General features: G+C 36.5%; 1 protein-coding gene across 2 annotated transcripts; it reads right to left on the reverse strand.

Moving 5' to 3' along the window:
* Positions 1-392: 392 nt before the first annotated feature.
* On the reverse strand, positions 393-52,770 carry LOC149539836 (RNA-binding protein Y14A-like). Of its 2 annotated transcripts, XM_089801023.1 has the most exons (6): positions 52,633-52,770; positions 43,638-43,815; positions 42,603-42,947; positions 42,166-42,302; positions 797-942; positions 393-703 (listed from the first exon to the last, which is right to left on the reverse strand). In XM_089801023.1, exons 3-6 carry the CDS (start codon positions 42,916-42,918, stop codon positions 655-657), a joined length of 648 nt encoding a protein of 215 aa, XP_089657149.1. In that variant the 5' UTR covers positions 42,919-42,947; positions 43,638-43,815; positions 52,633-52,770; the 3' UTR covers positions 393-654. The 2 variants fall into 2 exon arrangements, with proteins under 2 accessions (XP_089657149.1, XP_089657148.1); XM_089801022.1 differs by lacking the exon at positions 43,638-43,815.
* Positions 52,771-72,089: the final 19,319 nt, after the last annotated feature.

Consider the following 72,089-nt stretch of genomic DNA (forward strand, 5'->3'; position numbering starts at 1 on the left):
GTATTCTGACTCGTGAATTCGTATTTCAGCTCTACTGTATAGCGATATCGTTAATATGTCTTTTACACGAATGTTTAAAATTTGTCATATTTTTTAAAAATATCCAATGCTGCTTAGAAACTTGATGGAACATTGTAATCATTAAAACTTAGTTTATCCTTTTACAAGCCTCGATGCTCCTTGTTCATTTTTGCTGAAAACCAGAGCTTTCTACCAGTTTAAAAAAGGCAAAACTCCATTTAGCATGCAGGAAGCAGGAAAATGTTTGAAGCACAAACAACATATTAGTGCTGTCGGCTACTATTAATTAATTGCTATCTTTGTTTCAATGTGAAGCTGCGATAAGCTATGAATTCTAGGGGAAGAGCAAAAAATGACAATTAAGAGAGAGATTCGGGTCAAAATCAACTTTAAAATATCTCGCCACCAATAATTTCCGTGCATTTACATTCACATTGAAGAAAGCTATCATCATTTTGGCTGTCTCTGCAGTTGTTATAGATGGACTGACAAGATAAAGTACAAGATAAAAACATTCAATATGGTATACACTAGCTGTTGAATTTCCATGCCAAATGTGTCATCAATTCTTGCAAAGAATGAATCAACCCAAATTTTAACAATCCTATAGATCATCTCATAATAATGTGCAACTCAATATCTTCTTCTGGCAGGACTCCTTGAGCGATGTCCACGGGGAGACCTAAAATTTCAGTAAGAAACGTCCAAAAGAAAGAACTTAGTACAATTCCATTTCCTTAAATGGTAGCTGGAACGAAATTTGACCATCACATACCTCCGCCGATTGTTTCTGCGTCTAAACGGACCGTTGCTGAAGGCCCAATCAACAGATATAGTTTGAGTCAATAATTCGGCACCATTGAGATTTGCTATTGCAGCTTGAGCTTCATTGTATGTTTCATACTCTATCAATGCATATCCCTGTAACAGCACACCAACATTCCAAGCAATGACCAGATATTTCAAAGCTGTTATGCAAAGGACTACATCCGAGAACAATTGCATATAAATATACAAACAGTTGAACAACTCAGCATTAAAATAGTAATTAGCACAAAAATATTTGAAACTGCATTATGACTATGTTCCATTTAGCAAGCACTGCCTTCAAAAATCTATATTGTCACTAACATTCCAGCAATGTCAAAGCTGCAATTCATTAATATGTTTAACTAAAGTAACAGCAATCACAGACTGTTTGCAGTGAAATTACTTGGGTTTTGCAATGTGATGGAATTTCTAAACAATCTTTTAAAACATTTCACTTATCAATTTGTGTAGAACAAGAAATTCCCTTAGAATTCAACCTGCATCATATCTTTTTCAAATATCGCTTCTTGCAGATAATAATGCTCTGATTGAAACATCGCATTCTGTTAATTATTGATTCCTCCAAACCATGTTATAATTGGAAAAAATGTCCTTCACTTCACTCCTATTTTTGACAGGTATGCATAAACAATTGCCTCATGATTTGGAGTAACATTCCAGAAATCTATAATTTTTGAGATTTCGGTCCTCAAAAGGTCCAGTACTCTTTGAAGTCTAGAAATATTGGTTTTCCTTGTCCGACGGACAAGTTATGTTTCTTGGAGGGGGCATTTTTCTTGAGCTCTCTACTTTTTAGCCCCTGGGAAGCATTAGTTCAGGCTTGGTTGTCAAGTATGACATCTCTTTTGGTGGGTACCATGGAAAAATGCGGTATGGGATAATTCATACTTAATTGTCGTAATACAAATTAATTATACATACCTATACATAAAGCTAAGACTTATTCAGAGTTAAAATCATAAATGTTATGAAGGACATCATAATATGTAGAGAGTAAAAATCAAGGCTGCCAGAATAAACAAAAAGTGAAACAATTTATATTACAAATACAGATATATCACTTGGGATTATTTATGATAAGTTGTTTCAACATCTAAAGGACACCAAAATCTAAACAATCATATATTTTTTCAAGAAGCAAGAGGGTAAAATTTGTTGCTAAAAGCAATGTTGCCTGTGCAACAAACACACAAGCTATTTTTGTCAAAAGGCTTTTTCTTTGCTTCTCCTGCAGGAATGAATCAAACAACATTATAAAAATGAATGTTGTTAAAAGTTTTTCAATGTTTCAAAAATAGCCCAACTCCAGAATCATGACAGGAACTGCTTCAAAAAATCATCTCTGACCTAGAATCATCTGGGTTTGTTCCTCGCTGAATCCTCAGGCAATTCAACTTGGAACACAATTTCAGGATGAATTGTACCTGGAATCACCCTATTCTCCTGATGATTCAGCATCTTAAGCAAACAAGTGAAAAGCCAGACTCATTGGAAGGTAATAGTCAACTGAAGTTGTCAAATAGACAAACAGTAAAAGCATGGAGCAGAACCCCAAGTCCAAATACACAATAGATACAAAACAGTGCTGAAATAGGGTAAACTACTTAACCAACATATCAAACTCGGGGAGAGCAAGTTCCAGGTGAATATAAACCAGTGAAACCTGAAAACTTGCAAGCCCCCCTCCCCCCCCAAAAAAAACAAAGCCTCAAGTACCCATTCCTGGGACATCCCCGCACTAGGTACTTGGGAGTATCAAGATACCCCGCTGCCGCTGGGTCAGGTATGATGGCCTGATTTTTCACTCACCCAATTTACGCAAGATAAAAAAAAGTCAGGAAGAAGTATGTTGAGAATAAGCTAGGGTTTATGAAAACTTTGTTAGCCCATAAGAAAAAACCCTAGGCAAGTTCTTTTCTCATTATTTTAAAAGCTCATGCAATATAATTTTTATCTTTACAAGGATGTATGTATTTTTCGTGCATGCGTTCTTATCCTAGGTTTTGAAATATTTATGCTATTATATTTCATGAAAGCTTCAAATGTGCTAAGTTATGAAGTGGTGAAGGCAATTAAGTTGAAAGTTATCACATGCTCACATCCAGCTGAAGTAACATCTGAAGTTGAGATGCGAAGCATTGATCGCGCCTTCGCATGTCAAAATCAAAAGGGTTAAAGTTGAGTCGCAAACATGTGAACAGGTTACGTGTGGCAGTTAAAGTTGATGTTGCAGCCTCGCACAGTTCTAGGTGATGCTAATGTTTTAAAACTGCGAAGCCATGAATGCTAATGAAGTGCACAGTCACAAGCTTTCATAAACACTTACAAAGCTAAGTTGCAAAGTTTCGGGGTAAAAGAAATGCTAAGTTAGCCAGCTAAGCCCACCATCACATGGTTAAGTTGAATGCCCAGTTTCCAAGTTGCGAAGGAGTGACAGAGTGAAATCTAAAGCATCACATGGTTGCAAGCATAAAATGTTCTCAGGAATTGACTGTGGCAAGGTTGCAAGGTGTTAGAAGTTAAAGGCTTGTTGCAAAGTCGCGGCAGTCACAAAGGTATGATTAAATGTAGATGGGAAGCTGCAATTGAATGAGAAACAAAGGGTTCACAACATCGCAAGCCATGTTGTAGCAAAGAGAAATTCTGATGCGAAGTGGCGAAATGGTCTTGTTTCCAGCTGTCGCACCTGTAAGTTTTTAAGCATAAAACGGCTTTTCAACAGTAAAATCTGAGCTGGATGAAGATGCGATGAACTAGATGTACGAAAATCTGAAAAGGCAAAGGCGTGGATTTGACCTGTAATTGAAAGATAGGTAGGTTTTCAAGCGTGCCACCCTTAAATGCTAATTAAAGTTACGCTCTCATCACAGAAGTTGATAGCCTAGAAAGAAATAGGTTGTTATTACAGTTTTCTCAATTGTCTGAATTTTCTGAGCAATTTCAAAGTGCAGAAGTGATCTTTGAGTGATTTTTATCTAACTAGCATACAAAATCAGCGAAGAAAATTGCAGAAATGGACCAAAGAGAAGGAGATTTGATTGCATAGGCAGTAATTGAAGTACCAGATACACCACCAAGGGCTCCCAGCACGTTCGTAGAAGAATGGATGCACATCTTGCCTAGTTCCACAAATGCTCAAAATGCCAATGACCTCGCGTCCAAAGACCCATATGCAATGTGCAGAGATGTCATTGTCCCTGACAGAAACAGGAATGAATTGTTCTAGTTTTTCTATAAAAACAGAGTGAAAGAATTTCCAATTGCAACCCTTGGGTAAGAAATTTGGGAAAATTGATAGTGCCAGAAGCATTTGTGGACGTAGATTTGGTGAAGGCATTAATCAGATGTTATAATCCTGTAAGTAAGTCATTCCACAGGGAGGATAAAAGTGTTTTTCTAGCATTGGATAAATATACATTCATAGAGGCATTTGATTTGGGGGGACCTATGTCATTGCCCATTGATATTTAAGAATTGAACGGGAATTTCAAAAAACATAAGAGTTTTTTCTATGGGTAAGAACATGACCCAGCACATTCCCAAGGTGAAGGAGGTATGAGAGATATTGAAGAAATCATGCCCTTGGATTTCTTTCAAAGTTATTTTCAAAATACTGTGTTTGGGATTGACAAAGCCCTAAGTACAGATGGAACCATGAACGCTTCAGGAGCATACTATGTCATGGCTTTAAATAATCAAGACCCCAATCTCTATATAGGATGTGATTTTGTAGAATAAATCATAGAGAATATTCACAAAGAAATCACTGCTGCCCAACAAGGAGAATTTAAGGATTTCAAGTTCCCTCACTACTCTCTGCTCATGCACCTTATCTTGTCAAAAAATGATGACATATTTGATCAAAGCTTCTTCAAGTCAACACAAGAGTGGGGAGAGAGGTTGCCAATGCAAAGATGGACACGGGGATGGCAAATGTATTATCTGTATTCAAATGTTATATCTTTCTATAATGATTTTGTTCATCCAGTTTTGAAAATGATAGGTTATTGAAAGAGTTCCTAGAAATGTTAGGAAGATTGTTAGACCTAAATGGTGCTTTGATGTTGGAAAACAATTGACTCATGACTAGGGTAGTGTTTTCTTATTTGAAGAATATACTGTTATAAGGATTTTTGGATGTACTCAGCCACCCCACATTTTGCCAAAATATGTTCCTGAGAGGTTAGGGTTGATAGAAATATTTTGGCACTTGATTTCTTTGAATAGGGAATATTTATGAAAGGGTGTCAAGAAGGGAACATTTCTATGTAGATGCACTAAGGTAGGGGATTTTTGAAATTGGCAAGAATGTTATTGAGCAAACCAATGCATTTTTACAAAATTATAAAATGCCAATTGAGCTAGCCAGAAACTATGACCCCTGTAATGTAGTAAGGCATGCTTTGAAGAATATGAGAGGATATAATTTGCCCCCTACAAAGCCCATGTGGGAAGAGGATGCTATTGCTGATGTGTTGAGTGAGTATGTCTGCAAAGAAAGAATGGTCAAGTGCAGGGACGTTGTTGGCTATGAACAAGAAATGAGAAAGGCAGACACATCTTTTAAAGGGTTTTATCCTCATGAAGAATATTGGGCCAGATTAGATAAATGTATAGAGAATTTTGATGAATTAGTGTCTCAAGTCCCCGAAGCAATTAGAAAGAAGATTGAATAGGACTACTCTGATGATGAATACACAGTGGAGGTATCTGATGAAGAATATCAATCTGAAGAGGATCAACCCCAACAAGATGTTCTTGAGAGTTTTGTGTGAGCAGAACAGAGACACAAGAAGCAGAAAATGGTAGGAATACCTGATAAAGCTCAGCAGAAGGCTCTCCAGACCTTGCCAAGGCGGAGCAAATATTTTGATGATGTTAGAAGGAGATTCCTAATATCCCACGCATCTGAAGATGAGCAAAGGACAAAAAGGCTGCAATTAGAGGCACAAATGATTGATGACAGAATTATTGAGGTTAAGGAGTTTATGAATGATGACAATTTTATCAAGTCAAATGAATTCAAAAGCTTCCTTTTTAAAATAATGAGAAATGAAATAAAATTGTAGATGAAGCTTGGAGATTCAGATGAAGTAAATAATAGGTTGGTACAAAAGTTGCAGGAGTATGACCCTGCCTATGAAACCCTCACTGTTGAAGAGGCTAGAGATCTAGTCAGGAGAAGTGGAATGATTATATTCCTCAGATGGGATCTAAGCTCTTCTTTCCTATTAGATCAAATAAGAAGCCATGAGAAATCAGTTTCTTGTGAAGATGAAAACCAATATGGGGAGATGATGGGATCAGAGTTTAATGTGGATGCCCAAACAATGGCCATTTGGAGTTTAGCTCCAGAGGATGATAAGCCCACTCTCATGGAAATCAAAGAGTCCCCTAGGGGAAATGTTATATTTTGGCATGTGCAAACTACTTCTAGTGACCAAATCTTGGGAATGCATACTTCGGTAGCATTAATGGGTAAGCACAAGATGGACACTCTTCAGGCCCAACTTGAAAAAACATATGAAAATTTTATTAGGACAAGGAGCTATGAAGAAGAAATGAAGAAAACCTTTGTCCTATAGAAAAATGTCATTAAGTTGGAGATGTTGGTGTCATCATTGAAGAAATTTGTCAAAACTGTCACAGAAGTTCATGACAAAAATATGCAAACGAAGGGCCAGACTTTTGAAATAGAGGAAACATCACGCCAACTTATGGAAATTGATGTGGAAAAGCTAGGAGCCAGCACAGAAGCAAAAACCAAAGCTATGGCAAATTTCTTGATCCATATGATCAATGCATTGAAGATAGTTTTACAAAATGTACATGGCAGCTACATTGCATTGGAAGGAGTGGAATACAAGTGTGCAGAAGCCATTGCTCTGTCATCTCCACTTTTCAACACATGGGGCCCATACATTCAATTTTTGATAGTATAATTGCTATACTCCCCCAAAAGAAAAGCTTACCAAAGGCAACCATTGTGAGTACAAGAAAAGCCATCCATAAGGTGAGAGATCTCAATGGTTTCTTTGGAGGGAAGATGCAGCTAGTCCAAAATAAGATGAAAACAATTGTTGCCGGGACACCAAATTTTGTGCCTACAATTTTGGACAATGAGGGCAAAATAAACTACTGGGTTGAATGGTCATCATCTTTTGACAATATTCTTGATCATCCCAAGTTCTTATCTTTGTATTTGTTTTTTAATCAAGATTTTGACGAGTGTCCTCCCATCTGAAGCTTGTTGCAATCCTTTCTATAAAAAGATTCCCAAGATGTGGAGTAGAGGTCTGAATTTCATGTAATTTTGAAATTTATGCTATTGTTGTCAGTCCATTAAGTCTCTTGTGAACTTTATGATGTATTCTCATCTAAGTTTGAGAATATAAGTGAATATTGAAGGATTTGTTGTCTTATTTTGTAGGTCTCTGTAGTTTTACCAGCATTCTTGCAATTTTCAATGAAAATTAAAGCAAAGGAAAAATTTCTGCCATATTTTTGTCTTTGAATTTTGCCTCCATTGTTGTGTACTGGTTATCTTGGGATTGTGTAAGCAAGTTTTATGCAATTTAATGAAATTAGAATAGGTTGTATATCAATTTGTTATTGCTTTTAATTCAAGAAATTAAGTAAATGCTTCAATAAATTGATAAGGGTTTCCAGTTATATAGCAAGGATATTCATAAGAATGGGTTTTAGGACAATTCCTAATAAGATTAATTGTAATGCAATTAATTAGTTCAAAATGTTTTGTTGGGTAAACTCTGAATCCGAATGGATAGGGCATTGGTCATACATTCAAGTTACATGTTGACGAAGTCATCAACACTTATTTGCAGTAATCTCTTGAGTGTCACTGTTAGCTACTATTGTCAAGGATTAATTGCAGAATATAGAAGATATATGACCACTGTCTGATTTAGAGGGATAGATCTAGAAAAGAGAGGTATCAATTGAATGGACTGTAAGAAGATTGCCAAATAATCAATTATATGACCAATATATCCCTAAGGTGCACCCGCCTAAGCTTTGCAGAGCTTGAAGAGTAGAGAATCTTGGTGATTCTATTGAAGTTGGAACCAGATCTGGAATTTTCTCAGTTAAGAATAGGAAGTAGCTAAGCCCTTAGACTGAGATAAATCATCTGAATACTAGTATCGGGCCTTTTCTGCCTGTTAGTCTTGAAAAACACCAACAGGGTACTTGAATTTCTATTTGATTTTTTATTTTGAATATTCAATGGTTCTGGTTTGTGTTGTAATTTTGCTATGTTCGAATATTTCAATGTTAAACTGAAACATCATTTCATAACTAGCACTTCAAATTATACATGTACAACATACAGCACCCCGTCTGTCCACCCACCTCCCGCCACTGTCCCGAAATTGAGGCCGTTTGTCCACCCATCTCAGAAACTAGTCCTGACATTGTGTTACATTGATATAAACAAACATATTAAACTCACTGAGAGCAAGTTCCATGTGAATATAACTCAAAATCAGAAAAAGTCCTCTCTATCATGAAATATAAAGCCCAAGGCAGCTGTGCAAGAAAAATTTACCAGAAAAAAGGTCCTTGGAAGTTGATTTTGTGATCAATCAGAAGTATATCTGATGAGGAATTTGGAACCCAATTATCAATCAGAAAAAGTAATGAGAATCAAAGCTAAGCTTAAACATTGGAACAAGGTCTGCGCCAGCATCTTCCAGGAAAGGCAGGCAGTTAGAATCTTAGCTTGGCTAGCTTGCATAAGTACATCCTGCGTGGCTTTAAGTCTAATATTGAAATTAAAGAGCAAAGTTCAGCATAAGGAGTTTAAAAAATGCTCCAGAGACAGCCAGCTGAAAGCTTGGGAAAAGATTAACCTTAATCAAATCTATTCTCAAACTGAGAAAGGGATAAGAAAAGAAAGCCACTGGAATCACTGCTTGGCAGCTTACAATGAGTGATGCACTAGAGTGGCTACAAATCTAATATTGATGCTGAAGAATTCAAGTAAAAAAGAGTAAAATTAAGAATATTCACAAAAGGATATGTATTCTAGGCAGGAGCTTGAAAGCTGGAGATAAAATTTACAGCTATTTTAAACAAAAAGGTGATAAAGAGATTAGAATTAAAAATAAAATCACATCTAGGAACTTCAAATTGTTCAGGTACAATTCAGATTTTCTTTAGAACATTTCATTCTATGCTGAATTCCTATGGCACGCTTCTTCAATACTCTGATACAGGCAGAAAACATTAATAGGAAATGTTCCTAGTGGATTTTATCTCTAAAATAACAACAGAAGTAAAATAAAATGTAGATTTCAACATCGCTGTTATAAATGCAGAGTTGGAAAGGCAATTTATCATCACCCTAATCACAATTCTCATCCTGGACATGTAAGATTAAACAATGACATTTAAGGACACATTTAACTAAGATAGTTGAGGATTCTGAAAGGATGAATAACAGTAACCTAATCTATCTTGATCCCAAAAGAATCACTTTATATTTTTTGGTGATTACAGATGAGTGGTTCTTGGAAAAACCAGCAGCTACAAGGTACCGATCAAAGTCACTAAAATAACTTGTCTGAATCTTATCTCAGAAGGGCAAAAAATGTTGTGGCACAAATCACCCTATTCTGCTTAAAATGATCATGGCACAAGAACCAATCCTTTCAATAGTGGGAAAAAAAAACTGGCAGTCAATCAAATCGAATATTTCAAGTGAAAATAGAGTAAATTGATAATTTAATTTTTCCCCCATTGGTGTTAGGGGTCTTCAGTTAAAAACTTAAATAGTGTAATGTACCCATTTTGACAGAAAAATCTGTCAGAAGCATAGATGATTGTGTTTGAAGTTTTTGCAAGATAGATAGGACTGAAATATAATGGATCTGTGGTCAGCTTGTTAGATCTGCACTGGACTGGGATAAGGCAGTCACTTTAACTGTTTGATTTCTGTTTTGATTGGAGTGGCTTTGACAGTTGAATTTTTAGATATTAATATTGATCAAGGACAGCTCAGTTATGTGCCGAAATTGAGTAAGAAACTGCTCAGTTAACACTTCTTAGTTAAGTGCTGAATTAAGTGTGAACTAACTTCCATATTAAGGATTGTTAAAAGTTACAGAGCATAAAAGCAGAAGAGAAAACACCATCAGAAACTTAACAGACATTCAACTTCCATTTCAGGGTTTGTGGCATTTCTAAAGCAGTTAGGCACTTTGCAAATGAAACCCTTCATGCATGAACTAATAATCTTGGAATATTTTTTTGTTTGTTATTTGTGCAATTAGTAAGCATTATTTCACAGACTGAACTAATTGATCAGCATACTTCTCAGAATTGATGAATCATTGCCAACCATTCCTTTTGGCTATTCCTGTGCTCTCAGACAAGGAAACTCATTGACACCTTGTCTCTACATAGTTATATCAAAAGCCCTTGGAAGTTGCTTGAAGGGGTTTTAAGCCCAAAATTCCACAAAAGCACTTAAGCTTCACACATGCTTTGAATCTCTAATCAATCACTGATTGGTTAACACCACAATATTGTCAGAGCACCACCTAGCATTCTAGATTCAAATTGCATAAAGAAAATTTTGGTGGGTTTTAAAAACTTAAGTATCTTTTTTGTTGGAGGTAGCAGAAGCTCGTTGGCAACACTCAATCTTTTACATGATTTGGTATGAACAGTAATATTTTGGGAACAATTAATTGTCCTTTATTTGTTGCTTTAGGGACAATTGCTTATAAGGCTGCAATCTGAAATCTTGAGAAAGCCCAATCCCCAACTTCAAAACTCCTTTCACTATGGTGTTGGTCAACCTGCTGCCTCTTTTGATTTTGTGCCATGGCTAGATTCTCCTTAAAGCCTGAAAGTAAATGTTGATGATGATGCATGTGATCCTCTAAAGCCTGAACTCTTGGTGTCAGCCTCAATGATGATATGATGGATGGAAAATGATATCCATATTGGCCCATGAAAATTTTAATGAATTATGTAAGTGTTATACCACCATTCTACTAATGGTAACTCCCCATAGAGACTGCTTTATCTAAAGCGAGACAACATAGATACCCTTCCAAACACTTACTAGCAGCCTTTGTTTGCCCACAAGATTGGGGATCGTATGAAAAGCTACAAGCCAACTGTTTTACCAAACAAAAGAATAAGTTTGTCCAAAAATTACTAGCACCAATAGGATTGCTATTAATAACAATAAGTTAATAACCTAGGTGTACCATGAAGCTTTTCAATATTCTCCATAAATGGTATTGGCACTATACTTATGTAAAATGATGAGATAATACAATAAAATGAGCATATTTAGTGGGGTGATCCACCACTACCATGATAACATTCTTTCCTTAAACTCTTGTAAACCCTATGATGAAATTCATGGAGACCTCTTGCCGGCTAGTAATAAATAAAGACTGAAAAAGATGGTGTCTTAATTGTCTCACCTTTTCTTTGACATACCAAATATTGTGCCACAAATTTTTTATCCCCTTTAAGCCCTTCCCAAAACAAGTCTTAATTGATTTGATGATGTCTTCAACATAGTTTGCAGTCTTGGACTGGGCCCAGACTCAGCAAGGCCCCAACTCAGGACTTGGCAAAAACTCTGCAGAAATAGGGAGTTTTGCTTAGATCGAGTTTCTGAAGAGTCACAAGTCCAGGCCTCAACCATGGTGACACCAACCGGAAAATCATGAAGCACCATGGGAATCTTTTGTTTGTGAGTGGATTTCTTGCATGGGACTAATCATTCTTTATATTACAAAACATCTCCCTTCCAACCAAATTGTTTGAACAATTGGGATCACTCTTGTAACTATTGAATGAGATTACTTGTACCAACATCAATTTGTGACCTGCTTTGGCTTGTATTATTAAAATTGCACATAATAATACTTCATCCATCTCATCCTTCCTAGATAAGGCAACTACCTCAACATTTTTGACAACCCATTTTTGTTGCTATTCAAAAGAAAATATTTGTTCCAAAAAATATTTTAAGTTGTTACAGTCTGTCTTAACTTTAAAGAATCTCCACATTATGTATGGCTTTCATTGTTTTACAGCATGAAGAATAATTAAAAATTCCTTCAAATAAATGATTTAGTTGATTTAAACAAGTTAATTGACAACTCTCAAAAGCAATAGACCTACCTTCATGATGAGGATTGCCCGTATAACATTACCCGACACATCACACGCCACAATTAAAATAATTGATTCTCTGGAGTAGTACACATAGCCTCCTTCAATCTCTCAAACATTCTGCTATAAAGAATCCTCCTTCAATAGAGTTGTGAGAGGTGCTGCTATATGCCAAACGTTCTTCACAGATCTTCTATGATATCTGATCACTCCCAAAAAAAAAATCAATTTCTTGATGAATTTGAAAATAGGCCACTCTGTGATAGACAGAATTTTATTTGGATCAACCTTTATTCCTTCATGTGAAACTATGTGACCCAAGTACTCCATCTCTTTGAGACTAAAAGCAGCCATGGAAATTGATGCAGAGTGATCAATGGTTCTACAGATATCCTTAGGGTTTTCTTACAATACAAGGTTCTTAGGCAACTTCTCTCCAAGGTCTTGTATTCTCCAACCTTTCCTAGGTTGTGCTCACTTCTCCGCCTTGCCTAGGCACATGCCAAGTGTCCTTTCCCAATAGGCAATCTAATTCTGAAAGAGGGAAATTTTATATTCCTTCTTGAACCTTGAGCCCTTAAGAGCTACCTTAGACACCACTTCCACTTGCCAACCAAGATCTCACATCCTTCCAACTAGTGTGAGTGCTTTTCCCAACTCTTTTCCCTTTGACATGACCAAATGACACTATTTGAACTCACTCTCAAATACCCACAAGGCGATTTGAGTAATTATGCCTAGTAAGATACCTAATTCAATTCGCCCTCTTATTTAACTATTCTGGTTCCTAGTCCCAAATTTCCTTAACAACATCCAAATAAATCACTGATCCTGATACCCTTTTGGACCAACTCCAAAATTTCACAAAATGACATCTGGGCTTTAGAATTTTCTGGATCATCCAATTCTGCACCCAATCAAACCTACTAGGCCAAGTCACTTGGGATTTGATCAAAATCTTCACCAGTTGATTGATCCTATTAATCTGACTGCTTCATCTGTCCACACACACTCCAAGGAAAACTCCTATGCCTCCAAAGCACTCACATAAATCCTTTCTCCTTACATACAGCAACTTTTCTACCTTCTTGCTGGCTTGTCACATGTGGATGCCGAGGCAGAATTCAAGGATCGTTGCAACAAATTTGAAATCAAATGCATTTTATTATACATACAGAGACCTAACAGTCCCCACAAGATTGGCAGTCCCCACAAGATTGGCCTATTCCAATGGTGGAATGTCAGGTTAGGGATATGAAAAGACAAATCCTTATTTGAAAAGTTTTCTGAACCACTTCCCACAAAATGTGATAGTTTCCTCTTGTTTGTTAACCAATTGCACTCGAATCAAATGCAGTGTGTAGTTAACTCATTCCATTAACAAAACAGGGGAAGGAATCAAATAAATCAATCAATGCCTACTCATTCCAAACAATTAACGCACTGTGAAGATCAGGAAAACAGAGTTTTTGAGATCCCGAATTCTCCTCTTTGTTCCCAAAACTTCATGTTATGCCCAATCGACTACAACAGAATTATTAGGCATCCCATCAACCAAAAATTTAAACTGGCTAACTGTTGGGAGCGCCTAATTCCAGCTTTTTGATATTTCACAGGTTCCAATTAGTGGCTCAAAGCCATCTTTGCAAAATGGCAACACATGTGAGTAATGAGACCTTAAGTGTACTACTAGGACCAATTAGGCCGGTACAACCTGATTAAAATAATTACAACCTGATGACAGTCAATTAAGGCTCTAGATTTTTGATGTAATTAAATATTACTAATTACACTTTACTTAGATAATGCATTTGCATGTTAGTTGTCATGTAGATACCTAGGAGTTTGCATTCTATTTGACCACATGTTGTCTCACATCTCATTGTTTCTGAGCTACACCTTTGTGTTCCTATCACGTTATCATCCTCTCATTGTTGCACATACTTCGTTACACAAGGGAAGATGATCCAACTTTAGTGGATAGGTGGTTAAATCTTGCATAGTTGATAGCTTATCTCTATCATCACTCCTAGTTACCATGCATTGCCTATATATTTAGGCACATTTACATTGTATTTCATCTAAATATCTAAATTAGGCATTTAGCATTATACTCTTGATTATTATTGATTTAATCAATTGATCATCATTTTGCCTATCTCTCTTGTGCTATCTCGTGAGCTTCTAGATCTTGGCATTATATTTATTGCCTTGGGCAAATTCTTAAATTCTTACATTGTATCAAAGCCAAAGGAGTGCTTCATTGGATAGCCATTGGAGAGCATTTTGCTTCATCTTTTAGAGGGCCACGATTCAGATCTGGGATCAGCATTCTTTTGGGAGCGTCTAGTGCAAGATCAGACCTCACAATTGCATCCGAATGACCATTTCGGTGAATTTTGACCATAAATTTGCCTATGTTGGGCAAAAGTCCAATTTGTGGCTCGAGCTTGCGAAGCCCAGTCTGCAAATTGGTGGTACGAAATTCAGGGTTTTTTTATTCAATAAAATACTTTTAAAAAACAATGATTTGAATTTTGTTATTTTCTGTCAAAATTTTATTGTGCACTTTTCAGGCAAAATTGTGTTTGACCAAATTGGTCTTTGTACCTTGTGACAACTTGCAAAGAGTAGTATGTGTACAGTCAGACAGTAGTAGCATAGTGTGCTTGTCACTTTTGCATATTCGTGAGAAGCTTCATATTATAAAGGCCTTTGATACAATGACATGGGGAATGTGGGACTAAAAGTCCCACACACCCCGCAATGCCCGAGAGCTCAGCAATCTTTAAATCGGCGAGCACCTTACATAAACAGATCAGACAGCTCATCTAAAGTCAAATTGGAATGCCCATAGCCTGTGAACACCAGTCTGATCTGAATTGAGCATCTCAAATCAGACACAGAGAACGTTGTCAACCCTGCACTGGACCTCATACTTATGCGGCAGCTGCCTTCATTGTTGGGATCATTTTAACAGATCCAACTCTGTGCTTCACATCACATGCTAACATTAAGGAATTTGGTGTCTGATCTGCATTGAGCGATTCTCAATCCTGCACGCAATCCCCCAATCTGCACATTTCTGGCACAGCACAATTAGCCTGAGTCTCATTGAGCCATCTGATTTGTACACTGTCGAGTAGATCTGAATCTCTTTACTGCAATTCACTGAAGATCTGTCCACACTTGTCACCCCCCATCTCATTCTATCGAGATTCATTCTCCAGCACTCGGCATTGCCCACGAGCCCAATCTCTCACGTGATTTGTGGTCCGATCCAGATTAGCCTGTCTTCGTCCAACAAGAAGAGTACACTCAGTAAAGGGCATGTGGACTCTAGAGGCAGCCGAGTAAACATTGACCTTGAACACAACATTTTCCATATTAGACACCTCATACTCCAGACATCGGATCAAGTATCATTCCGCAAAACTAGTAATTTTCTTTTTAGAAAAATTGGATTTTCGTCAATTTTGAAAGAATACAATTTGACAGGTATTAAAGTGTCATTGAGCATGTTTTTTGTTTTGCTCTAACGAGCGGGAGTGTTGATTTTTCGAGGACCGTTGCAAATGTACCAAGCACTGCATGTTCAGTATGTGCGTTCCGAATGGCAGCAACCTCTAATTTATATGAGCCTAGGCTATAAGAGACATGTCCCATGAAGGGACATGTCTTGAAGAGACATGTCTATTCAATAATTAGATATTAACAAATAATATCTTATTTTAACTACACACACAAATATATGTATATATATAGAATACATATAATATATAAATCTCATACAAAGATATCACATATATATAACTTCGGTTTTACTCTCATGAGTTTATCCCACTACATATAATATATAAATCTCATACAAAGATATCACATATATATAACTTCGGTTTTACTCTCATGAGTTTATCCCACTGAAGCTATTAACGATTAACAATCCCTCTTAGCTAGGGAGGATAATCACAAAATAAATATTACACAAATGGTAATATGAGGTATGACAAGTTTTTAAAGGATATATTTGATCATGAGTATTGGTGTTCTAGAATATCAACACATGATATTCACCAAATACTCAAATGAGGTTTGATAGCAAATCTGGTATCATGAGTATTGGTTTCCCAAAATATTGACATTCAATATTCACCAAGTACTCAGAAAAAAAATTGATATCACATTTGATCTCATGAGTACTAGTCTCCCACAATACATGATATTCACCAATTACTCAAAAAATGTTTGATATCACATATGATATCATGAGTATTGGCCTCAATGAATAGCAATCATATTCACCAAATACTCTTTTGAGTAATGGCCTTCCAAAATGCTGAGATGCAAAATATTCACCAAATACTGTGATTAATGGCCTTCCAAAACATCAAGTCGTGTGATATTCACTAAGTACTCTATGAGTAATGGCCTTCCAGAACATCAAAATGCGTGATATTCACCAAGTACTCTATGTAATGGCCTTCTAGAATATCAATACGCAAAACATTCACCATGTACTCAAAAAAATGTTTATAAGGTATGTGTGCACGCATTCTCATAATGCTTACCACATCCACTATACAAAGTATAATCTATCATGATTTGCATAGACATCGTAAAAATCCATCATAATAGAAAATTAAGTTATTGTAAGATCGTCACCTTTCAGTATCTTCTGCAAATACAAGTGACATTATTTGGAAATCATCAATCATAGTCCTCTTGACAACTATAATTTATTGATCACTTGAAGAATCCATCACAACATGGTTTACTCCCTTTGAATCAATATGATAGGTCACTGAAGGTTAATTGAATTATATCCTCTATCTGCTGCCTCTCTTTCAAGGTTGCCTCTTTGAAAACCAAACTCCCTCTGAATCTAGTATCAATCTCCATTTTCCTACAAGAACATCTTTCAAAAAGACCAAAACAAATAACCCTTATAGTTCATATAAAAGTACAAATAAGAGATTAACTACAAAAATAAATAAAGGTAGTTCTCAAGATATAATAATTTGAAAATACTTATCTCTCTCATTATCTTGAATTCCACTTAGACTCATCTTCAAAGATCTCAACTATAATATTACTCGGTTGACAAGCATCTTCAAGAAAAGTATTAACGATCAGCTCCAAATGTTTTTATACAAATTCTTTAGAATTTTAACCATATCTCGTTTTGATTCAATTTCATAAAGAAATTTTGAAATGATCTAAATGAATAAGATGGCTCAGCTTCTACATCTGTGTTGTCTAAGGATCATCCACATATAGTTGTTGTGGTAACACTTGGCTTGATATATGTCCAAACATTTCTGTACACAGTTGAGTTTTAACAAACTCTTCCACATAATATTCACAACTTTTACAAAACTTTGAAATTGTACTTTTAGCTATGTCACAAATTTTAGACCCTTAAAAATATTTCATTTGAACCTTATCTCACCACCTGATTGGCTTGACATTTAAATGCTACTCTTCAATGAAAAGAATAACATATAAATAATAATAATAATACACGATGGCTAGCAGGGAATGTTATGATTGTCTCTTCGAATCTGGGCTAGACTTTGTTATCAATCTTCGAGTACTTGCATTACAATATTCAAATTCAATTATCAGCATGTCCCTTTGGCTATGGTGGGCTTCCTCAATAGTATTCAATGGCTGATTGTGTTTTTTTTTAAAGCCAATCTCATAATCAATCCTAGTCACTGTAACGGTTCATTATCGCTAACTATGTAATATTGATAGACCTTGTATATCATCTGTTCCATGTACAATCACATAAGATAGGATTATATATGGTCTGGTACAATCAATGCTAGGTTTTCTATTTTATTATTTCCTGTGTACTTGATGCTTCCTCCATCCAGTGTGCATCGTAACAAACCTGTGATTTCCATCTGATCTCAATAAATTGCAGACTGATGGATGGTATCTTATTACATTAGCTGATAAACATTGCCCAATAATCTTTTTACTATTGTGCGTATTATATCCATCCTCTGACCATTCTATGTTTGCCATTTATATATATTTCATTCAAATTACTAAATGATTCACTCCAAAGGCATGTTGAAGTTAGTCTATGAATGTAAAATGAAATTTTCTCTTAGATCCCCTACCGGCTTCACCGACTGATCTTTTGCACAATGAATTTAATTTAGATCACATACTGGCCTGGAATATACAAACTACATGAGCAACTGAATATACTCTTCATTTCGCCAAATTTGATCAAAGTGAGGAAGCATGGCTAAATTCAATTGTTGTGATCGATGAATTTGTTGGTGTACCATTGACAAAGAACTATCAAACAGATGATTCAACTCTTTCACATGGTTAGAGGAAATGCATGACAGAAACCTTAAGTCTTCATGAACATAAACTATCATTTATTTGTACAGCATATATTAGTTTCAATGCAAATAGTAATAAGTCTTAATGCTTCTTACATTTGCAACCTGCCTTGATACCATGTTGATATTTCGAGGATCGCTGCAGATGTACTGAGCACTGCATGTGCGGTTTGTGTGTTCCAAATGGCAGCAACCTCTAATTTATATGAGCAAAGGCTATATGAGACATGTCCCTTCATGGGACATGTATGAGACATGTCCCTTCATGGGACATGTCTATTCAATAAGATATTAACATATAATATCTTATTTTAACTACAAACACAAATATATATATATAACACATATATACATAAATCTCATACATAGATATATCACATATACATAACTTCAGTTTTAGTCTCATGAGTTTCTCCAACTGAAGCTATCAACGATTAACAGGGAGACCATCAAAGTCAACCTCTTGCCTAGATTGTCATCAAATTCCATTTAATATAACAGTCGTTTGACTGTCATAACTAGGTGATATTTTTATGCTTCAATGGTTGTTCGATCATCAAATTTAGTCCTACAGAATCGCTGACATCATCATGGCTTGCATAACCAGGCCCCTCACTATTTACATGTTCAATTTTGCAGTCCAAATTCAACAAGCCATAACTTGGTCATACAAACACTAGTTTTGAAGACATTTTTTTATTTTAGCCTAAATTTCCTTAATTTTTTGGTGGTGCAATTATTTTTTGATTTTGGTGGACAAGTTTTTCTGGAAGTGCAGCTTTTAGCAATTGTTCTTGTCCAATCCTTCATTTTACAACTTCAAAAGCTTTGTTCAAGCTTATACGGACACATTTTTAGGTGTTGTTTATTTGAAGTGCATAATTTTTAGAGAGCAATCCAGATTTGCTACCATAGAAGTCTTCTTTGGATGAAAATTTCACTTTCAGCTTTGGTCTATTTTGGCCTATTGGGTACTTGTACTTGCGTATCCTTTAGTGATCTAGTGTCCTAATTGTATTGAGTCTATTATTGCTTCACAGGTTTTGTTGTACTTGTCAAAATCAGATGTCCACTTTGGCCAGTTGAGCTAGTGGCAATTGTACTCGCACTACATTTAAAGTGCCACTATCATCTATTTAAGGGGGTGCTCTTTATTTCATTGAATTTTGTGAGGTACATTACTGATGTAATCATGGCAACACCACATCCCGTTGTACACTTAACTAGGGATAATTATGCATTATGGACAGAAGGCATCATCACACATCGTAGATGGCTTAATATCTTACCTCGTCTTTATGGACCCATTCACAGGCCAAAGACATATTCAAAGCAACTAGCTTGGATGAGTATAAATGAGCATATTTGTGCCATAATTTGTATGAGTCTCTCTTCTATGAGATATCATCAAGTCTACCGTACAGCCATGGATAATGATTCCCCTCACCTAGTTTGGAATATTATTTGGAAGCATTTTGGAGATCCAAATATTCCTCCAGTACCAACTCATCCAAATTACATATTGTCTCATTCCACTTGATGATGCAGATAATATTCCCCATGATGATGAAACATTAGAATTCATCACATTCCATTTAATATAACGGTCGTTTGGCTGTCATAACTAGGTGATATTTTCATGCTTCGATGGTTGTTCGATCATCAAATTTAGTCCTACAGAATTGCTGACATCATCATGGCTTGCATAACCAGCCCCCTCACTATTTACATGTTCAATTTTGTAGTCCAAATTCAACAAGCCATAACTTGGTCATACAAACACTAGTTTTGAAGACATTTTTTATTTTAGCCTAAATTTCCTTAATTTTTTGGTGGCGCAATTTTTTTTTGATTTTGTGGACAAGTTTTTTTGGAAGTGCAGCTTTTAGCAATTGTTATTGTCCAATCCTTCATTTTGCAACTTCAAAAGCTTTGTTCAAGCTTATACGGACACATTTTTAGGTGTTGTTTATTTAAAGTGCATAATTTTTAGAGAGCAATCCAAATTTGCTATTCATAGAAGTCTTCTTTGGATGAAAATTTTACTTTCAGCTTTGGTCTATTTTGGCCTATTGGGTACTTGTACTTGCGTATCCTTTAGTGATCTAGTGTCCTAATTGTATTGAGTCTATTATTGCTTCATAGTTTTTGTTGTACTTGTCAAAATCAGATGTCCACTTTGGCCAATTGAGCAAGTGGCAATTGTACTCGCACTACATATAAAGTGCCAATATCATCTATTTAAGGGGGTGCTCTTTATTTCATTGAATTTTGTGAGGTACAATATTGATGTAATCATGGCAACACCACATCCCGTTGTACACTTAACTAGGGATAATTATGCATTATGGACAGAAGGCACCATCACACATCGTAGATGGTTTAATATCTTACCTCGTCTTTATGGACTCATTCATGGGCCAAAGACATATTCGAAGCAACTATCTTGGCTGAGTATAAATGAGCATATTTGTGCTAAAATTTGTATGAGTCTCTCTTCCATGAGATATCATCGAGTCTACCGTACAGCCATGGACAATGATTCCCCTCACTAGTTTGGAATATTATTTAGGAGCATTTTGGAGATCCAAATATTCCTCTAGTACCAGCTCATCCAAATTACATATTGTGTCATTCCACTTGATGATGCAAATAAAATTCCCCATGATGATGAAACATTAGAGTTCATAACAGACCTTGCATTCAAAGAGAGTCTTGATGATCAAAAGCCTCAAGTTTTATCTCCTACTTGAGATCATATCTATTGTTGTTCATGATGATACTAGCATTCACAAAGCCATGGACTCAAGTGATTCAATGCTATAGGACATTCCTTGTCTTCTACAGCTCCTTGGAATGACTTCTTGCCAAACATTGTAGGTTTGTTTATGGAGTCCTACACTGAGGATTTGGAAGACACTGCTGATGACATTCATCTTCTCTTTGTTGAGGGTGATCCTTCTTTAGTTGTTGTGAGGGAACACTCTGACCCTCATCATTGTTCACTTGATCAATCCTTTGAGTTTAACATGATTGTGGATCCTTCGATACAGCAATTGGAGGTCTCCTTCACTTCAGAGAACACATTTCAGACTTTGGAGATTGGCATTCATCAGTCTTAAACTTCACTTGGGATGGCACATTGCATGCTTTCATACTCATGTGTTGGAGATTCCTATTCAATTTCCTAGGGCATCCTACATCTTAAGGGTTCTTCCTACTGATTGGGGAGGATTCTTTGATACACCTATTGCATCATTCGTAAATTCTTCCTACAGGGAGAAACATCATTTAGTTTTCTTGGTGCAGCTTCTACATTGATCCAAGAGCATCCATCATAGGTGTAGATTCTACATTGAAAAGGGGTCTTCTTTGCTTTTCTTCATCCTTTTCAGGAGACATTGTTGTCTTTGGAGTTTGAACCACATTCTTACATGGATCAATTACCATTGGTTCCTTGTTCGTCACCTTCTTCTATTGGGTTTGATCTTGATTGGTTTTTGACATCTTCATCAACCAAGGACATGGTGACACATCATCCGACTTCATAGACTTCATACTTCATTTGGATTCCCCTTCATTATATCCACAATGGGAAGTACTCTTGCTTTTGTACTCGTATCTTCTTCCAAAGGGGAGAAATGTTGTTTGTAGGCAGTGGGCTATCTTTTGTCTTCAAGCACTCGCCATTCTTGCAGGATATCATAGACTATGGGGGGGATACCGTATCTTCTTGTTTCATTCCTATAGAGGGATTCTATATTGTATATGCATGACGTATGTCATAATGGGTGGGGGGCGCGGGGGTGGGTGTATGTGTATCTTCCTTCTTTTTCATCTCTCTTTGTGGGAGGGTTTTCCCTCTTTCTCTAGATTATGAGAGATTGTATTGCAAATCTTTTGCACTTGCAGCTTGTACATGGGTACCTAACATGGCCTAGTAGTCGGGGCCCATCTTGCATTGTCATCTAGCTTTTGTGAGCTTAAGTGCATTCCCCTAAGTTGCACTTTGGGAGGGTGGCGGCTGGTGTAATTAAATATTACTAATTACACTTTACTTAGAGAATGCATTTGCATGTTAGTTGTCATGTAGACACCTAGGAGTTTGTATTAAATTTTGAGCACATGTTGTCTCACATCTCATTGTTTCCGAGCTCCACCTTTGTGTTCTTATGACATTATCATCCTCTCATTGTTGCACATACTTTGTTACAAAATGGAGGATGATCCACCTTTAGTAAACATGTGGGTGTATGTGTATCTTCCTTCTTTTTCATCTCTCTTTGTGGGAGGGTTTTCCCTCTTTCTCTAGATTATGAGAGATTGTATTGCAAATCTTTTGCACTTGCAGCTTGTACATGGGTACCTAACATGGCCTAGTAGTCAAGGCCCATCTTGCATTGTCATCTAGCTTTTGTGAGCTTAAGTGCATTCCCCTAAGTTGCACTTTGGGGGGGTGGCGGCTGGTGTAATTAATTATTACTAATTACACTTTACTTAGATAATGCATTTGCATGTTAGTTGTCATGTAGACACCTAGGAGTTTGTATTAAATTTTGAGCACATATTGTCTCACATCTCATTGTTTCCGAGCTCCACCTTTGTGTTCTTATGACATTATCCTCCTCTCATTGTTGCACATACTTTGTTACACAATGGAGGATGATCCACCTTTAGTAAACATGTGGTTACACCTTGCATAGTTGATAGCTTATCTCTATCATGACTCCTTGTTATCATGCATTGCCTATATATTTAGGCACATCTACATTGTATTTCATTTTAATATCTAAATTAGGCATTGAGCATTGTACTCTTGATCATTATTGACTTAATCAATTCATCATTATTTTGCCTATCTCTCTTGTGTTATCTCTTGAGCTTCTAGACTTGTCATTATATTCATTGCCTTAGGAAAATTCTTATATAGATCTTATGCAAAACATGAAGGTATCTCCCAAAATTAGCCATGTAAGGCTTTAGAACAAACATGAACATAAAATTATTGACCCTGGATCATCCATGAGTCAACAAAGGAGGTGCTCCTGCACTAGAAATGTTCCTCTGTGTCTCGCTATAAATCAAAATATTTATCAAAGAATACTAATGCAAGCTTTCCCAAAGCTTTCTTAGAGATGGAGTTCATCAAACTTCAAAATGTAGATGGTGCATTGATAAGATCAAATGGCATCAACAAAATCTCAAAATGACCCTCATGAATCCTAAATGTTGTCTTGTGAACACCTAAGATCTAAGTTTCATGAAAAGCATAGCTCCAATCAATTCATCTAGAAAATCATCAATGAATAGAATACAAAAAATTATCTTTGATGGTGTACATGTTGAGCACTTTGTAGTCTACGCACATGCGCCAAGTTTGAACTGTCATATCATCAACACGGGCGAGTTGTGGGCACTCTAACTACATGTGTCATGCCCCTACGATGAGGAGAAGATGGCAATTCACAGAAAATCATCTTAGGCATAAGACTCTACAATTTTTTAATGAAATATGTCACCAGCAATCTTCATCCACATCAATGCAGCAATCCACATTCAAGCCAGCATAATATTAAATGGACTAAGGAGACTGAAGAATTGTGTGCACATTAACAAGTGTTATTATTAGTCTTTGATGGGGGTGTAATCACCTTAATTACTATTAGTTAGAACCAAGTTTGAACCCTCACATCATCAAAACGAGCGGGAAGTGGGCACTCCAGCTATATCCATCATGCCACCACCATGAGGAGAAGATGGCAACACACAGAAAAACATCTTAGGCATAAGACTTCACAATTTTCTTATGATAGAATATGCCACCAGCAATCTTCATCCACAGCAATGCAGCAATCCACATTCAAGCCAGCATAATATTAAATGGACTAAGGAGACTGAAGAATTGTTTGCACATTAACAAGTGTTATTATTAGTCTGTAATGATCTGAACTATTACCTACAGCAAGTCTGTTAACGCTATACGTCTGTCCTTGAAATCTGGCAATTTACTGTTACAAGGTTGTGAATGCCATTTTGTCAAACAGTTCGCAGACTCCTGGACTGACCCCCGATTTACTGTTCTTCCAATGTATCTTATAATTCGCACAACATAAATTAATAGAGAAGAGACATTACAGCCATGATAATCCTATGAGTTTCACAAAAGCATAATACCAATACAGTTATGAGTATCCTCTTAGATTTACAATGCCATACAGCACGCTTAATCAAACAGTGCTTCCTTATATTATCATACCCAGCAATGTGACATTTAGTCAAACAGTTGGAGGCAATATCCCAACAGTCGACTCCCCTATTAACTTGAATCCATAAACATAGTTCGGTCTGATACGAATATATTTAAACAATCACTTGCAACCGCAGAATGTTTACACTGTTATAATGGAAACAGCGGACTACAAAGAAGTAATGTATTCACCTGTTCCGCCCGGGAGTCGCGAGTCTGCTACTTGCTGGAGAGAAAACCCGACTGCTGACTGAGCTGTATGTGCGTGCGGAATATCCAACCCAAGAGACCCGAACTCAACTCCTGTAACCGGTGGCTCCAACGAATGTTCTTTCCCTTACGCGCTGTAGGAGCTTCAACCCCGCGCGACCACTTCTCCTCCACGGCACTTAGTGATCTACCTTCGCAATATTACCCATGGTTGCTGACGCGAGTCCCTCCCTAAACACCAGTAACCATCAGCATATGGGAAGTCGCCCTTCTGAGATCCGACGTGCACCAGCATTTACCACCATGCGAATCCGACGGGGAGGCGGTTTCTCATCACTGCGGGCTTAACAATCACAACCGGCTAGCTCTTTACTGTGCATTCAGACATTTAATCCCTATGTGCTGAGCCGGAAATACCTTCTATAACCAAACAATATCCGCTACCTCTGCCTGTCACCAATTACTCCAAAAACGAGTCTTGAAGATCAAATGTGAAATCTGGGTGATTCCACTCTCAATGCAAAGCTGAGACTACGTCCAACTCCTGCATTAATCCCAAGGGATTTCGTCCTCAGGAAAGAAGCCAGTCACATTCAAGCAACCAGAAATTTATCTGAACATTTAATTTCAACTTCATGGTGCCAATCCCAATGTAGGCTCTCCCTTTTATAACCTCGAAGTGAGGGAAAAGAGTTGGCATGAGATATGTGGGATAAAAACCACTGTTTCGTCCTGTAGTGACTTAAGTCACTTTATAAAGTAAGACTTTAATAAACATAAAGTGATTTTATAACGGGATGTCCAAATTAATATCAGATAAACCTTTAATTTAAAGTTCTCCATGTGACTGGTAAAACATCCTGATTGATGCCGTTAATCTATCCGGATGCGGAGATAGATTAACCCGGCGCCGACACTAGCGCGGAGAAGGGGACATGACATAGTCCTTGATGAGGTGTAATCACCTTAATTACTATTAGTTAGAAGCAAATGGGTACATAATCAAGGGTCCCCACTTTTGCAGGAAGGAAACTTGGGGGAAGAAACGTGCCTTTCCATCCAATAAGGAGATACATATGCAGCATATCAACCTCCAAACAGAGGGTTTAATCAGCAATCAAGCAGACTGAGTGAGATGAGAATAAGCTGGCAAATTAAGGAAGTTTGTAACTCAGAATATAGCCATCCCTGATCTAGTACCATTGTGGTATGTAGGGATATATGTTTAACTTGATGTATGCAGCAAACTAATGTTTTAATGCTTCATTCCTTACTAATATAGGCAATAATATGTATACAACAAATAATATATTTGATAGATAACATCTTATAAATTAGATACAAGCAATAATGTGGAATATCTAGATTTCTGATCCATTCAACAAATTGTAGCAATCAATCATGGCAAGGTGAGGGATAAAATACAAGGAGGGAGAAACTGATATGAAGTCTTCTTCTAGGAACAACACCTCATGGTGGATAGCTAGCAGCCTGTCATATGAGGCCAAGGGGGGCAAGGTATATCCCACCCTTGGGCTTAGATGGGAGCAGATGGAAGGATGCTCCAAGCACCCTCTTGTAGTTTCCCCTCCAACCTCTACAATGGGTGATTGTTGAAATGGACTCAGAGCAGAGCGAATAAGGTGGTATGAATAGGGAAGGGAGGTACGAGTTTCCTCCCCTGGTACACCACCTCATGAAGGAAGGATGGCGGAAGGCAACATGAGGTCAAGAGGGATGGTATATCCACACTTAGCCCTAGTGTGAGGATCACTTTAAGCTTAGGCATCCCATCATATCTCCTTATCCAAGCTCGATTATGGTTGAACCCAACTAATGATCAAGATGATTGTGAAATTCTTTTCTTTAACCCTGGTGGTAATAATTGAGTTTATGAATTGTATAATTCTCTAACATGAGTGTGGGATCTCAACTACGAAATATTTTGCTTTTACATTATGTAGGTAAAGTTATACCTCTAATAATAACCCCAAGCTGGGACATTACAATATCTAATAACAACTACCTCTAACATCTAACATCTTCTCAACCATCTCTTCAATCTTACTTTTTTGTATGTATGTGTACTTGTAAGGCCTAATGTTGAGAGGTTGACTCTAACACTAGTCCTATGGTATGGTCATGATCTCTATCAGGAGGCAATCCTTTATACATATCTCCAAAAACCATTCAATATAGATCTAACTCTTTGAATGTTTCTGGATTCAATTGTGTTGATGTTTATGCATCAACGTTTTGGATCACACTCCGTGATCCACCATCAAGAGAATGATAAAGACCAAAAGAAATGAATGATACTGGTAGCAGACTCAGCTTATAAAAAGGTTGGGGGGAGTAGGAGGAAGGAGAGAGAAACAAGAGAAGAAGGCTAAGTAGCAAAGGGAAGGGAAGACCCCAGTTAGAGGAGAAAGTCAAGTTGAGATAAAAAGAAAGTGATTAAAAGATCAAACCAAAGAGAGAGAAAAGGTCCAACACCAACCCTCACAGTAATTAAGGTCCAACTATAGGACCTTATAACTATAAAGAAAATAGAATAAAATAAAGCTAAAAAATAATAACAAAACTAACAATATTAAAAACAATAATAATAACGAAGAAAACACAATAAAAATTATGCTAATAAACAAATTAAATGAATTAAAATAAAGGGAAAAGAGTAGGAATAGTGAATAAATCTATAGATTAAGATACAAGATAAACAAAAAATGAAAATAACACAACAACAAATTTAATAAAAGAAAAAAAAAGTGAAACAATTACTAACAATAATAAGGTTAAAATTAAAATAAGATAAAATAAAAATAGGCAATAGTCCTCCTCTAAAAGAAAAAAAAATGAGCCACTAAAACCTCAAAAACAAAAACACAAAGAACTAAAGCTTAATCTACAATTAGATAAAGAAAATTATAAATAACTATATACTAAAAACTCACAAACACAAATGATGAGAACTAAAGCTAACATAACATAAATTAAAGAAAATTAAACACAAAACATGCAGCTATATGAACACAAAAAACCTACAACTTAGAAAGACCCAAACTTCATAACAATACATACATGCATGTAGGACCTAAAGAAATATACGGAAATATAAGAAAAACAACAACTAGAAATAAGAAAAACAAAAATCTAAATATATGGATATTGTGTAAGAAAAACAAATATCCATATATGTACATATTATAAAAGAATAAACATAATATATATAAATATATATATATACATACACTATATATACACAAAAATATAAAAATATAGATATTGTGTAAGAAAAACAAATATCTTTATATGTAGATATTATAGAAGAATAAACAATATATAGAGAAAGAGAGACACATAATATAAACACACTATATTTATAGTGTGTACATATGAAGTGTTATATAGTGTGTATATATTATGTGTGTCTATATATATATTTATTTATTTTTCTTACACAATATCTATATATCTAGATTTTGTGTATATAGTGTGTACATATATACATATACATATATATACATAATGTTTATAAAATGTACATTCTTTTATAATATCTATATATATTTAGATTTTTGTTTCTAGCTTTTGAGTTTCTTATATTTCTGCGTATTGCTTTAGTTCCTGCATGCATGTATATATTTTATAAAGTTTGGGTCTATCTAAGTTGTAGGTTTTTGTGTTCTTATAGCTGCGATTTTTGTGTTTAATTTTCTTTAATTTATGATATGTTAGCTTCAGATTCTCATCATTTGTGTTTGTGAGTTTTTACTATATAGTTATTTATAATTTATTTTATCTAATTGTAGGTTAGGCTTTAGTTCTTAGTGTTTTTGTTTTTGAGGTTTTAGGAGGTCAGTTTTTTTCTTTTAGAGGGCTATTATCTATTTTTATTGTATCTTATTTTAATTTTAACCTAATTATTGCTAGTAATTGTTCAACTATTTTTTTGTTTTTCAAATTTATTGTTGTGTTATTTTCATTTTTTGTTTATCTTGTTAGTTTTATAGATCTCTGATGGATAAAACTATTACAAAAATATAGATGAATACTCTTACTTGTATAACTGCAGAATTGATTTGATTCTCAAATGGTGACTGTCCTGTGACTGCTGATATGACAATGATCTTCAATGATGTCTGCTAATAATCTGTACTGTAGAGTGCTTATGATATTTACCTTTCAGCAAGAAGTGTGAAGAAGAGAGTTTATAATAATCTTGAAATGATAGTGCAGATCGCTGGGACTTATTATGCCGTGTATTGATGTATATCCACAGTGATCTGCCTATCTATATATACGATGGTGAAGGGTCATGACCCCCATAGAGTCATGCCTCTACAGTGGCATGACTAACAAACATTAGTTAGTGTAAACCAATACTGCTTAGCAGATGGCAATAACACAATGCCATCGATATTATATCACTGCCATCGGCAATAACACAATGCCAATATAAAGCAGTCTGTCAATTATATAAACTACCGATAAGAATATCAATCGCATGTTTATGATAATCATTAACAACTCGTGTGTGTGTGTGCGCGCACTTGTGTGTGTGTGTGTGTGTGTGTGTGTGTGTGTGTGAGAGAGAGAGAGAGAGAGAGAGAAACACCAATAATAATTATCAGATAAATATGATATTGGTTTGCATACGACTGATTACTTCTACAGATGCTATACATCAACATATCTTTTATCTTAATCTATAGATCTATACATAGTCACTATTCCTACTCCTCTTTTTCCTTTATTTCATTCATTTAATTTGTTTATTAGCATAATTTTTATTGTTTTTTCTTTGTTATTATTATTGTTTTTAATATTGTTAGTTTTGTTATTATTTTTAGCTTTATTTTATTCTTTTTTCTTTATAGTTATATGGTCCTACGGCTGGAACTTAATTATTGTGTGGGTTGGTGTTGGACCTTTTCTCTCTCTTTGGTTTGTTCTTTTAATCACTTTCTTCTTATCTCAACTTGACTTTCTCCTCTAAGTGGGCTCTTATCTTCCCTTTGCCACTTAGCCTTCTTCTCTTGTCTCTCTCCTCCCTCACCCCTTTTATAAGCTGTGTCTGCTACCATTATCATTCATTTCTTTTGGTCTCTATCATTCATCTTAATGATGGATCACAAAGTGTGATCCAAAATGTTGATGCAAAAACAGCAACACATCTGATTCCAGAAACACTCAAAGATCATCTATGGATTGTGGAAATTTACTCTCAGATCTACAATTGCTTGCAAATCTATATTTTTAGGAGCATTTGATTACTAGGCTTCTAATGGAAATAATTGGGTCACAAAATCATCAACTTTGAATCTCAAGCAACTTTTGTATTTAATGAGTGCTAATCATCTATGGTGAATTTGCACAAAACCCTTTTAGCCCAACTATCTTTCTCTCTAATTGAAAGGTCACAAATAGTTTCTAGATGTCCATCTCAATTATTCCCAATGTGGTAAGCTATTGTGCTCCTAATATATTATATGTTGCACACACGAAGATGGCCATCATTGGGTGATCAAGATGGCAATCTCACACATATATTTTACTGCTAAGACGTTTCCCAAAACAAACAACTAGCTGTACAGTCATCTACAATTAGGACATGAAATTCTGAAGCTAGATGCATAAAACAATAGATAGGTAGCCAAAATTTTGTTATAAAATAAAGAGAGCTTCACAGGTTTATCAATGTTGTTACTCTCTTCTCCTCTAGAAACCCACTACCTTGAGTAATTAGTATAGTATTAAAACCTAAAAGTGTGTAACAAGAAATGATTGGTTGTGGATCTTGTGCTTAACCGTATGCCTCCTTGTTAACCTCTAAATATTAATTCCTCACTTGGACCTTCAATATCCAATACTTTCTTCTCATTGCATTTATGTCCTTTGTTGTATTTGCTATCATAATTGAAACTTAACCCTTCTGCTCTCTTCTCCCCAATTGTTGTGGTGTCAATCTAGTTGGCTAAGGAGAGATGTTGAGAATCATTTATTCTTATCCCATTAATTCCTTGCCTTCTAAGAATTAAACACTTCTTAGCATTGAGTGCTAAGATAAAAGACTCAAATATAATGCTAGGACTAAACAAGAGTACCTAATTGATGCAAAGGATAATAAAATTTGACAAACCAAATGTGATTCCAACTTTACAACTCTATTTTGCAAAATTTGCTATAGCCTTCAATTTAGGCTCAACCACCAAGAAAGGCCTAGTTGGGTGTTTGCAATAATTTAACCCACTCATAATTTCTTAGGCTTCTCAAACCCTCAACACAGTCCATAGGGCCTCTTGAAACCCTCACTTTGCTCTGATGAACTCAAGAGCCTGAGGTATTCATGAAACCCTCCAAGATCAACACTTCCATTAACCTTTTTATGCAATAAACACACTCGGACCTGCATAACTTACACATGATTGAATTATGAAGTTTCCTTTAATGGGCACTTGGACAGCAACCTAAAGAAGGTTTTAATGAAACCCTCCAAGATCAACAGTTCTGTTAACTTTTTTATGTAATAAACACACTCAGACCTGCATAACTTACATATATGATTGAATTAAGAAGTTTCCTTTCATGGGCACTTGGGCAGCAACCTAAAGAAGGATTTCGCCAAGTTATCAATTTTCATTAATGCAAACAAAAGACTTCTTTCCCTTGCTGAAAGACCCAGCTATGTGACAGGGCAGCCAATGGTATTTTCACCATATCTTGCTCAATACTCCATGAAATTCAATTAAACCGAAAGCATTTAAACCTGCAAACAAACCACTATCAAACCATCCATACTCAGGCCTGACGTGGCTCTGTACAAGGCCGTACAAGGCTTTTTCAGACTGAAATTACAGTAAAATCTGTTAAATCAGTGAAAAAAATGTACTTATTATCAAAAAACGTCTTCCTCAGATTCCTGAAGGTGTTCCTCCATTCCATCTGAAAAATGTATCAAGAACCAGTTATCCACTGAAGATACATGTTTTTTCAACCCAAAAAACCTAATGTCTTGTTCTAACTTGTGTTGTAAACTTAAGTTACATCCTTGAAAACAAACCTAAATCTATGGTCAAGGAACAAACCCCAACTTTCCCACAAGCCACAAGTCACTAGGAAATCCAAATTCACATTTTAGTGAGAAAATCCCAAATTTCAATTCCTAGGCCTATTTACACAACTTGAACCTACACTAACTCAAAAAAGACTAATAACAAAAATATGAACATAAATGCACCACCAACATGATGCTCTTGCATCATGCCCCCCGAGGAAAAAGAAAGAAACTCAAGCTCTGCCTGAGAGAGGACCTGCAGCAGTCTTCCCATGCTTGATTATGTATGTTTCAATCATCCATGTGGCATCCTTATGTGGTAGATGCTTCCATTTGACATAAAACTGGAAGTATCGATGTCCTCTAGCCTTTTTGCTCACTGGTGTCAAGAATGCACTCTAGCTCTGTGGTTTGGTGTGTGGTAGGTCCTTTGCCCAAGAAGCATCTTACATGGACCGTATACCTACTCCTTCAGCATTGGCATCTCTGTTGTGAGGGAGTAAGTCAGCAACATTGAAAATTGGGGGTATGCCTACTCAACTAGGCAATTCAATCATTATAATATTATTGAATCACATTTATTAGCTATTACTTATTAACAATAGGACTCTTATTTTTATTTAATCAATTTTGTGATCCATTATTTATTCATAATATGTAGCTTTCACATTTTTAATGGAGATTCCCTACAAGAACTACCTTCTTCATCTTCAACTCGGTATATTCACCTTTGGGAAATCTTCTCTTCCTAAGATGTGCTAAGCCAAGATCTCCAATCTGAAAACTGGCCTCGTTTATTTTCAGATCTGCCATTTGCTTGCATTTTCCCATACTAGCCTGTAACTGTCGTTTCACTTGTTGATGTATCGCTTGCATGGCAATTGCAAATTGTTCACCCTCTGCACTTTGCTTCTCCATACTGCTCTCTTAGTTCAAACACTCCTCTTGGCTACATGCAATAGACCACTTGAAATGGACTCTTGCCAATACTGCTGTCTGTTGAACCATTATAAACGAACTCTGACTGAGCTAGCACAAGATCCCATTGTTTTGGATGATCCTTTGAAAGGCATGTTAGTAGGTTACCTAGGCTCCTACTGACCACCTCAGTTTTGCCATTTGTCTGAGGGTGGTAACCTGAGCTAAAACTGAGATGTGTACCGGGATTTATCCACAATGTTCTTCAAAAATGTGCTAGAAATTCACTATCTATAACAGAAACTATGATCAATGGTAATCCATGTAATCTAACAACCCCTTTAAAGAACTAACCTGCGACATATGAACCATCACTTATACTTTTACAAAGAATGAAGTGAGTTGTCTGGGAAAACCTGTCAACAACTACATAAATTGAATCAAAACCCCTTAGCATGCGATTCAAGTAGAGGAAGTCAATCCCTTCTGCTCTCGCAGCTTGTGTCAAAATCTGGTATCAGAGCCTGCATATCTAAAGCAGAAATTATTTGTACACTCTGTTCATCTATTACTTAATGAAAGCTATATCTGTTCTTGAGTCTTTATCTATTGTCTTCTTTATGATGCCTGTTAAAACTTATAGCTCCCTGTAGAGTTATCTCTTAGTTACTGGATTTGTGCCCTAGAGGCCGGATCCAGAATCGGATCTGATCTGGATCCGTGCCTGGATTCATCCAGATTCTTCCAGATTTTATTTTATTTTGCTTCTTTTTTTTTATTTTTGTTTTTTTCTTCTTTTTTTTTGTTTTTCCGTTTTTTTTCTTATAATCATAATGGCTTTGATCCATAGAATCATACGAGAATCACAGATTCATACTATTAAATGATTTAGTTTTAGAATTATGTGTCTTGTCTCAATTTTTAGTATATGTGTGTGTATATATATATTTATTTATACATACATACATACATACATACATACATACATACATATATATATATATATATATATATAACACACACAAACACACACAAATCCTCCACGAAACATAATTGGGGGAAAAAATTCACGCATCCACGGATCCGATTCACATGCCCGAATCGGATTTGTTTCACAAATCAGTAACTAAGAGACCTTATCTCTATAGCACTCAAAAATCCCGATATTAATTGCTGCAAGTCCTGTTGGTTAAGCCGTTAAAGGCGTTGTTTGGGCAGAGATCCAAGCAGTAAGACTTATTATTTGAGCAGATATTGGAGTGCAGGATCGGGCAAGTTTAGTGGCAGACAAAGGAAACCAATGGATCTAGATATTTAAGATCAGACAACTTCACGCAATACAAAGGCAAGTTTTACCAATTTCTTTGCTCAGAATGAACAGAACTTTACTTCGAATGAATCTGAATCAAATCCTTTAGATGCTAGTTATGATAGAGATTATGGCGATAGATTTGATGATAAAGAATATGCAGTCCTTAGAATGAAGCTTGCAGAAATTTATAGAGATATTCCTAAAAGTTTGAGAGAAGTCCTTTCTTATATAAATGTAAGTAAATGTAAGGTTGTTGTGTTACAGCATACTGTAACCAATGAACTGAAGGTTTTACACTGTTTACCCAAAAAGAAATAGGAAAACTACAGTAACAAGCAAGAGCCGATTCCAAATATTATTAATGCATGCACTTGTCTTATGTCCGTATTGGGATCCTAGGTCACTGTAGAAAAGGTTTGGCTATAATAGTAATGATGCTCTTGAAGGACGTCTGTATTACTACGTCTCATGCTTTGGTAGGAGGAGCTTGTGACTCAATGTCAAATGGTCCTATTTATATAGAACATTTATATAGATTGTTCTCTAGACTCCTCTGTGAGTCTTAAAGATGCAAACCTGATGATGTGCTGACCTATGAGTTCAAGACTGTGAACATGTTTTTCAAAAAACATTCAGTTGATCATACCTTCACAATTCTAGTCCTTATCACTTGTTCAATAAGTTTCTCCCTTTGATAATCAATCCAAGAAGAGCAAAGTCTCCAGAAGCAGCTCTGTCTACAATCTGGAAGTCAGCCAGTACTACCACTGAACTGAGGGCTCCGCATATTATTAAACACAAGGACATTAAAATGCCTCCTGAATGGGCAATGGAGTTACGGAGCAAAGGCTATCCTAAGCTTTGTAGGACAATATGGCCAGACCTCAATCTATGAGACATACATCTCCTGAGCCTGTCCTCACACAACCAAGACACTCTATATCTGTGCAACAACCTACTACAGTCCAACCCATTTCTAGTATGGAATCTTTATTTTTCCTTTCCTAACCTAACTTACAGTCTAAGTTTGTGACACCACCTATGTTTGGTCTTCATTCATCTTCTTGTTCACATGTACATATTCTGAACTAGAAGATGGCAAATTGAAATATGAAAATCGCAATTTTAGCTTTTTCACTTGTAAAGTCCGTATGTTGTCTGGAAAGATTGTCACTTTCCTAATTCTGACAATAGTAATGAACCCACTCAAGTCAATCCTCCTGGTGGTAAATCTGTCATACCTGTCGTCATTCCTAACTTCTAGGATTTTATACAAATAGATACCACTGGAAAATATCAAATTGATTTCTGGCCACAACATGTTTCCCCAGTCAGTGAAAATCAAGTCTCTAGCCAGAATAAATTGTTTAATCAGACTAACCTTTCCATGCGTAAACATTTGTTGCTTACCAAAATTTTCTTTATCAATAACATATGCAAACCCTTCCCAATGATAGACATTATGCTAGCTGTATTACAATAATAGATAATAGTCTATTATTAGTTAATGGTAATCTATTGTAAATATCTAGTTAGCTTTAGTTTGCTTTTGTTTTTTTAGTTTTCTCTGTTAGAATAGAATGTTTCTATTCTTAACAATCGTTTCCTAAGGAAACATCGTTTTATTCTTTTGTATATAATAATGCTAAGTTGCCAGTATGGGTACGGGCACGGGTACACATACGTGGGTACGGCAATTTTTCTGGAGGGGGGTTTGGGTACGTCTGGGTACGTCCATACGAAAAAAAAATATAAAAATCATAAATACATCTATGCATGTATATAGTCTAGTTTCATATCAATTTGTCAAAACTTGAATGTTATCATAGATATATCGAATTCATTGTGCACTGGTTCAACTGTTAAAATAATATAATTAGTAATCAGCGTTGTATTGGTCATCAACAAAATCAAGATTACTGGAACCACATGCAGCCCCAGTATCACTTGCATAGCTAGAAGCACATTGGCTAAAATCCAAATTAGCTCACTCAGGATCTACATCCAACAGCTTTGTGCCCCCTTGTACCGATTTTGTTTAAAAGTGAGCAGGCACAAGTTGGAATGCACATAAACCAATTCTTCTGCCTTGCTTGCTGCCAATTGGTTGTGTTTCATTGAGTTCGGGTCGGTCTTGAATTTGGACCAAGCAGTAGAAGTTTCCATAACGCTGTCTACAAGAGCCAACAGGTTTTAAAAAAACATATTAATAATACAATATTAAATATAAAATAAACAAATTTAATTTATATTTTAAACATTAAATAATAAGTATTGAATATATATTAAGATTATAACATTAAAATTTATAACAAATATTATTATATAAATATTATAATATATTATAATATTTTAGTCATTGTAATATTACATAAAACTACACTGCCTGAACGTAAAAAAAACTAACAATCTAAATTTATGTTTTATATATAATTTAATAAAAAAATTGAAAACTTGCTATATTAATAATTATATACGATTTATATTATATAAATTTTAAAACATCAAATAAATTTTAAAACAAATCATAAATCATTTTAATACATATCCCGATACACGTAATGAACTTAAACGCTGGTTGCAGAATGAACTTGGAGGCGACAGAGATTTTAAATGCATATTTTCGACACAGCAGATACCGTCTGGATTCCCGACTTGGACGCAGGTTAATGCAGATTGTCGTCACAATTGCAATGGCTACCGTCCTCGCAGTCGCAGTGTATTCCCGTCCTCGCAGCTGCTTCTACTGTCCGACGAAAGGGTTTTGCTTTGCAGCTGAAAGAATGACAGAGCAGCGGATGAAATATACTTTCCAGATTTGAATTTAGGGTTTTTAAAGTGGAAAAAAGGGTTAAAATCAAACACGTCATGTTCATAAATAACCAGAATCGAAGTCAAATCGCAGTCAAATTGCAAGGTCATTACCAAAACGTTGGGATATGGGTTGAAAATCGTAAATATGTTTCAGCTTTCAAAATTTTGATTCCTGTCCGATTCCACTGGGTTTTTTGGACGTATCCGGATCCGATATGTACCGTACCAGCATTTGAAGGCAAAAGAGGAAGTACCGGTAACTTAGTAATAATGACCTTTCGATCTCTGTTAATAACAAGCAAGTATTTTACCAATTACTTCGTAATATGGTATTAGAGCCAATATTTCAAATTTTTTTTGAAATTATTTGTTAAAAAAAATTTGTGATTATTTCTGAGTTTTCTTCTTTCACAAAAACCCGGCTAGGGTTTCCATTCAAATTTTGGAGAGTCGTCAAATTTGTCTGAAAATCGCACCACTAAAAGATTCAGCTAGGGTTTTTCAGAGAAATAAATCATCAAATTTGCTGAAAATCTCCAAATTGTGACTGTTCCTGAGTGCCGAACTGGTGTCTCTTCCTGTGTGTGCCGAATGCCTTTTTTGCTGATATAAGGCAGCTCGCGATTCTGCATTTCTGCGATTTTAGGGTGAAGAATCTGTTTGTTTTGTGCTTTCCCTGCAAAAAACGCCTCTTCCAGCACCAGCATCGTCCATTTTCAGGCATTTTTTTTACAGCATTCTGCCATTTTTCTGCAAATCTGAGCTTTCATGGCTGCCGACTGCGGGTTTTCTGGAAACCCTAATTTTTTACCTTGAAAAAAAAATTAATTACAGGTTCTTGGTGGGTTTTTCAAGAGCTCAACTGGGTTTTTATCCGTTTTTTGTGCCTCAATTTTCAAGCCAATGGATCCAAAAAACGACACCATAATCCTCCTGGATTTTCGAGCTCTCTTCTAGGTCACTCTCCGAATTTTCTAGGTCTTCCATTTTTCCCTCAAAGAACGTACTTTCACAGATTTTCACAATTTTCATTGAAGAACGTGCCATGGCATCTGTGAGAAATATTCTGTTTGAGCCCAACTGCAAATTCAATGGTCGAATTTATGGCACATGGAAGCAACGGATCATTGCAATGAATATCAGAACACCGATCAACTTGTTCTAGGTGTTACGAAGCATCCGACTTCTCCTAGTCCTGATCAAGATACATGGGATTTGAATAATCGAGAAACAGTGATGCTTCTCAAATTATCCGTGGCTAATGATCAGCTTTCTCAAATTCCATCCGGCAAGACCACTGCCAAGCTCTAGACACATGTCAAAGGTCTTCATGAGACTTTTGACAAAAGCAAAACTTTCTTTCTAAAAAACACTCTATTTTCTATTGTCATGGATGAGTGCACCTCGCTCCAGGCACACCTGAATCAAATTCAGGAAATCCATGATCAGTTACATGCCATCGATCACAAGATGGAGGAAGAGGATATTGTGGTTATCACTCTTCGGAATTTACCAAAATCCTATGAGCATTTTATCTAGACTCTCAACATCACATCTTCTGGTGTTGATTTGAAGTTCACTGATCTCTACACACTGTTGCTTTAGCAAGATCGGTGGAAACAACAATTCGGTAGCAGCTCCAATTCCACCTTCACAAAGGAAGCCTTTGCTGCAAAATCCTTTCAGAAGGATAAAGGCAAGTTTCAAGAGCCATCTCAGCAGAAGTCTTCTGCTCCACCATCAGATGGAACCTGAAAGAAGAACATTCAGTGCAACTACTGTCACAAGTTTGGACACATGTAGGTTGAATATCGGAAACGCTCAGCTGCACAATTTAAGCAATCAAGTTCACAACCCAAAACGAACAATGCAGAGCACACTGAGCAGGCGGAATCTGCCTTTTATGCCTTTATGGCTAAAAGGCCTACAGATCATGTGAAGTCGTAATAAGCTATACTACCAAGAGTCATCAGACCCTTGCTATCCTGCAAACTCGAGTCTCGCTTAAATTCCCAATGGCCTCAAGAAGCATTTAAAAAAATTGTTGTGCTGCATATACTGCATTCACATAGCAAGCAGAAGTCTAGTGGGCAAGCCAGCAGACTTCACAACAACTCAATGAACAGCACCTTAAAGGTCTTCACTCTAAAGTATCTAGTATTGCTAGAACAGTCGAACAAATTGATAACATGTCTGAACTATCAGCCAAAGTAAACTACATTGTGAGAATATGGTACTTAAAGGAATCCACTGACATCAAAACTCATGTGGAAGAAATTACTACCAAAATGTCATTTTTTTCTGCTCAACCAATTCAGCCAGTTAAAAGATTTAATTTCCATACTAGTTCTGTCAGTTAACTGAAGGCTCAATATTGGGGGAAAGGTCTGAGCCCCAATCTTCCAAAACAAACCATTGAAAAGGTTTGGAACACAACTATTGGTACAATGAGGGATGCTACCCCTGAGGAAAAACACAAGGGTAGAATTCACATGGCCCGGGATGATGGCAATCGCAGCAGATCTAGTGATCCTTATAAAAATACGTAAAATTATAAGGCAGAAAAACCACCACTTGTGAATTTTGATAAATTCAAAGAGACAGAAAATGGGGAGTATTGATGAAATAAGAGCATGGGTTACGAATTATATAGCGACTAGTACAAATGTCAATGAAGAAGATATCATTAGACAAGCTCTGAATTCAATTACTGGTACAGCTAAAAGAGTCAGGGATAGATTAGATGACACTTATATAATGAACTGATTTCCAATGGAATCAATCAAGTTTGCTCCCAGATAATTAAAATGTTTGTAGGTCCCACAGATTCCCTTAAAAGAATGGCATGTAGATTTATAACTAATAAATGTTATACATGACTAAATCTGATGAGTACTGTGCTGAACAATTTCAGAATTTTTATCAATCAAGCCAAAACCAAATTTAAAAGTTCATGTACATGAACTTCATCAAAAATTTTGTAGGCACAGAGGAATAATATCATAGGAAAGTACTGGAAAATCTTGTTACTGAACAGTTAACATTGAGAGATATTACATTTCCTCAATTAATTTAATTACTTACTGAGATCAATGAGCAAGTCCATAATTAAGTAAAACAGAGAAAGGAATTGAAAAAGGTCAGGCCTTTAATCTCCCCTACTGTGTGCAAAACCATCGCTCCCAATTGTGGATGTGGAAAGGCACAACAAAAAATATACTGTGTACAGATTGTGCTCATAAGAAGGGAAATTATACTAAGAAAATGGGATATTTTAAGCAAACGGGATAAATTTGAAAAAGAGATAAGTTCAAAGGGAAGTCAAAATGGAAACCTACCTGTTATATCTGTAAGGGTGATCAATTTGCAAATAAGTGCCCAGAAAGAAATAAAGTGAAAACAAAGGTAATGCACCAATGGTAAATGAAGCTAGATTAGATAATCCAGATGACTCGGTAGAACAACAACAACCATGGCATGAATCTGACTCGGATGATCCAGAAATATCATTCTTCTGTAGAATGATGAGAGGAAGTTCTTCTAGCTAGCAGTCTCTGGAAAGAATTATTAGAGAAATTTGTGACCTCGAGAAAATGCAAAAGGAAATGAATATAGGTCCAGAAACATGAAAAAGGAAAAAGCAGAGAATAGCAAACCTGGAAGAACAAAAACAGTACCTGTTGAAACAACAGCTAAAGGTACCTTCTCCAAAATTCAGATCCAATACATTCAATGTTGCAAATCCAATAGGTCAACAAAACAGAGCAGAAGCTCCTGGTCCTCGGATTCCGAGGACACTGTCCTCTCAGAAACAGAAGAAGAATCTGAGTTCGAGGAAATTTGAAGACTCAGTGGAACAAAAACAACCAGTGTGAATCTGACTCTGACGATTCAGATATATCACTCTTTCGAAGAATGATGAGAGGAAGTTCTTCCATCCTATCTCCCAGACGACAGCAAGAAGGATCAGGAAACAACGTCAGATTAAAGACTTCCCTTGACACCGATGTTGACAGGCATCCATGAGTAGGTTTTGTAACATCGCCGTGACCACTACAAGCTCCAAGGCATTCATGGATATGGTGTATTAGCAGAAACAGTGCACTAACCTTGGCTCGGACTTGCTTGACCAGAGGAGGGCTGAGGAGACTCTTATGCCTGTAAAGAGTATTATGGGCATAACAGAAGTCCCGAGGCCTTTAATGGAGTCATATAGCACATCATATGGAAAGCCTTTAATTCTACTTCTTGTTCTAGCTGGTATTTGCAGTATAGGGCAAAAATAGGGCACTTAAAAAAGGGAGGACATTACATATTATTGTTCTGAGTTCCATAAGACTTGGTATGGTTGCTTTATTCTCATAGCACAGGAGGAAGAAAATTATATTTCATGTTAAAGATTGTGGATCAAACTCAACATGGAACTGTGAGCTAGCAACAATGAGAGAAAATAATTGCAGTCAAAATTATCCAACAAAGAGAAAATGAATATTTCAAAGGAATATATAAGGTCCTCACTGAAATAGGTGGAATTCTGTCACAGAAAAATAATTGTCAAACATAAAGGAATAAAGACATGAAGGAGCACACTAAACCTATCAATTGAAATATCCACATATTTCATTAAAACGAAGAGACATGAAGATGCATGCTGAGTCTATCTTGACTGAACTGAATTCTAATGAAGAGGATTGTCAACTGTTCTCAAATTCATTAAAGAAACTTAGAGAGGTCAAAGCATTTATAACCAGCTTCTGGAAGAAATTGCGAACACTGAAAACTCTTAAAGATCAGATTATAATCACTGTCAATGCTAATGCTCAAGAGGATTTCATCAACCTAGTCATAAGTTTATGGATGGTTTTTCAAATTCTGAGACTAATCATGGATAGCCAGCTAGAATACTGGGGCAAAACTATAAACCTCTTAATGCATGGGCAGAATGTCATTTGTTTTAGTTTTCGCTGTCAGCTTATTTAGTTGTTATGAATGTTTGATGTAAAGATTGATCAGAAGTTTAGATTTCAGTTTTCTTGCCTTCGCAGCTTAAAAGTTGCACTCATGGGTTTCTAGTCAATTTTTTTTACTATAGTTTTGAAATTTATCAAAAGAGACATTTTTTATGCATAAATATAGAGCAGCATACAAGATATTTTTCCAATTTTCTATTAAAAGATAAACAGGTAAAACAAAAATTAGTTAATAAGGCTTTTAATTGCTAACACACCTTTACAAAACCGGTTCTGCGATCTAAATTCAGGTGCAGGTTCTTTATTTCTCCATGCTCACCAAAAAGTTCCTGGAGATCCACCTCTTGTGCCTCCTCATGTACTCCAGTTACCAAAATGATCCACCCCTCAATTGCTAGATTCGTCAAATGAAAATACAGAGGAGTGGATGGAATTTAGCAATACAAATGATTTGATTACTGACACAAAATCAACCTTTGCACAAACGGAGATGACTGCTAAATCATCATCCATTGTTGCTACACGCCAGTCAAAAGGCTTCTAATATAAATAATGTTGAAACAATTTGTATTTTCAGCATTGCTTAAATAAATTGAAATCCAATCACAAGATTCACAACTGTCTAACCAATTTACAACTAAAAAGAAGCCAAAGAGAAAGTGTAAGGGCAACAAGTACTAAAGAAAAAGGATACATCTTTGAGGACCAGGGCCACCATCAGAATTGAGAGAGTCAAAATCTCTAGCTGCAAAGCGACTATTGCGTTCAAAATCAGTTTCTTCTCTGAAACCCCTTCCTTTTGTCTTCTTGGGGGGATCATGCCCATGCCCATCACTCAGCTGCAGCTGTGATGTGGTTCCAGTTATTGTAGATCTTAGCTTAGGTACTGGCACCGCAGCAACTGCCTCCCCAGTCACACCAGCATTTGCCTCATCCATTGTTGCATCATCTTCCATAAGATCATCTTCTTCAGGTTCAAAATCCACTGCATCCACCTCTGCACCAGCCATACCTTCTCCCAGTGAACTGTTGTCGCTTTCTGCCAATGGAAAATATAAAATTGTGGAACAGAAGAAACAATGCAGGATCACTAAAATGTCTGTCTCTTACATATTATGGAAATATAAAACCTTCATAAGATGCATAATTGCTATAATGCAAACTCTGCATAATATTAAAAACCAACTCAAAAGAAAGAGGAGGCAAAAATACTTGGCAACCTTGCTTGAGCAAGGCTTAACTAAAGTCCTTGCATATTGTTAACTTAATTTTGCATGTGTTTAATGTTATGCATAATGCAGGGCAGACCAGGGCAATATTATTAACATTTAGTCTTGGTGATACTATCCTTTGAGATAAATTTAGACCAAAAAAGAAAATGCTTTTGAGTAGCATAAAACAATTTAATGAGGATACCAAATATAAGATATGAAAGTGAAGAATTTGCCAATGGAACTAGTAGCAGTAGGACAGGCTTAAAATCTGGTATACTATTTGCTGGTTAAGTGCAAGCCACTATGGACGAACAGCACACCAAATGCAGATGCTGCCATAGTCAAGTTTCACACCAATGCTTCATTGAGTAGGAAGAATTGGTTGCCTAACCAAAATTCCATTATCAAAAAACAAAGCATGTTATTGATCATATACAACTTATTTAGCTTAAAATGCTGTTATGTAAAATCTATAGCTGATTCGTTAATGGCCACATCTCAGAGGAAAGGGCAACCTCTAGATATTTCAGATGTACTTTAGGTACCAAAGTTGTCAAACCACAGCTTTCTTGATTCAAATTTTACATAATGATTATGGTGATAACGTAAGTCCTTCGAATTCAACACCCAGTGCTGTCACACCATACAATGTCCTTGCTCCAGACATTCACTTATGCTGAATATGTCCATGCTCTGTAACATAAGATAAATTTGAATCATCAACTTGAAGAGAAGTAACCAGATGTTTTCTTTTCTGCAAATAAAGCAATTCAAAGAAAATGATGTCCCCTAAAATAGGATTTAATAATACATAGCGATAATAAGAGTTAAATAATAATAATGATAAGAGTAATAATAAGAGTAAATTTAAATTAAATATAATATTTCATAAAGCAACTAAATTTAATGAAAGAACAAGAAATATGCAATTAAGAGTTGTGATTCCCTCAAAATAAGATATTAAAGGGAGGTGAGTTCATTTGAAATGGAAAGGGAGGGAGGATATGAAAGGAGAACATACGAGTTAAAGAAGGATTAATGGAAGAAAGGAATGTGGAAAAAATAAGCCTTAAGTGATTCTTTCAAAAGGCAGCAACAATGAAGGATTGTAAACTCTTTCAAAGGGTTGTGATTATGAAGGACTCTTCAAAGGGGTTGTGATTCTTTAGGGTTGTAATTATTAGAGATCGTGACTCTTGCCAAAAGGCAGACATGAAGAAGTGATGTGATCTCTCCCTCGTATGGGAAGATATAAAAGGGAAAAGGATTCATTCAAAATGGGGATCCAAAAAAAACAAAGGAAGTAAATGTTTGTTCTGTAAAAAAAAATGAAGGGATAAAAAATACAGCTCTGATTTAAATAAGAAGTGACAATTGGTTGTGGAAGGTTGGGTCCCTTTCAAAAAACAGAAATAATAAAGAGTTGCGCTCCTTCAAGGGTGCTAATGGAGAAACGTTGCATCTTTTGCCAAAGCACATTTATGATGAAACCCTCACATTGAGAGATATAAAGGGAAGAAGATTGTTTTGAAAAAGAGGACAGAGGGAATTAAATAAGAAATGAAATACACAGAAGATTCAAATACCCACATTATAATCTTAGAATATATGCATAACACTGGAATCTAGATTTATATGATAGTCATGCTTAATTTATCTTATATGCATATACATTTGTAATACGTGAAAGACAATATTATTCAATGGCCTAGTTCTTAGTCTTCTGCAAACGCCTTCATAAGAATAGGTTTGTGTAGGGAGAGGCGCAGTAAATCCTCACAAGGTAGGTGTATCCCAAGATGAGATATGAAAATGGTCATGAAGCCTTGAGGGAGCCTACTTATAGATTGGTTTCCAAATGCCCTAGCACAATTATTCCACCATCCTCTATTAGGGTTAGGGAAGTAGTCTAATAAATATATGCTGTAACATTTACATCTGTTAATAATAGTGAAGTTACAATTATATCAGTTATATTTTATTTATAATACATGAGATATTAGTATATCCCATAGCCTATTCTTAATCACTGCCTATAGCCCCTAAAGAGGATAGGTTGGTGTTGTAAATGGAGAGGAGGAATAAATCCTCACAAGGGAGGTGAATCCCAAGATTGAATATGGACAGGGTCATGAAACCTTCAGGGAGCCTAATTGTAGACAGGTGTCAAACGCCCTATGACAAGTAAATCCCCATCCTCCTTAGGGTTGAGTTTAGGAGAGAAGTAAGAAGTTGGGGCTTAAGTATGTTAACTGCCAAATGTATTATGAATCACTCATTGTTTCTTAATTCAATTCAATTTAAACAAATGGTGAGGTATGCTAATCATTGGGAATTGACAGCCTCCTGGTAGGGGACATTACAAAGTAAGTATATAATTGGATCTTACAGGTAAAAAGGACCCTCAGCCTCACTCTCATATGAGTTACTTGATTGAGTAATAATTTTTTAGGTACTCACTTCAGATTTGCAGTTTCTTGTCACTGTTAATTTATACTCCTGTTTTTGGAAAGGCACCAGGGAGTCCCTTGTTTTGCTATTTCTATCTTTGGAAAGGTTCCAGGGAGTCCCTTTTTTGGTTATTTCTGAGCCATACTAGTCAGTTCTTTCAGGGTACAGATTGTACTCAATCTGTCAGCTTGTGTTTCTATTGCTGGATTCCTCGCTAAAAATTATCAGGGGTGAAATTTATGGTCTGTAATAGAGGGGAAGCATTATCTTTCATGATATATGTTGGGGAATGCTTAATGGGCCTTAGATATTGTATTTTACAACCTAGTGTAAACCTCTATCACTGAACTCTACTAAGAATATAAGATGCCCTCTGTTATGAGGTTTTCCTGGCAGCGTTTTGGCATCTCTGGATACTAAGAAACATTATTATGGCAGTTGAAAATTTGTATTCTCTTCTGACATGTTCATAACAGATTTTTTCCACTTGTAAATAGCTGGATTTGTTGAAGTTTAGTCGGTGCAAGAGCTATCTTCTTACCTGAAATGATTGCATCAATGCAAAGGTTGTGTGAACACAATGCCTATTTCTTCCTTAAGGTCAGGTGAATTAAACTGTGAAGAGTATTATACCTTGAATGTTTATCTATTTGGAAAGTTATTGCTGCCTTTGGAAAGTAATGATAGTCCAGCTCATGGGACAACATAGTCCTTGTAACTGTCATCTGTTGTGCACTGTGGAAGTCAACTATCGAAGTGCTCTCTATTCATTATGTTGACTAGCAGAATTGATGAGTTTTATTCTGGCATAGCTCTTGGAATTCAACTATTCTTTGTTGACTCATGACATACGTGGGTGTTGAGGTCTTTAATGAGGAACGGGTCATCCATATGGAGAGACTTGTCCTTGGTGTCAGTCATTAAAAGACAATGAAAAATCTTAAACTTGAGGATATGAAACAGCACTTCTTGATGACTGCCAACAGCTCATGCAACATGGGAGTCTTGTTTTATTGTATTCTGAGTATTGCATGGCATTCGTGGGTGACATGACTCTGATTATAGACGTGCCGTCTTTCATTGGACATTGGATATTGGATATTATTGCTTTGCAAAGCATATGATCAAGTTGTAGTTGTAGCATTGCAATTGATTTTGTAGGTAGTGTTTGTAGGAGTGTGTTGAAACTTCGACATTATTGACCAGTATTGTTCAACTTTAATATTTAGTATGTGGTTGCAGGAGATGGTGTGAAGGTTGGTCCTTATTATTTTTGTATGCAGCATTCATTCTGTGTGTAGTTCCAAGTCCATTATATTGTAAAGGGAGTTCTGTGAATTCTTTGTGTGTAAAAGCTCAAGAGTTTGTGAGCTGTGTAATTAGACTCAATTATTATTATTCAATAAAGGATTACTTCCACTAAGTGCTCTCTAATCATTATGTTGGCTATCAAAATTGAAGAGTTTTATTCTGGTATAGCTCTAGGAATTCATATTACGAGGTAATTGGTAAATACTTGCTTGTTAATAACAGAGACCGAAAGGTCAATTTATACAAAAGAATGAGACGATGTTTCCTTAGGAAACGATCGTAAAGAATAGAAACATTCTATTCCAAAGAAAGCAAAAAACGAAAGCAAACTAAAGCTAAAGATATTTACAAGATAACCATTAACTAATAATAGACGCCGAGGGACCTGCTTCAAACAATAGAGAGCTTTTACCAATCTGAGAACCTGATGGTCTTTACCAGCAACCTTGAAACCAGGAGGCTGCGTCATGTAGACCTCTTCATGGAGATCACCATTCAGGAAAGCACTCTTTACGTCCATCTGATGGACCTTCCAGCCAAACTGTGCTACCATGGCTAGGACTAATCTGATGGTGCTCATCTTTGCAGTAGGAGCAAAGGTCTCCTCATAATCAATGCCCTGACGCTGAGAAAAGCCCTTTGCCACTAAACGAGCTTTGTACTTATCCAAAGTACCATCTGATTTGTATTTGATTTTGTAGACCTATTTGCAGCTAATGGGTTTCTTCCCTGGGGGAAGATCAGAAAGGACCCAAGTGTTGTTCTTCAGCAGGTTCTGGTGTTCAGATTGCATGGCCTGTTCCCACTCTAGAATTCCTTTAGCCTCGGAATATGTTTGAGGTTCAAACACACTGTGAATGTTGGCCATAAGAGCAAAGTTAACAGAATCTGTAGTTTTGCTCTTTTTCCGAGCAGTTCTCCCATCAATGAGCTCATCATCATGAAGATCAGCAAGTGTCTTAGCCCACCACTTAGGCCGGAGAGGAGAATGACCAACCGTAGTACTAGGAGATGCTTGATCAGCAGGATCCTCATCAGAAGAATCTGGATCAAACTCAGGTGAAGCATCTTCAAAACGAGGTGATCCTACAGGAGAAGCCGGAGGTGTCTGTACAGGTATCACTGGCAGGACTAGAGCTGGAGGAGCTACTGGAGCCCTCCCATCAGGTGGACCTAATGGAAGCCGAACTCCCAAATCATGAACCTGCATAGGCTGGTCTGCTGGATCAGGAACAAGAGAAACAGGCATGAATGGTCCTCGCTGCTCATCAAAGACTACATCGCGGCTGTATATGAGACGAGATGTCTCAACATCAAAAAGGCGATAGGCTTTGTGAAGACTGCTATATCCAGCAAGCATCAGTTTCTGACTTTTGGCATCCAACTTGGTGCGTGAAGCATCATGGATCCAAACAAAAGCGACCTAACCAGGCCTCTTCCGGAGTTTTACCTTTGACCGCCACTGTGGGTGACCGGTTCAACAGATAAACTGCAGTGTTAACTGCTTCTGCCCAAAAACGCTTCGAAACATGTCTGTGTTCGAGCATGGAACGAGCCATCTCGATGATTGTCCTGTTCCGACGTTCAACTACATTATTCTGTTGTGGTGTGTGGGGTGTGGTGAACTGGCGTTGGATGCCATGTGTATCCAAGAAGCTGGAGAAAACATTAGAACAAAATTCCCCCCCATTGTCTGATCTAAGAGTAATAATAGATTTCCCAAACTCTTTTTCAACTAAGGGTTTAAACTTTTGAAATACAGTAAATGCATCGGATTTCTTTTTAAGGAAATACACCCACATTTTTCTACTGAAATCATCTACAAACAACAGAAAATACCTGTACCCAAGAACAGAAGGAGTGGCCATAGGGCCGCAGATACCAGCATGAACAAGCTGAAGTACTTGAGAAGCTCGCCAAGAATCGCCACTGGGGAAAGGTGTGCGATGTTGCTTCCCAGCCTAACATGCGTCACAAACTCCAAGGTGTTGGGTTTGAATCTCTGGCAAACCAAGAACAAGCTCATCCCGAGCAAGTTGTGAGAGATAATACACATTTAAGTGCCCATATCGCTGATGCCAAAGTGTGCTGATGGAAGATCGCCGAGCAGCCATAGCTAAGTCCTGAGAATCACCAGAATCAGTAAGTCTGAAAAGACCATGATCCTCAAGACCAACTGCAACAGTAGACTTAGTCAACCGATCAGTGATGGTGCACTGATGTGAACTGAAGGTGACTGCCAAGTGTGGAGAATGTCGCAGCAACTGACTGACCGAGAGTAGATTTAGTTCCATCCCTGGAACGTAGTACACATCAAGGAATATGAGCTTCCTCCCAACAAACTGAATTTGAATGTTGCCTTTACCAACAACCGTGTACTCTTCTCCACCACCAAAGATAACAGAATCTGAATAAGGCTGGTAGTCAGTAAACCAGTCTCTGCGGTGAGTGAAATGTCGAGAGGCACCTGAATTAATGTACAAGGCAGATGACTGCACATGATCTGTGGGTCTTTTAGCCATGAAGGCGTAAAAGGCAGATTCCGCCTGCTCAGTATGCTCTGCACTGTTCGCTTTGGGTTGCGAACCTGATTGCTTAGACTGGGCAGCTAAGCGTTTCCGACATGCAACCTTCATGTGACCATACTTGTGGCAGTAGTTGCATTGAATGTTCTTTTTTTTGGTACCATCGGATGCTGGAGCAGAAGACTTCTGCTGAGATGGTTGTTGAAACTTGCCCTTATCCTTCTGAAAGGATTTCGCAGCAAAGGCTTGCTCAGTGGAGGTGGAACTGGAGCTACTACCGAATTGTTGTTTCCACCGATCTTGCTGAAGTAGCAGGGTGCAGAGATCAATGAACTTTAGATCAACACCAGTAGATGTGATGTTGAGAGTCTCGATAAAATGCTCATAGGAATTTGGTAAACTCCGAAGAGTGATTACCACAATATCCTCTTCCTCCATCTTGCGACCAATGGCAAGTAACTGATCATAGATTTCCTGAATCCGATTCAGGTTTGCCTGGAGCGAGGTGCGCTCATCTATGACAATAGAAAACAGAGTGTTTTTCAGAAATAAGGCTCTGCTCTTGTCGGAAGTCTCATGAAGACCTTTGAGATGTGTCCAAATTTCGGCAGCTGTCTTGTTGGATGGAATCTGAGAAAGTTGGTCATCAGCTACAGAGAGTTTGAGAAGCATTACTGCCTCTTGATTGTTCAAATCCCATGTATCTTGATCAGGACCCGGAGAAGTCAGACGCTGCTTAACACCCAGAACAAGTTGATCGGTGTTTCAATATTCGAAGATTGCGATGATGCGCTGCTTCCAGGTTTCATAATTGTGACCCTTGAATTTGGAATTATGCTCGAGCAGAATATTTGTCAGAGATGCCATGGCACGTTTTTCAATGAAAAACTGTGAAAATCTGTGAAGGCACGTTCTTTGAGGCAAAAATACGGAAGACCCAGAAGAATCAGAGAATGACCCAGAAGAGAGCTCGAAAAACCCAGAATGAATCTTCTATCGTTTTTTGAATCCGCTTGCTCGAAAATCGAGGCACCCAGAAAAAACGGACGACAACCCAGTTGAGCTCTCGAAAAACCCACCAAGAATCTCCAAACAAAATATTTTTTCGACCCCAAAAATTAGGGTTTCGAAAAAAGAGGCCCTAGCTGAAAAATGCTTGAAAAAACTTCAGATTTCTTGATGAAAAATGGTCGAATCTGCTTCAAAAATGACTAAGAACAGGTGAGATTGCAGAGGCGACAAGTACTGGGTGAAGGTCGCGACTGTATTTGCAGGAAAAAACAGAAGAAATCGCACGTGTTGCAAAAAAACGCGATTTCCCTGTCAAATGAGCTTGGAAAAAAAAATACAGATGCGAGCTGCTTTAGGCGTGCTCAATTTGGAGTAAAAAAGGCATGATTTGCAGTTGGAACGAGCCCCTGAAAAATGCGAAAATAGGGTACCAAATCGCGGCTGAGAGAAACTCGAATGCACAGAAAAAGCACGAATTTGAAGTCACAATTTTTTTAGTGACAACGAAATCACGAGGTGCAGACAATTTCCCAAGGAACACAGGAAAATAATTTTGAAAATGGGTCTGATAATCTCGAAGAAGAAATTATGATTTTCGAAAAAAATTTAAGAAATAGGCTCTGATACCATATTACAAGGTAATTGGTAAATACTTGCTTGTTAATAACAGAGACCGAAAGGTCAATTTATACAAAAGAATGAGACGATGTTTCCTTAGGAAACGATCGTAAAGAATAGAAACATTCTATTCCAGAGAAAGCAAAAAACGAAAGCAAACTAAAGCTAAAGATATTTACAAGATAACCATTAACTAATAATAGACGTCTTATCTATTATTGTAATAATTCAAAGGGTCTTTGATAACCTATAATGTACATGGATGTTAACATCTGTAATGAGGAATGGTTCATCCAAATAGAGAGACCCGTCCTTGGTGTCAGTCATTAAAAGACAATGAAAAAATTTTAAACCTGAGGTTATGAAACTGCACTTCTTGATAACTGCCATCAGTTCATGCAACACGGGAGTCTTGTTTTATTGAATTCTGAGTATTGCATGGAATTTGTGGGTGAAGTGACTCTGATGATAGATGTGTCATCTTTCATTGGATATTGGATATTGGATAGTGGATATTATTGTTTTCTAGACCATATAATCAAGTTGTAGTTGTAGCATTACAATTGTTTTCATAAGTTGTGGCTGTAGGAGTGTATTGAAACTTCAGTGTTGTTGATCAGCATTGTTCAACTTTAGTATTTAGAATGTGTTTGCAGGAGATAGTGTGAAGGTTGTTTCTTATTATCTCTGTATGCAGCATTCATTCTGTGTGTAGTTCCAAGTTCATTATTTTGTAAAGGGAGTTCTGTGAATTCTATATGTGTGTGAAAGCTCAAGTGTTTGTGAGCTGTGTACTTAGACTCTATTATTATTATTCAATAAAGAAGTAATTTTGGTGTGAAGTAATTTTGGTGTGCCTGGGTTTTTCCCCTCGAGAGGAGGGTTTTCCCAGGGTATCTCTTGTATTCTCGTGTTTTTAGATATCTGTTATTTTTTTTTTATGCAATTCTAGTTCTAAATTTAACAAGATGAAGGTTGGGAAGTTTGTGTTTTGGGCCTTTCAAGTGCACAATCGACTCCACACATCCTTTGACACAAAACAAAACCAAAAAAATCTTGAAAAAACCATGACAAATTCATTCTGGCTTATGAGGCTAGGTTAACCAAAATGGTCCTTACTACAGTGAGTTACACTTACTTACTAATGAGACTTTAGAAAAAAATGAGAAAACAAATATATCAAAAAAGAGCTTAATATATTCTGTAAAGATATCCTCACACTAAAGCAGTACTACTATTAGAACCAATAAACTCTTGCTCTTACACTAAATATGCAGGTCAGAATGCAGGGATAGCAATAAATCACTCAAAGCCGAACTCAAGCCAGCTTACCCACCAGCAATAAGTAATCAAAAGCCCCAATTAAAAGCACCATAATTATATAAACCTCGAAATGCAACGTCCACGCATATTTACCAAAACATCAATACCCATAAATTTCCGCCGTCGAACAAATAAAGGATCATATTCAACTAGTAATGTTGCCCAAAATAGAACTAAAACAAACCAGACGTATTTACATAAACTTTCAGACGCTAAAAATAGATTAATTTTATGAAACCTGATTATCGAGACTGAAACCAAAAAGACCAACCTTGAAGTACAAGCTCGGTAAATGTATGGAACTCCCAAGCGCCCCCGGCAGCAGAGCAGAAATGATCCGCAACTATAATAATACCCTCGCTCGAAAAAACCCTCTTCCGTTCTCACAGATTATACGACTAGCACTCGCACCCAAGGGAGGTGCAAGGGGTACGCGGATATATATTTTTTATTGAAAAAATAATTAAAGATATACATAATGAAAAGAAGCATATAATATCAGCATTGTATAAATAGGTTGAAGTGTAAAAATGAGTCATGTAGACAATAGTAACCTCTAGGAACAAAACAGCAAATGTGGAACATCAACCACTACGAATGCTTGGAATTCAATCTAGAAATTAAAAAATGGGTGGTAGAAAAAATCAGATCTGCCATGTGGACAAATCAGTTAAGTGGAAAAGAAGACTCATTATGTCAAAGAATTTAATGCCACATGCAATCACAGCAACAAAGAATACTTAGGGCTAAGATCAGAGGAAAGGCTAAAATTCTAATTGCCCAAATAAGGTGTGGATCGCACCAGTGGAGATGTGAAATGGGCAGATGGGAGGTTCCTAAAGAAGAGTGAGAGGACAAAATTTGTAAGTTTTGCAAAGATGGAGAGGTAGAAATGGAAGGGCACTATGTGAAAGATTGCATTGCATACGAGGACATTCGCAACCAGCACAAGTACACTTTCCAAGGAACCAACATAAAAGAACTTTTTGAAGGGCCAAGACTCCACAAGGGTTCTTTTGGTCCCATAGACCATGGGTCTAATGGACGTCATTAAAAACTTTCATTTCATTTAATTTTCTAATAAATATGTTGAATTGTAAAAGTGAGTCATGTACACAATAGTAACTTTTAAAGAGGAAATAGAAGTCTATTACTAAAATATTGTATTTAAATGTATGACATCTTAAGTAAACTATTGGTTTGAAATTTAATGAAAGTATATGTAGATATAATCCTATTTGTTGCCAAATAACAACCTGTAGGAAAAAACAATAGAAAAATTGATAAGAAAAACAAGATATGATTAAATGGCCAAAAAATTTAGAATTATGACTTCACATACTTAGACTTTCAAATAAGAAGATTGCACACCTTCATTCTCAATTGTCAACCTATAGAACAGAATAATGGATTACTTATGAAACCAAAAAAAAATGAAATAAATGAACAAAGGAAAAAAAAAAAAAGAGAGAAATATTTGTTTCAAATAGAAAACAACCCTAAACTCTATATTTGAAAAAAATAGGAGTGGCCAGTAAAATACCAGTTAAAAATAATATAGAAGCATAAAAAATTTAAAAATATATGATGTAAAATTCTAACCTTGCAAGAAAAACCTTAGAAAAACTTAACATAATTAATATGTTGATAAAGGAAAACAAAGAAAATTTAGAAAATCATAACATAAAACTAATAAATGAAAACAAAGAAATTTTATTTATGAACCTAATAAATGATGTAATGAACTTTAGATAATGTTTGAACAATATGCTAATTACAATTGTGAAAAAATGTGGTGTGCATAGATGACAAATGCTTTTACTCATGAGATGTTAGATAGGTCAAATAGTTTTCATTATATTCAACAATAGTTCAATTTGCTAAGCACTACTAAATCATTTTGATAAATAACTATATCAAAAGGTATATGTATAATTTAATCGCAGAAGTCCAGTTTTCACGTAAAAATATTTAAAATAGCCTAAATTTCATATAATTGAATTTCGCTAACATATTATGCAAAAGCCTTAACCCAAAAAATCATTCAACTCCATGATATGAACTACAAATCCTATAAAGTCTAGAACATTATTTTTTAGTTCAATTGCTAAGATAAGAAACCACAAAAATGAATCATAAATTTTGTTGCAAAATTAGATATTCTACATACAAAGTTCAATAGCCATGCATGCATGTCGACAATTAGAGTGGAAGGTTGGAGGTAACCAAAAAAAAATCATCTCCAACACCCTAAATATATAATCTCTTGCATATTGCAAAAATCCTACAATCAAGTCATCAAATACAAATGATGTCAAGCGTGCCACATCCAATTCTAGAGCAGTAGTCATTTTCATCTCTGTGAAGAGCTCCAAACAAAGCCTATTGTTTTCTTCATTTGTTGGCTTCCCGCACCCTTCACTTCCAGATTTATCAGCGAGTTGATGCATGCATGAGTGTCTTCCCACCCCTCAAGTTGATGTATGCCTATTCTGAGTTTATGAGAGGTAGAATATTGTCCATCTGGGAGTGGTGCATGTCCTTTATTTGCTTCCACCACCTAAAGAATAGGGATAGAAGAAGGCAAAGAAAGACATGAATTTGGGGCTCCACTAATACTAAAATTTCCTTCATCATTTTGTTGACCCGGGTGACAATGTCTCCATCCAGTCTGGCACCAAAACACATGCAAAGCTAGATGCTAAAAATGGAGAAGTAGATGTTGGAGAATATCTAAATGGAGCAATCCAGCAATCACTCCACCTCTTCCCAGAGATAATCAACGAGGTGGTCCATTACCCACTCACGGATCTAGCTAAGGTGTTTCACAATGAAAATATATTACCAAAGCAATTGACCCAAAACCTTCAGCCAATCATTGAGATCTTAAACCAAGGACTAGCAAGAAAGAAATGATGTGCTTGTCATGCAAGCCCAAGCACAAGACAACCCATTTCCTTCATGACAGTATGTACCCATCATAGGAGAAATATAGATTCAGCCAGGATTTCTTCAATGGGTTGGACTAAAATTGACATAACTCATAAAACAGTGCCACTAGTCCTCCCTCTCATGGCGGTGTGAATCAGCTTATGAATTGTCTGCAAATGAACATTAAGGGAGCCTCAATTCTCCTTGACAACATAATGCAACTCAAGGTGTAAATCAAGTGTGGTCTATTTGTCATCTCCACCTCAAATACAAAGATCATGATCGCCATATTTCTTGGCCCTTCTCCTTCCCCTATCATCTTTCTTGCTCTTACTCGATGTTTTGTTAGACTCTTAGAATTTGTTGTTTTGTTATAAATTCCATCGATGAAGACTCTATCTCGCCGCCTTTAATTCCTATCTAAATCTACATGGCCTAAACTAATATCAAGTCCAAGTGCTTGTGAAACTCTAAACATGCAAGTTTAAATTATTCAAACAACTATGATACCAATGAAATAATTTGACCATGACAGGTGTCAGGATCTGCTACATGCACAATATCTCTTCTGCACCACCTCAGACCATTGGTTGCTCTCCGTCACTTTATTATTGATTCAATGTCTAAAAAATAAATATGATTGTTGACTATTTCCACCGCAAGTCATCCAAATGCATGTACATGGCGGAGGAGTACGATGGTGAGGGGAAATGTGCTAGCATAAACAAACACATTCTAATTATTTCTGTTTGTAAGACAGTTGACTGTGCGTGAGACAATAAATGCATCTATTTTGGAATGTTCGCTCCATAGGAGAAGCCTATTGGCTTAAATATATAATTTTATTCTTTATGACTTTTGTACTACTTTATCTAGTCTACAAAAAGGTTTCGATGTGTCACACATTTTATTCTTTTACTACATCTATAGGCCATCCTTTTTTAGGGTATTTTATTTCACGTGTAGGAGAAATATGACATGCTCGTTGTTTTATTTTGAATCTCCACAAAACTTATTTTTCATCCTTGCAAGCTTCTTTAAAATTAGAATTCCTCACACAATCTATTTAAAATTTGTAAAGTTTTCAAATAATAAATGATAATTTTTCCAAAAGTAAACAATATAGGTAAATAATAAAAAATAAAATATTTTTTCATTAAAAAGTAAAATTTATATGTTTTTACATATAAAAAATTACAAGAATTTTAAATAAATAAAATAGTTTTAATGTTTCAAACTTACTTTACAATGCTTTAAGCGTATATATGTCTATTATTAAAAATCTTACCTCAAAGCCACATACATCCTCTAGTGATAAAGTTGGGGATTGGCATTTGGTAGTTAGCAGGCAAACTTTGCAATGATGTGTAGGATTAATACTTTTAATCACAATCTTTGATCCAAAAACCCTAGTTTTTTTTAACACGAATGGGGTTAACGACAAACAACTCTCTAGAGTTCTTTTGAATTCCTCTCAAAGGCAGAAAGGATTTGGGCATCAAAGGAATATTTGTTATTGAAAAAGGTTTCCCTAATCCCCTTATAGTCGTGCAAGAGTTTTTTTATTTTGGCGAACTCTTTCCTGCAAATTTGTTGGCATATGGGTAATCCCACTCACAACCCCCCTTTGCTATGGGGGAAAACTATGTTAAATTGGGGCCTAGATCTACAACTCCTCCTCTCAGTAACATATTGTCGCCCACATAGCATAAGTCCAAGTGGATGTGAGGGCTAATAAGAACAATGATCATTCTTTAAGCCCTAACACTTTACGGGATAAAGTAGCCTTTAAACCTTTGGTCTCGAGGGTGAATTTGCAAGTTAAGAATCTAGCTTTGTTAACTCATAACCTTGAGAAATTTGGATTGCTAGAAATGTGGTGTTGGTTGATTCTAAGGATGGAGGAGATGGAAAATTGGTGGAATGCTTCATTCCACAACAAGATAAGCATCTCTCACATTGCTAGAAATTTTATTTAAAAGATTATTTCCTCTCTAGTATAAATCTAATTTATAATGGTCATACATTTAGGTTTTTTCAATTAGTTTCCTCATTTAGATATTTTTTTCTTAACAATCAGACTTAAACCCTAGTTGGTTCAACATTGTTTATCCTTTGAAAGAACTAGGAAACTAAGACACTCTTTGCTTGAGTAGCAATAGCTTAGGTACTTTTCTAGGTTTTGTAAAATCTAACTATAATACAAGGGAATTAAGAAATTTATTTTACTCCAACCCTTGTTGCAAAACAAGTTCTCTTGTTATTTCTTCAGACCTTGAGAACTATGAAATATTTCCTAGATTATATCTAGGGTCAATGGTTGAAGAAAGTCTAACCTTATCCAATAAGTTTCTTTCCCTCAAGAAGATTATGAGAAATATCAACCTTCTTTTGAATGCTTTCCCTACAATTGACACATCTATTCATTTCATCCTACCACTTAACAATATACCTCATATTGTGGCAATCGATGAGTTTGTGAATATCTTGGAATGTCCCTTATAACCCAATATTCCTACTCATGATTTTGCAACTTGAGAGTCCAATTATGTTACCCATGACATTAACTCACCTCCCAAAATTTACCCTGATGATATTTGTAGGTGTATAGAGGCTAACACACATACCATTGTCAACCTAGTGGTTGATATTTCCATTGCACGTGATGAAGCTAGAGAGAAACTCTCCTTGTGGTATAACTTTAAAAATGAAGCTATTGAATCTAAGTTACCTATTGCTCAATGCCCTATTAATGATTTAGTCATTCTCAACTCTGGTATAATAATGACCTCATCTCCTGGGATGAATGAGGAGGAGCTACCTACCAATAAAAATGAGGAGGATCTACCTAAAAAATGTGAGGGCATACAAGTTCCTCAAGAATTCAATGTAATTTATAGGATAATGGGAATCAACCATTTAGCTAATGATGTAAATAGAGTAGATGCAAAAAATGAATTTTTAGAAACTATTAACATCAATAAATTTTGAAATCTATCATGGAATAGAAAGAAAAGGTTGTTTTAAAACTTTATAAAACTATATTGGCTAATGAAAATGGCCTAGTAATACATGCTTGGACATTGCAACTGTAGAAGTTGAGAAAACCAACTTCACAGATCCTCAAGAACACCTGCATGCAAGTATCCTACAATGAAGAGAAACTAAAAAATGGAAAAAGCAGAGCTTGGAAATTCTCAACAATATGAGAGCAAAATGTATTCCAAGTTATTAAACAAAAAAAGTACAAAGGTTCAACCTTTAAAGGTGAACGAAACCCTAGAGGGAAAAAGAAACTAGGTTTGCACAACATAATTAATATAAAATATTAATTATATGCGCCTAAGAGAGCTAAAGTAACTAGAGTAATAAATAACTTACTCTAACCACCCCCCTTAAGCGAAGCTTAGGAGGAAGCTAACCTAGCAAAGCTATGAAAGCAGGAAAAAGTGTCCTAGCAAGAAGGCCTGATCAGGTACCCAGTACAAGAAAATCTCTATAAACCAGAGACAAAGGAGAAAACCCAGTGGGAAAAACCCCTCTCCAAAAAGAGATAGAACAAACATGCTGAAAAAAACATGAAGGAAGGAAGGCCTCAACAAGACCCCCCAAGGACAACTTCCATAATCCCAAGCATAGACTGCAGCTGAAGATAGCGAGGCGATGCAAATGACTTGGTGAAGATGTCGACAACCTATGCATCAGTGGAAATGTACTCCAAAGAGAGAACACCATCCTAGATTAGATGATGAATGAAATGCATACGAAGCTCAATGTGTTTAGGTGTTGATGCTCCACTGGGTTGTGGGAAATATGAATAGCACTTTGATTATTGCACCACATAATAGTAGGATGATCAGGAGGAAAACCAAACTCAGTCATCAACTGCTGAAGCCATAAAATCTCTTGACTAGTAAGCACTGTGGCTCGATACTTACCCTCTATAGATGAAAGTGCATGAGCATGCTGCTTCTTGCATGACCATGTGATAGGACTAGAGCCAAGACAAAAAACAAAGCTAGAAGTAGACTTTTGATCATCAACATCACCGGCCCAATCGAAATCAGTGTACCCAACAATGTGAGGAGTCCCTACTGTGTAATGAATGCCATACATCAATGTGCCCTGAATGTATCTCAAAATACACTTAGCATCTAGCCAATGACTCTCATGAGGATCATGTGAGAATCGAGAGACAAGACCCATTGCAAAGGAGAGATCAGGATGAGTGTGTGTCAGGTACAACAAGCTACCAACCAACTGTCGATATAATGTAGGATCCACTAAGGGTGAAGGGAAGGAGGTAGACAAGGTGACACCTGACTGAAAAGGTGTTGGAGCAGGCTTGTAATCAAGCATGTCAAAGCATCGAAGCATGTCAAGAGCATACCTCTGTTGGTAAACAAAGATTCCAGCAAGGGATTGAATAATCTGGAGACCAAGAAAATAGTGTAGCAGTCCAAGATCAGTCATCTCAAACTATTCCATCAATGCTCTTTGAACATCCTTAATCATAGAGGACAAGCTACCTATGAGAAGAAGATCATCAACATATAGCACAAGGATCAAAACCTCAGCCTCAAGACATTGAATGTAGACTATAGGATCAAAATGGTAGCGGGTGAAGGCTATAGAAAGCAGAACAGAGTCCATCTTCTCATACCAAGCCAAAGGGGCCTGTTTAAGACCATACAATGAGCGTCAAAGTCTACAAACCAAGGTGGAATCTTGCACAAAGCCCTAAGGCTACTCCATGTAAATATCCTTAGTAAGATCACTGTGCAAGAATGCACTCTTTACATCCATCTGAAAAATGGGCCATCCTTGTGAAGCTGCGAGGGATAAGAGAAGGTGAATAGAGTTCATCTTGGTGACAAGGGCAAACGTCTCAATGTAATCAATACCCTCAACCTATGAAAAACCCTTCACAACAAGATGGGCCTTGCACTTATCAATGAAACCATCAGCAGCAAACTTAGTACAATACAACCATTTGCATCGCACTACCTTTCTTCCCTTAGGAAGAGAACAAAGATCCCAAGTATGATTCTTCATCAAAGAAGAATACTCCTCCTCCATTGCATTGTCCCACTTAAGATGTCATGTCGCTACTAAAAAAGTCTAAGGATCATCACAAATAGCATGACTGAGAAGACTAGAACCTATAGTGTGTGAACGGGTGCAACGGGAAGTGTTAGGGTCACCAGCCAGTGATCCTATAGCCTCAACTATAGCTCAAGCCCATTTAGGCATCTAGGGAGGATCTTGTGGTGGAGGTAAATGGGGATCAATGTGATCATCATTCTCATCATTCGAAAAAGAGACTGGAAAGGATAAGGGAGTGGTGGTAAGTGAAGTAGACTCTAGAGGTAGGGTGTCTACTATAGGAAGGTGCTCATCAAACTGGACATCCTGTTGAAATAGGACCTCTCTGGAATCAGGATCAAATAGCCTATAGGCCTTAACATCCTCGTAGTAGCCAACAAAAATGAGGTGTTGGCTCTTCCACTCCATTGCTCTCCTATGAGCATCCGGTATAAACACCCATGCTTCACTACCAAAAACTTGGAATGAAGATACATCAGGCTTGACATGAGACCAAGCCTCCTTATGAGTCATATGTTGAACTACCTTGCGAGGCATCTGATTCTGAATATAGTTGGCACAATTGACTGCCTCTGCCCAAAAACATGAATCCATGGCCCTGGACTGAATCATACAATTAGCCATCTCCCGAAGGGTTCTTTTCTTCCTCTCAGCCATACAATTCTGTTGAGGGGTGTGGGGTGCTGAAAATTGATGGAGAATACCATTTTTAGAGAAAAAATCCGTAAATGCTTGGTTCACATACTCCCCCCCATTATTTGTGTGCATCTGTCGAATAGAGAGACTAGACTGCTTCTCAACAAATGTCTTAAAGACTCGAAATGAATTGAAGACATTAGACTTGTACTTTAAAAAGTACACCCATGTATGTCTGGAGAAGTCATCAATGAAAGTAAGCATATATGTGGCACCCAAAAAAGGAGGAGTGGAAAATGACATGAGGTCACTGTGAATCAACTCCAATGGTGCCAAAGCACGAGTGGTTCGTCCATGTAGAAAAGGATCCCTATGTTGTTTGCCAAGTGCACAACCCTGACAAACACCATCTGTATAGGAAATTTGGGGAAGCCCAAGAACAAGTGCCTGTGTACTCATCTGCTGAAGATATCAATAATTGACATGGCCAAAATGCTCATGCCAAAGTCTACTTACTGAATTTGCATGTGCAATAAGACATGAACCTGTGTCATCAAAAGACTCAAATCCATCAAATCTATAGAGGTGAGATGCAAAGTCAACACTCCCAGTAGCCACAATCATCTCAGAATCGTGTAAGTTTCGAATAACCACATCATGTGGTAAGAACTCAACTGTCTTACCAGAGCCAGAGTGAGAAATCTAATAAATAGACAATAAGTTTGTCGATATATCAAGGACAAGAAGAACATCCTGAAGAGAGCCCCCAGCTAATGCAACAGAACTAGAATCCATGACGGAAAGATGTGATGAGTTTCCAATAGCAATCTGTGAAGTAGGACAAGAGACAAGTGAGGTGACCAACTGTTGAGTGTTTGTCATATGGTGAGAGGCACCGGAATCAAGAATCCAAGTAGGCCCAAAAGTCATAGCTCGTGCAATAAGAGCGTGACTTTTCCTAGGTGGGGATGAAGACTTAGGAGCTGAAATGTGGTGCTCCCTCATGGATTCCTCTAAAGCCTCCAAACATTTCCAACACCTAGAAATGAGATGTCCATCCTTTCCACAAAAACTACACGTCTCAGTTGATTTCTTCTTAGTCTTGGAGATAGACTCAGTAGACTTCGAAGCAAATTTACCCTTGGAAGGGTTAGCTAGAGGTTTGACATCAGTTTTTGGTGCACCTTTCTTTGGTTTGGCTTTCTATTTTGGTTTCCCCTGAGAAGTCTGAGCAACCAATGCTTGGCTGGAAGAGCTAGAGGCATCCACTTGTTGGATCTTAGCCTATTCTCATGTCAACCAATCACAAAATGTCTCAAAAGAAGGCATTTGGTGTTTGTTACCCAAGGCATCCATAGTGGAGTAGAAAGTGGAAGAAAAGATCTAATACTGTCCTCACAACTTTAAGAGTATCAAAAAAATACACTCATCATCAATTTTGTTTTTACCACATCCCTGCAAGACTGTACACAAAGATTTGAACTTCATCAAGAAGTCTTCAATTGTGGGAAAGCTGGCTAGTGTCAAAGAAATCAACTCTGCATCAAGCTGTAGAGCCCATAACTCATTCACTATGCCAAACAACATGTGGAATTTGGTCCAAATAGCCAATGGAGTGGTCAAACCATCCAAGTGAAACAGTAGACTATCTGAGATGTTTAGTGCAATCAGTCCCATGGCTTCATTCATTTTGTTTCAATGCTAAAGAACCTCAAAAGGGCATTGTAGAATAGGTTGGTTCGCATCTGGACATGACCATAAGCCTCTTGACATGAGAAGCCTAGTCATTTGTGTCTTCCAAGTGTGATAGTTGTGCGGCGTGAGCCAAATCACAGAAGGATCTGACATTGAGAGAAAGAAGAAGACAGAAGTAGAAGGATCTAATTTTGAAGCAAATTACTAAATAGAAAATGCTCCCCCCACAATGAATAAATATATCCCCCAAAACCAAAGCAACAACTATGGACAAACACAAAAACACGAGAAAATAACCTGGAATTGGGATGTAGAGAAGAGGAAAATAGAAGCCTCTACTTCAATGCCAAATTAGGAGGCTCAAATGAACTTAGAATCAAACAAAACTAGTACCATTGTCTTTGTCTCTGAGTCAGCTTTTCGACACTTCTTTTACATCGCAAAAATATGTCTGTATGCTCAAGTTATGAGCAAAAAACCAATTGCAGGTCCAAAAGAGGAGCTCACTGGAAAATTACAGACACTATCCTAAAATTAACACTTGTACGACCATCATAGTCCATTGGCGAAAAAAAATTTGGTTGCTAGAAAGATGATGTCGACAACCAAAATAGTGATGTCAGCAGTCAAAATGATGATGTCAGCTAGGGGAACAACTTGGATGACGTTAGCTACCGTAAAAGTGATGTCAGCATCAAAAAAATTGTACGACAGTCAGAAAATGACATCACATCACCGAAAAATGACATAGGACTGTCAAATTGTGATGTCAACACACTGGAGCAGTGATAGAGCAAGGACCACCAGTGGTGGTGGCACCTGGGAGGAGAACTTGACCGTGCCACTATCTGAGGCAAAGCAGAGGCAACGGGTCGATGGCGTGTGAGCCGTGGTGGTTTGCGAGTGTTGTTGTTGGTGGTGCTACCTGTCGAGCGACACACGAATTGAGTAGGGGCGGCATCGCAATGGCATGTGAGTACTGTGGCAGTGGCCGCACCCTTTTAATTTTTTAGTTTTTTTGAATCCTGTGTCTATACAACCATACCAGGGGACCAATTTTTTTTTCCAAAACGCCCTGTAGCCAAAAACAAAAAGTTTTATATGTTTCTTGAATGTAAATGGCCTTCTGGATCCAATGGTGACATCTATTTGGGCCCAAAATGCCCCAAAAAATTGCCCTTCTCCCTTTTGAAGAAGAAAACTTTGAAAAAGCTAGGGTTTTTGACTTCGAATCGTGGTTTCAAGAATCTTCAAATGAGGAAGCAACAGGTCCACTCTGATACCATGTGGAAGTTGAGAAAACCAACTTCACAGATCCTTAAGAACACCTACATGCAAGTATCCTACAATGAAGAGAAACCAAAAAATGGAAAAAGTAGAGCTCGAAAATTCTCAACAATACGAGAGCAAAATGTATTCCAAGTTATTAAACAAGAAAAGTACAAAGGTTCAACCTTTAAAGGTAAATGAAACCCTAGAGGGAAAAAGAAACTAGATTTGCACAATATAATTAATATAAAATATTAATTATATGCACCTAAGAGAGCTAAAGTAACTAGAGGAATAAATAACTCACTCTAACAACAACCACCACTAAAGGTCTAGAAAATCCTATGTGTGGGAAAACCCTTAAGAAGAGAGGAAGGAAGTCTTAGGTTGAGCTTAGGACCCTAGATGGGGAAGTTGAAAATTAGGTTAAACTTACTACTATTTTTCATGTAGGAAAGGGGAAGTTCCTTCCCAAGGGCCATTAAAAATCACCACTTAGAGTGTTAGGGGCTTTAAAATCCCAATCCTTGAGAGACTTTAAAGATTGGTTCAACAATAATAACTTGTTGGATATTAAAACAAACAATGGAATTTTCACATGGATAATAGAAGAGATATATCAATCATATTATGGAAAAATCTATCAAATTTTTGTTTAAGGGGGATCTTAGACTTTTCAACAAGACCCTTGTTGATGACTTTTGCATTTCTTAAAGAGAAATCTGAGGCGTTTGATAAGTTCAAGATATTTAAGAATAGAGTTGAGAATGAATCCGGCATGAAGATTAAATGTTTAAGATCAGATAGAGGAGGAGACTTTACTTTAAATGAATTTAACATGTTTTGTGAAGCTAATGGAATCAAAAGAAAGTTATCAGCTCTGATAACCCTTAAACAAAATGGTATAGTAGAGAGAAGAAACAAGTTAGTTACAGAAGCAACAAGAGCTATGTTAGTCAAGAATGATGTATCCAAGATGTTTTGGAGAGAAGTTGTGAATACATCAATCTACACTATTGACAGAGTACAGGTCAGGAAAGACACAAACAAAACCCCTTATGAACTGTGGTTTGGTCACTCACCTATAGTTAAGTTTTTCAAAAATTTTGGCAGTAAGTGTTATATCAAAAGAGATGATGATATTGGTAAGTTTGATGTTAGAAGTGATGAAGGTATGTTTCTTGGTTATTCATTGAAATGCAAGGCTTATAAATGTTATAATATGAGAACTAAAACTATTATGGAAAGTGCAAATGTGAGAGTTGATGAGAAATTTAGGATACAAGAAAAAGTAGTTGATTACAATTTAGATGATGATGTTGTTACTAAACCAACGAATGATGAAGTATTTCTTGACACTAACAATGATTTGTAAAATGAAGGAGAGTCAAGGCAGGAATAAAGCTCAGAAACTTCAACAGAGCCAAGAGCTGAGATAACAACTCCTACTTTGGGTAAAAATATGACAAAGAATCATCCACCCAAGCAGATCATCAAAAGTGGAGATAAAGGTGTGATGAAAAACTAGAAAGTGAAGTGTTGGGATTCGTGTCGAACTCCACTCTCTCTCTTTCCTTGATCCTAGGGATCTGTTTAGGGAGAATAGTAGGGACCCTAGAACAGTAGGGCAATGTTCAAGAATATGTTTAGAGGTTGTCTTTTGCGGCCATGTGAACCCACTCGAATGCCTTTTCAATAATAGGGCCATAGAATTGTAGGGGCCCCTTATGAATGAGCTAAGATTCTATACATCACATGCCCACCCCATTGCCATAAGGCATGATTTACCTCTGCATGCATCCCAACACCCTTTATATAGTCCAGTAGGGCACCTCTCCTACCTCCCACCCCTTTCACTAGGGTGGCCCCTACAGGAGAAAGGTTAAAAGTCACCCATAAAATCACCTATAGAATGGTAGGCTTACTATATGAAATGCGTGAGTTGCTTCTTCCAGCATTGGTGAACAATTGAACCCTTGGCCCTACGGGCCCTGTTGAAGAACTATGTTTGATATCTCAAGTTGAACCTAAGAATATAGATGAAGCATGTAAAGATGATCACTGGAAATAAGCTATGAAAGAGGAATTAGATTAGATAGTAAAGAATGAGACATGGGAATTGGTCCCCAGACCAACAAACAAGAATATGATAGGAACTAAATGGGTATTCAGAAACAAGATGAATGAACAAGGAGAAGTTGTAAGGAACAAGGCAAGATTGGTATGTAAAGGTTACTCATAGCAAGAAGGAATAGACTATAATGAGACCTATGCTCCTATGGAAAGAATAGAAGTAGTAAGGCTATTCTTAGCATATGCAACATATAAGAAATTCAAAGTGTATCAAACGGATGTCAAGTCAACATTTCTGAATGGAGAACTTGAAGAAGAAGTGTACATAGAGTAGCCTAAAGGTTGTCCTTTAATAGATGAGAAGGACATAGTATGAAAACTCAAGAAAGCATTGTATGGCTTAAAGCAAGCACCCAGAACTTGGTATGCAAGGTTGGAAAAGCATTTGAAAAAGCTTGGATATAGCAAAGGTATGGCAGATATCAATCTTTATTGGAAAGAAATTGATGATGGATTAATGATTTTGGTAATACTTGTTGTTGATATCATATTTGGAGGAAATGATGATGAAAGTGACAAGTTTGCAGAAGAAATGAAGAAGGAATTTGAAATGAGTATGATAGGAGAAATAAAATATTTTCTAGGATTACATATTATACAGGGTAAACAAGGAATCTTTATTTCTCATACGAAGTACTTGAAGGATTTACTAGAAAGGTTTGGTTTGGAAACATGTAAACCTGTTGGAAAACCTATGGTAACTAGACACAAGTTATCTACAAAGGATGAGAAACTTACTATTGAGCAGAAGAAGTACAAATCTATGATTGGAGGTTTGCAATATTTGACTCACACAAGGCTTGATATAGCTAATGCAATTGGAATTGTTGCAAGATTTCAACCTGATCCTAGAGAAGCACGTTATGCAGTAGTCAAAAGCATATTTAGATACCTAAAAGGAACATCGAAGTTTGGATTGTGGTATGAGAAATATGATGATTTCACTCTATATGCTTATACTGATGCTGATTGGGTAGGCAATATGGATGAAAGAAAAATAACTAATGGTGGAACCTTATTTCTTGGAGGAAGATTGGTTTCTTGGCTAAGTAAGAAGTGAGATTATACCTCACAAAGTACAACAAAAGCAGAATATGTTGCAATAGTAAACAATTGTAATCAAGTTGTTTGGATGAAATAGATGCTGAAGGATATAAGGATAGAATTCAATGAACCTGTTATCATGTATTATGACAACACAAGCACAGTAAATATGTCTAAGAATCTAGTATTGCATTCTAATACCAAGAGCATTTCTATTAAATATCACATGTTGAGAGAGAAAGTTGTAGAAAAGAAAATTAGATTGGAGTATGTAAGCACTTAAGAGAAAATTGTAGATATTTTCACTAAGCCTCTTCCCAAAGAGACTTTTGAGTATTTGTGAGGTATGCTAGGGGTTATGCCCCTTACTACATCTAAGTAGAAGATGCAAGAGTACATCAGTCTAGTGTAACAAAGCACTATTATTTGTTTGGACTAAATGTTGATGCTTCCTATATGGGGGAGTATCTGTGATGGACAGAGTCATCTAGGACTCTTGTTGGATATTGTTTTGAACAGTGTCTTTGGACACTTGAACTAAGTAGAGTTTTGATGGTTGCTGAAACCTTTGACGTTGATGTCAATGGGGGAGAAGTTAGCATGAAGAAAAAGTACAACATGTTCAGAAGAAGTACAACATGGAATGACAGTTTGATGGAAAGCACATTGAGGTATATCAATGGGAGAGAATGATTGATGAAAAGGATTTGAAAAGAAAGATTAACAATCTTTTACAGTTGATATTCTTGGAACTAGATGTTTTTTATCTATGTTGCCCAATGCCAAAGGGAGAGGTTGTTGGAAGCATAAATGTTGATGATATTCCCATGGAGGAATATTGTAGATGATGATATGTCACATTCATGACTGAGTTTTTCATTAATGTCAACATAGCAGTCTTTTGTGGTATCTAACAGAAGAACAACATAAAGATCAAGTTGGTACAGATGACTTGTTGAGTATTATCACTATCCAAGGTTATGGGAGATACTTTTGAGTATCTAGTATATGCAATTAACATCTAGTGAAGAAATGTTAAGTTTGGAAGAAGTTATGTAAATTTTGGTGATGTCTGTTATGAGATCGAGTTTATAGAGGCATGTTTTAGTAAACTTGTTATATCTCTTTGCAGAATTGTTAGTATATGAGTTGAGGTTGAGGATGTGAAGAAGACATGTTGATGATGACGTAGCTAAGCTCGCTCATCATAATATTGCATGTATGGAAAGTTATTACCGCTAAGTGTAATGTGTTCTTAATGTGGTCCTATAATAATTAATTGGGAAAGTCTAATAGCTAAATCAGGGAATTGTTTTATGGATTTGATATAAAGGAAGGACATTTTCCTTTATCATGTATACAGATGTGAAGTAATTATAAGCAACACAAAGAATGCGAAGTTGAGCAGAATAGAGCGAAAGTGAAGGAAACTTCATTGCTGAGGTTTTATTGTGTGATTCGAGGTTTCATATTTGAACCTGGGGTTTGTGACCTAGTCTACAAGGTCTGATAGTGATTGGTTCAGTTCATAGAACAAAGTAAAGAGGAACTTAATAGTAAATTACTTGTTTGGGCAATGAGCTCTTCTTCTAATTTGAAATTGCATGTTTAGGTAGTGAGCTCTTCTTGCATACATTGTACTACAACTCTTAACAGGGATTCAAAGTCTCCTAACAGGAACTCATTTGTACTAAATTTTGTAATAGAATCCTAATAGGGTCCATCCTATAATAAGAAATATTTATATTAGTACATCATCTTGTGGGCATCATTCCCACCAGTCCCTCTAATCAAAGGTTTCCCTAGTTAACATATCTGGTGTAATTGTCTATGTGCATATTGTTATGATTGTTGTTTACTTTGGTTGAATGGATAAGATTGTTTAAGGTTGATAAATGTTTTAATTGTTGGATAACTAATTCACCTCCACCCCCCTCTCAGTTATCTTGGTGGACTATTGTTTCTAACAACCCTTTCTACAATAATTCTTATTGCAATTGGTTTTGATCATATTCCAGTAAGATTATCTATAGAGGATGGGTACAAACCCTCTAATTATCCATTTATGCTTGAAGATATGTCGTCCCAAGTTAAGAACTTCCTAAACTTGTTAGAACAATGGTGGACAAAGGATAGCTTTGAGGGTTCCAAGATTTTATATTTTGTGTTCAAACTTAAATCTCTTAAAAATAAAATCCTAAAATAGAATAAAGAACATTTTAAAAAAAAATTGAAAAGAAAAAACATTGTGGAGTAGGAAATTCAAAATTTAAATGGAGAAGTAATTATATTGGGAATGGACAAGGATATCTATCACAAAGAGAAATAGTTGTTAGCTAAATATGAAAACTTGCTAGCACAAGAGGAAATATTCTAGAGAAAAAAGTCTAGAGAAACCTAGTTATCTAATGGAGATAAAAATACCAAATTATTTAAGAACAAAATTGAGAATAGAAGAAATATAAATATAATTTTGAAAATGAAGAAGAGGGGAATTCATAGAATATCCCAAATTTGATAACTAAAAATGACAATCATTTTTGTAATGGTAAATTTACCTTAGAGGAGGTCAAGGAAACCCTCTTTCAGCTACATCCTGATAAAGCACCTAGCCTAGATGACTTCCAAGCTTCCTTTTTTTAGAAATGTTGGTACTTTATGGAAAAGGAACTCTAGGAAGCCATCGAAGCCACTAGGAATTTAGGATGTTTACTTACTGAAATCAACAATATATTCCTAACTCTCATTCCTAAGAAAGTGAATTATGAAGAATTAGGAGGCTTCATACCTATATCCTCTTGTAATATGATTTATAAAATCATTTCAAAGGCAATGGAATACATACTTAAGATATTTCTTTCTAAAACTATCTTTGAGGAACAAGTTGGGTGTATTCCAAGAAGATCCATTTTTGACAAAATAATAGTAGTCCAAGAACTCATTCACTCAACCTAGCTCAGTAAGGTCCCATGTATGTTTATTAAGTTAGATATTCAAGAAACTTATAATAAATTTGATAGGAGATTTCTTTGTAAATGAGTTGAAGCTTTTGGATTCTCCAAACAATGGATAAAATAATAATTTATAATTGCATATTTACCACTAAAATTTCCCTTTTTTCTAATGGAACTCCAGAAGGATTTTTTGATATTTGTCAAGGGATTAGACAAGGTGGCCCCATTTCCCCCTTCTTATTCATCATTGTGGTAGAATGTTTTGGTAGGGCAGTAGGAAAGGCACATCAGGTAGGTCTAATCTTAGACACCATAGTCACAGAAGGGGCTAATAATATCACTTGTCAACAATTTGTTGATGACATTATCCTCCCTAACAAATACTTTAAAAATGAAGCAAGAAATTACAAGAATATATTAGATTTATACATGGAACCATCTAGGTAGAAATTCAATGCTGATAAATATTAAATATTTTTTCTTAATACTAAAGCACACTCAAAGAATGATATTTGTAGAATCTTAGATTTTAGGGAAGGTGATTTGCCTTGCAATTATTTAGGTATCCACATATATAAGGAGCACAAGTTAATAAGTTATGGGATCCTATTAATAGACTAATGAACCAGAAATTGGAAATTTGGAAAGGTAAATGGTTGACCATTGTAGGTAGAACCACTATGATCAAATATGTCATTCATCCTTTCCTACCTATCAAATGGCATGCTCACCTCTTTCTTATGGGGTGAACAATAAGTTGGAAATCAAATTAAGAACTTTCTTTTGGCAAGGTGGTTTGGCTCATAAGAAATTGACCTTGATTAAATGGGAAAATATATGAAAAACTCTATCTCATGGGGGCCTTGGAATTAAAAATCTTAAAGGTCACAACAAGATCTAATGGGTAAAGTTGGTATAAAGAATGTTCCAAGAATCTGATAGAAAATGGGTTGAAATTCACTATAATAAATATGTTTACGAGGAGGACCCTATCAAACTTTTTTAGGACCAATAATTGTTGTTATGTAGAGCCTAATCAGGCATAAAGATTTATTTTTTTCCCACTTCCTTCGATGTGATTTCCCCTCATATTTATTCTTTGGGGTTTGGCTACAATGCCCCCATGATAGGGTTAAGGGGCAACACCCCTTGTAGGTCAAGGGGTATTGCCCAAGGAGGGGTCCTCTGGTTTCCCCTCAAGCATGCTCTCTCTCTAGTTATAGGGTAGAGTTGAGGGGCAGCACCCCCAAGGCCAATGTAAAAGGTGTTGAAAGTTATTTTTCTATTGATGAAATATTCTAGTCCTAATTGTGTAGTTGCCACAAGTCTTGTATAAAATGGCTTAGGGTTAGAGATTTTATGATGTATGGTGATTTAGTAGCTTCTAGTGGTGGTATTAAGTTGCAAGGGATTTCAAATTGTAATCAAGTTGAAATCATTAGATTGTAATAATATTAGACTCGATGTTTGGTGGACATAAGCTAGGGATTAGGTGCACCATGTTAAATCTTTATGTCTTCTGTTCACTTATGTGTGTTGTATTCCTTTGTGATATTTATTATATTTTCATGTAATTATTATTTTTGTCTCTCTAATCCTAACAAGTGGTATTAGAGTGAGGGTATTTTAGTTATCCTTTGCAAGAAAGTCTCACAGTCAAGGAGGAGTAATGAAAAACCAATGTAAACTGAAGGTTGAGAAGTCTAATGGGCAAAACTTTCAATTATGGAAAATGCAAATGGAGGAATGTCTTTATCTGAAGGGTTTATCATGACCATTTGGTGAAGAGTGCTCCCCTTAATACTATAAACTGTGATAGAAAATAAAGAAACAACAACAAATGTGAGAACAAAATATGGACTTCTTGTTATTGTCGCAAATGCAAAATTATAGAATTCTCAATTAAAATATGCTAGCCCAAATGGGTGCCTTCATTATAGTAATTTGTAAGACAATGTTG

The sequence above is a fragment of the Cupressus sempervirens genome, chromosome 9, assembly GCF_028749045.1.
Source record: "Cupressus sempervirens isolate cs-2001-9-10 chromosome 9, ASM2874904v1, whole genome shotgun sequence".
Taxonomy (NCBI): domain Eukaryota; kingdom Viridiplantae; phylum Streptophyta; class Pinopsida; order Cupressales; family Cupressaceae; genus Cupressus; species Cupressus sempervirens.

What these genes read in the sequence shown, in the direction of transcription:
- LOC149539836 (XM_089801022.1), bottom strand. Translation starts at nt 42,918, where the DNA reads ATGGCTGGTGCAGAGGTGGATGCAGTGGATTTTGAACCTGAAGAAGAT. An exon ending in GCAGAACCGGTTTTGTAAAG is followed by an intron (nt 943 to 42,165) that starts GTGTGTTAGCAA and finishes GTGCTGTTACAG; the next exon opens with GGATATGCATTGATAGAGTA. An exon ending in CGCAGAAACAATCGGCGGAG is followed by an intron (nt 704 to 796) that starts GTATGTGATGGT and finishes CTGAAATTTTAG; the next exon opens with GTCTCCCCGTGGACATCGCT.